At 44.9% G+C, this 71,334-nt stretch overlaps 3 protein-coding genes across 4 annotated transcripts in view; 1 reads left to right on the forward strand and 2 right to left on the reverse strand.

The window, feature by feature from the left end:
- Positions 1 to 12,914: 12,914 nt before the first annotated feature.
- On the reverse strand, positions 12,915 to 16,656 carry BBS10 (Bardet-Biedl syndrome 10). Its single transcript, XM_070748288.1, has 2 exons — positions 16,466 to 16,656; positions 12,915 to 15,131 (listed from the first exon to the last, which is right to left on the reverse strand). The coding sequence occupies exons 1-2, from the start codon at positions 16,654 to 16,656 to the stop codon at positions 13,193 to 13,195; spliced, it is 2,130 nt and encodes a 709-aa protein (XP_070604389.1). The 3' UTR covers positions 12,915 to 13,192.
- Positions 16,657 to 17,520: 864 nt separating this feature from the next.
- Positions 17,521 to 51,090, forward strand: SQLE (squalene epoxidase). Its single transcript, XM_070748289.1, has 12 exons — positions 17,521 to 17,855; positions 18,453 to 19,627; positions 27,048 to 27,300; positions 29,295 to 29,475; positions 34,387 to 34,483; positions 36,368 to 36,481; positions 38,578 to 38,749; positions 40,518 to 40,613; positions 43,512 to 43,654; positions 43,823 to 43,919; positions 46,750 to 46,837; positions 48,562 to 51,090. The coding sequence occupies exons 2-12, from the start codon at positions 19,343 to 19,345 to the stop codon at positions 48,752 to 48,754; spliced, it is 1,719 nt and encodes a 572-aa protein (XP_070604390.1). The 5' UTR covers positions 17,521 to 17,855; positions 18,453 to 19,342; the 3' UTR covers positions 48,755 to 51,090.
- Positions 51,091 to 57,142: 6,052 nt separating this feature from the next.
- WASHC5 (WASH complex subunit 5) overlaps positions 57,143 to 71,334 on the reverse strand; it is a 69,857-nt gene continuing 55,665 nt past the window's right edge. For both annotated transcript variants that reach the window (XM_070748291.1, XM_070748292.1), the window contains 5 exons: positions 70,220 to 70,349; positions 67,630 to 67,726; positions 65,733 to 65,886; positions 61,985 to 62,072; positions 57,143 to 57,948 (listed from right to left, as the gene is read on the reverse strand). In XM_070748291.1, the coding sequence (XP_070604392.1) occupies positions 57,892 to 57,948; positions 61,985 to 62,072; positions 65,733 to 65,886; positions 67,630 to 67,726; positions 70,220 to 70,349 (526 nt within the window). In that variant the 3' untranslated portion in view covers positions 57,143 to 57,891. The remainder of the gene's footprint in view (positions 57,949 to 61,984; positions 62,073 to 65,732; positions 65,887 to 67,629; positions 67,727 to 70,219; positions 70,350 to 71,334) is intronic.

Consider the following 71,334-nt stretch of genomic DNA (forward strand, 5'->3'; position numbering starts at 1 on the left):
GCGCTAGACCCCGTAGAGCCCCATGGTTCAACGAGGAGCTCCAGGAGTTGAAACGCCAAAAGAGACGTCTAGAGAAGCGATGGAGGAAGAGTAGGTCTGAATCTGATCGAACACTTGTAAGAGCTTTTATTAAGACCTACAAAGTGGCGCTCAAGGCGGCAAGATGCGCGTACCATGCCGCCTTGATTGCATCAGCGGAATCCCGCCCGGCCGCTCTGTTTAGGGTGACCCGCTCCCTTCTTAACCAGGGGGGAGTTGGGGAGCCCTTGCAGAGTAGTGCCGAGGACTTTAACACGTTTTTCGCTGATAAAGTCGCTCAGATCCGGGCCGACCTCGACTCCAATTGTAAAACAGAGTCGACTGACAACGAGTCAGTCGAGGTGACTGGGGCACGTACTTGTCCACCTGTCTGGGAAGAGTTTGATCTGGTGACACCTGATGAAGTGGACAAGGCCATTGGAGCTGTGAGTTCCGCCACCTGCCTACTGGATCCGTGTCCCTCCTGGTTGGTCTCGGCCAGCAGGGAGGTGACACGGAGCTGGGCCCAGGAGATTACCAACGCTTCCTTGGGGAGGGGAGTTTTTCCAACACTCTATAAAGAAGCGCTTGTGCGCCCCCTCCTCAAGAAGCCTTCCCTGGACCCAGCCGTACTTAACAACTATCGTCAAGTCTCCAACCTTCCCTTTATGGGGAAGGTTGTCGAGAAGGTGGTGGCACTCCAGCTCCAGCGGTCCTTGGAAGAAGCCGATTATCTAGGTCCCCAGCAGTCGGGTTTCAGGCCCGGTTACAGCATGGAAACCGCTTTGGTCGCGCTGATGGATGACCTCTGGCGGGCCCGGGACAGGGGTTTATCCTCTGTCCTGGTGCTCCTCGATCTCTCAGTGGCTTTCTATACCATCGACCATGTAATCCTTCTGCACTGGTTGGAGGGGTTGGGGGTGGGAGGCACTGTGCTTCAGTGGTTCTCCTCCTACCTCTCTGGCCGGTCGCAGTCGGTGTTAGTGGGGGGTCAGAGGTCGGCTCCGAGGTCTCTCCCTTGTGGAGTGCCTCAGGGGTCGGTCCTCTCCCCCTTGCTATTTAACATCTACATGAAACCGCTGGGTGAGATCATCCAAGGACATGGGGTGAGGTATCATCAATATGCCGATGATACCCAGCTTTACATCTCCACCCCATGACCAGTCAACGAAGCGGTGGAAGTGATGTGCCGGTGCCTGGAGGCTGTTGGGGCCTGGATGGGTGTCAACAGACTCAAGCTCAACCCGGATAAGACGGAGTGGCTGTGGGTTTTGCCTCCCAAGGACAATTCCATCTGTCCGTCCATTACCCTGGGGGGGGAATTACTGACCCCCTCAGAGAGGTTCCGCAACTTGGGCATCCTCCTCGATCCACAGCTCACATTAGAAAACCATCTCTCAGCTGTGGCGAGGGGGGCGTTTGCCCAGGTTCGCCTGGTGCACCAGTTGCGGCCCTATCTGGACCGGGACTCATTGCTCACAGTCACTCATGCCCTCATCACCTCAAGGTTCGACTACTGTAATGCTCTCTACATGGGGCTACCTTTGAAAAGTGTTCGGAAACTTCAGATCATGCAGAATGCAGCTGCGAGAGCAGTCATGGGCTTACCCAGGAATGCCCATGTTTCACCATCACTCCGCAGTCTGCATTGGCTGCCGATCAGTTTCCGGTCACAATTCAAAGTGTTGGTTATGACCTTTAAAGCCCTTCATGGCATCGGACCAGAATATCTCCGAGACCGCCTTCTGCCGCACGAATCCCAGTGACCGATTAGGTCCCACAGAGTGGGCCTCCTCCGGGTCCCGTCAACTAAACAATGTCGGTTGGCGGACACCAGGGGGAGAGCCTTCCCTGTGGCGGCACCGACTCTCTGGAACCAACTCCCCCCGGAGATCAGAACTGCCCCTACTCTTCCTGCCTTCCGTAAACTCCTCAAAACCCACCTTTGCCGTCAGGCATGGGGAAACTAAACATCTCCTCCTGGGCACGTTTAATTTATACATGGTATGCTTGTGTGTGTGTCTGTTAGTATATGGGGTTTTTTAAATGTTTAAATATTTTAATTAATTGGATTATTTATGATTTGTTTTACACTTGTTGTGAGCCGCCCCGAGTCTTCGGAGAGGGGCGGCATACAAATCCAAATAATAAATAAAATAATAATAAATAAATTGATATATCAACTTGTGTCCAACAGGGGGCATCAGTGTCCATCCAATAAGTAGAACCAAAACATTTGCAAAGAATGCAGATTTCTCTTTTAAAAATGTTATGCACAACTGTTATGAAAACCAACTGAATGATGTCACAATTAGAAAAGCAATAATTATTTAATCTGTAAAAGATAACTGTGCTCCATAGATTAAATATGTTTGGTGGTCAGGATTTCAATATAAATAGGTAAAACATTCACACATCAGTTTGGACAACTGATGAAATGATAATCCAGTATTAATGATAATTAATCCAGTATTAATGATAATTAATGAAATGATAATCCAGTATTAAATGTTGATATTCATGGAAAAAGACATTTACTGGCACCTGAAACCTAGATAAGAATAAAAGTATTCCATCCAGTAGTGGGTTGCTACCGGTGCGAACCAGTGTTGCCCCTGAGTGCTCCCATTCCTGAAACAATAGCAAAGGTAAGTGAAACCCACTATTGATTCCATCAGAAAATGATAAAAAATGAGCAGTCTCTTATTATTTATTTATTTATTGGATTTATATGCCGCCCCTCTCCGAAAACTCGGGGCGGCTAACAGCAATCATAAACAGTATACAATAATAATCCAATACTAAAAGCGAATTAAAAACCCCTTAATATAAAAAACCAAACATGCATACAAACATACCATACATACAATTGTAAAGGCCTAGGGGGAGAAGGAATCTTAATTCCCCCATGCCTGGCGGCAGAGGTGGGTTTTAAGTAGCTTGCGAAAGGCAAGGAGGGTGGGGGCAATTCTAATCTCTGGGGGAAGTTGGTTCCAGAGGGCAGGGCCACCACAGAGAAGGCTCTTCCCCTGGGTCCCGCCAAGCGGCATTGTTTAGTTGACGGGACCCAGAGAAGACCCACTCTGTGGGACCTAACTGGTTGCTGGGATTCGTGCGGCAGAAGACGGTCCCTGAGATAATCTGGTCTGGTGCCATATTCCAAATGTATTTAAATTCAGGGTAGTATTTCATAGCTATATTCAAACGTCCAGGTGACAAATTCATCTATCTTTAGATGGTGAGTCAGTTTATAACTCAGTATGTATCTAAACCCATGTAACCAGGTGAATCATGGTTGTTACTCATGTTTTAACATGATCTATAAACATGTTTATGCAAACCAGATTACTCACAATGATTAATCTATGTCTCCAACCCTTTCTCCATAATCCTGGTATTAAATGCAGTCTAGTTTTCATAATTATTTGCTGCCATTTCATAGTTCAATTTTAATTTTGCATGATCTCATCTTTGCAGGGAAACACAAAACCAACCCAAGCAGATGAGAGTCAGTGGTAGGTAAAAGATGTCCCTACCTTTACATACTGAGAGAATACATTGCGGGGTGGAGGAAAGGGAAGGTAGTAATTCTTATATTTTCCCCGAAGGACAAATATTTCTAGAAGTGGTTCCTTATAAAGAAGTAACATTTCACAATTCTACATTTTCAGAAATTGTGAAAAAGAAAATGTAGCCTTCCTTGTTTTAAGCTTCCTCGAGGCCAGAGAACCAGAGAAATCTTGCTTAGGGTTATCGCATTCAGACTAATCAATGTTTTCCCAGCAACGTCGGTCCTACACTACCCACACTGAGTGTTTTTTCCGGTCAAAAGAGATTTGGAATAACTTTGGACCTTTGATTTCTCCACAGCCAAGAAACAATCAAATATTATTTGAGCATATTATTAGAAGAGCTTATAATCAAATAAACTATTAGCTGTGGCCAATCCTTGAGTCAAACCTACCTCACATAATTTCTCGTTTGAAAAAAGTAGATATGAGCTCTACCTCCAGCACCTAGAAGGGGTGTTAGTTCTTACCCGATTTGCCCTTTTTCTGAGGATTGAAGGAAGAGTCCAAGATGGGTTACTCTATCCCCATAGCTCTATGGACTGGGTTGAATTTTCTGAGGATCTGCCTTCCTGACGACGTTTCCTCAGTCAACAGCAAATCTGAAGTGAATGGCGCAAGCTCCCACCAGAATCCACGAACCGTGGGTCAGATAAATCCCGAGAAGCCTGCAGAAACACGAAACACCAAATTCCCCTGGTGGCAGACCAAAACCAGACTTAAGGGTGGGTATGGACTCTTCCTTCGATCCTTGGAAAAAGGACATATCAGGTAAAAACCAATGCCCCTTTTCTCTTACATCAGAGGAAGAGTCCAGGATGGGATATACCAAAGGTAAGGAGTCCAGTAGGGCAGGACAGGCAATTACTATTCACGGTTACTCAGCTCCTCATGCACCCACTGCAGCATCCACCGGCCGAACGCCACGTCAGCCGAGGTAAACAAGTTGATGTGGTAGTGGCGGATGGAGAAACAGACGTCCACGTCACCGCCCAAAAAGTCTCTTCAACTGTAACCTTTGTAGACCAGGCCGTTGTACTGGCCACATTCCTGGTCAAGTGCGCTGTCATACCTTGAGGCACAGGAAGAGACTGCGACTGATATGCTTTAGCAGTGCAGGACCCAAGCCACCTACTGACCATAGAAGGTGAAATCTTATGGCCAAGTGACAAAGGTTGAAAAGTCACAAAGCCTCAGTCTTCCTGAGGGGGGCAGTTCTGCAGATGTAGATGCAAAGAACCCTCCACACATCCTAGAGTATTTATTTATTATTTATTTATTTATTACTTGGATTTGTATGCCGCCCCTCTCCGAAGACTCGGGGCGGCTCACAGCATGTAAAACAAATCATAGTAATCAGACAGATTTAAGATACAGTGATCCCCCGCTCGTTGCGAGGGTTCCGTTCCAGGACCCCCCGCAATGAGCGGGTTTTCGCGAAGTAGCGCTGCGGAAGTAAAAACACCATCTGCGCATGTGCAGATGGTGTTTTTACTCCCACAGCGCTAGCGAGGAGCCGAAGATTGGGGGCGGCGCGGCTGTTTGCCGCCGGCATGGAGGGCTTCCTAGCAGCCCCCCAAACCCGGGTTGGAGGTCCGGGGGGCGCTGGCTCTCGGCGCTTTCGAGCTGAGTCCGGGAGCGAATTCGCTCCCGGACTCAGCTCAAAAGCGCCGATAGCAAGCGACAAGGAACGGCTTGTCCACGCCGTTCATTCTCGCCGCTTTCGAGCTGAGTCCGGGAGCGAATTCGCTCCCGGACTCAGCTCGAAAGCGCCGAGAACGAACGGCAAGGAACGGCTTTTCCACGCCGTTCATTCTCGCCGCTTTCGAGCTGAGTCCGGGAGCAAATTCGCTCCCGGACTCAGCTCGAAAGCGCCGAGAACGAACGGCAAGGAACGGCTTTTCCACGCCGTTCATTCTCGCCGCTTTCGAGCTGAGTCCGGGAGCAAATTCGCTCCCGGACTCAGCTCGAAAGCGCCGAGAACGAACGGCAAGGAACGGCTTTTCCACGCCGTTCATTCTCGCCGCTTTCGAGCTGAGTCCGGGAGCAAATTCGCTCCCGGACTCAGCTCGAAAGCGCCGAGAACGAACGGCAAGGAACGGCTTTTCCACGCCGTTCATTCTCGCCGCTTTCGAGCTGAGTCCGGGAGCAAATTCGCTCCCGGACTCAGCTCGAAAGCGCCGAGAACGAACGGCAAGGAACGGCTTTTCCACGCCGTTCATTCTCGCCGCTTTCGAGCTGAGTCCGGGAGCAAATTCGCTCCCGGACTCAGCTCGAAAGCGCCGAGAACGAACGGCAAGGAACGGCTTTTCCACGCCGTTCATTCTCGCCGCTTTCGAGCTGAGTCCGGGAGCAAATTCGCTCCCGGACTCAGCTCGAAAGCGGCAAGAATGAACGGCGTGGGCGGGCGAAGGGCGGGCGGCAGCGAGGAGTTTGCGTGGGCGGTGGGGAAACTCCTCGCTGACGCCAGCAAGAGGGGGAAGACTCAGGGAAGCCGCCCAGCAGCTGATCTCCCGGTTGCCATCTACGCATGCGTGCCCACGGGCACGCATGCGTAGATGGTATTTTGACTTCCGGGTTGAAAAATAGCGAAGTACCCTGTTCGCAATGGTTGGGGACGCAATAAACGGGGGATCACTGTATTTAAATATTTTTTAAAAAACCCAGATACTAACAGACACACACACAGACACACCATGCATAAGTTAAACGTGCCCGGGGGAGATGTTTCAGTTCCCCCATGCCTGACGGCAGAGGTGGGTTTTAAGGAGTTTACGGAAGGCAGGAAGAGTAGGGGCAGTTCTAATCTCCGGGGGGAGTTGGTTCCAGAGGGCCGGTGCCGCCACAGAGAAGGCTCTTCCCCTGGGGCCCGCCAACCGACATTGTTTAGTTGACGGGACCCGGAGTAGGCCCACTCTGTGGGACCTAATCGGTCGCTGGGATTCGTGCGGCAGGAGGCGGTCTCGGAGATATTCTGGTCCAGTGCCATGAAGGGCTTTAAAGGTCGTAACCAACACTTTGAATTGTGACCGGAAACTGATCGGCAGCCAATGCAGACTGCGGAGTGATGGTGAAACATGGGCATACCTAGGTAAGCCCATGACTGCTCTCGCAGCTGCATTTTGCACGATCTGAAGTTTCCGAACACTTTTCAAAGGTAGCCCCATGTAGAGAGCATTACAGTAGTCGAACCTCGAGGTGATGAGGGCATGAGTGACTGTGAGTAGTGAGTCCCGGTCCAAATAGGGCCGCAACTGGTGCACCAGGCGAACCTGGGCAAACGCCCCCCTCGCCACAGCTGAGAGATGTTGTTCTAATGTGAGCTGTGGATCGAGGAGGACGCCCAAGTTGCGGACCCTCTCTGAGGGGGTCAATAACTCCCCCCCCAGGGTAATGGACGGACAGATGGGATTGTCCTTGGGAGGCAAAACCCACAGCCACTCCGTCTTATCCGGGTTGAGCTTGAGTCTGTTGACACCCATCCAGGCCCCAACAGCGTCCAGGCACCGGCACATCACTTCCACCGCTTCATTGACTGGGCATGGGGTGGAGATGTAAAGCTGGGTATCATCCGCATATTGATGATACCTCACCCCATGTCCTTGGATGATCTCGCCCAGCGGTTTCATGTAGATATTAAATAGCAGGGGGGAGAGGACCGACCCCTGAGGCACCCCACAAGGGAGAAACCTAGGAGTCGACCTCTGACCCCCCACCAACACCGACTGCGACCGGCCAGAGAGGTAGGAGGAGAACCACTGAAGGACAGTGCCTCCCACCCCCAACCCCTCCAGCCGGCGCAGAAGGATACCATGGTCGATGGTATCGAAAGCCGCTGAGAGGTCAAGGAGCACCAGGACAGAGGATAAACCCCTGTCCCGGGCCCGCCAGAGATCATCCATCAACACGACCAAAGCGGTTTCCGTGCTGTAACCGGGCCTGAAACCCGACTGCTGGGGACCTAGATAATCGGCTTCTTCCAAGGACCGCTGGAGCTGGAGTGCCACCACCTTCTCAACAACCTTCCCCATAAAGGGAAGGTTGGAGACTGGACGATAGTTGTTAAGCACAGCTGGGTCCAGGGAGGGCTTCTTGAGGAGGGGGCGCACAAGCGCTTCTTTATAGAGTGATGGAAAAACTCCCCTCCCCAAGGAAGCGTTGGTAATCTCCTGGGCCCAGCTCCGTGTCACCTCCCTGCTGGCCGAAACCAACCAGGAGGGACACGGATCCAGTAAACAGGTGGCGGAACTCACAGCTCCAATGGCCTTGTCCACTTCATCAGGTGTCACCAGATCAAACTCTCCCCAGACAGGTGGACAAGTACGTGCCCCAGTCACCTCGACTGACTCGTTGTCAGTCGACTCTGTTTTACAATTGGAGTCGAGGTCGGCTCGAATCCGAGCGACTTTATCAGCGAAAAACGTGTTAAAGTCCTCGGCACTACTCTGCAAGGGCTCCCCAACTCCCCCCTGATTAAGAAGGGAGCGGGTCACCCTAAACAGAGCGGCCGGGCGGGATTCCGCTGATGCAATCAAGGCGGCATGGTACGCGCATCTTGCCGCCTTGAGCGCCACTTTGTAAGTCTTAATAAAAGCTCTTACAAGTGTTCGGTCGGATTCAGACCTACTCTTCCTCCATCGCTTCTCTAGACGTCTCTTTTGGCGCTTCAACTCCCGGAGCTCCTCGTTGAACCATGGGGCTCTACGGGGTCTAACGCCTCGGAGAGGTCGCAAAGGCGCAATCCGGTCTAGAGCCTCCGCAGCAGCCGTATTCCAGGCCTTCGCGAGAGACTCTGCCGAACTGTGGACGAGTGCCTCTGGAATAACCCCAAGCGCCGTCTGAAAGCCCTCTGGGTCCATCAGGCATCTGGGGCGGAACATCTTCATTGGTTCCGCCTCCCTGCGGGGGAGGATTGGAGCCAGGAAGTCAAGCCGTAGTAGAAAATGGTCTGACCATGACAAAGGCAATGCTTCTAAGCCCCTTAGTCTCAGACCATTACTCAATTGCTCGGAAAGGAATACCATGTCAGGTGCGTGCCCTCTCTCATGAGTCGGACCCTGTACTACTTGAGTCAGGTCCACGGCTGTCATGGTGGCCATGAACTCCTGTGCCAACCCAGAGGTTTCGCCGAGCGACGGCAGGTTGAAGTCCCCCAGGACTATAAGTCCGGGGAACTCCACCGCCAGCCCGGCTACCTCCTCGAGTAGCACAGGCAGGGCTTTAGACACGCAGCTGGGAGGCAGGTACGTGAGAAATAAGCCCACCTGAACCCCTAAGTCCAATTTCATCAAGAGAGACTCGCAACACGCAATTTCCGGAGCAATGAGTCTACGCAGGCAAAGGCTCTCCCTGGCTACAATAGCCACTCCTCCCCCCCTTCCCTGGGGTCGAGGTTGCTGCCATATCTGAAACCCGGCTGGGCAAATTTCGGAGAGAGGGACACCTCCCTCCGGGCCCAGCCAGGTTTCAGTAATACATGCCAGGTCGGCCTCCTCATCCAGGATCAAATCCCGGATGAGGAGAGCTTTATTTACCACCGACCTGGCATTAAGCAGTAGCAACCTGAGTCCAGGGCCAGAGTTACACCCATCATCAGTACCCAAGATTGGGCTCACAGAGCCGGAACAGGGGACTGTTAATAAGCAACGGTCCCTCGTTCCCCTGGAACGGCTAGCTCTGTGGCCCCCGCCATATCTGCCTCTCCCCAGCAACACAGGGATATTCCGACCCTCTGCCACCCCAGAGATCGGTGCCCCCTCCTCTCCTGTCTCCCGAGCGTCAGGTGGGCCAAATCTATCATTCACACCACTATCAGCCAACTCATCCATACCATAACCCCCTCCCCCAACCCAGTTATACCAATCATTCCATTCATACCCACAAGCATATTTATCCCAGTCATCCATTACTTAGCCCACCCAATATTTTAAAAAACAATTAAATCAATAACAGTATAAAATAGCAGTAATAAAGATTAAAACACTAAAACATTAAAATTATCCTTATAAATAAGTTAATAAGATAAAAAATTAGAAAGTTAATAAAATAGTATAAAAATATAGAATACGAAATAAGATCTTAATTAATAGCAATCATCAGCCAATCAACCAGTCCAGGTCCGAGTCCTCTATAGATCTTCCATATAGTTAGTCTTAAAGTTTGCTGTTTCTACTATAGTCTATGGTCTTGCCACTAGGGGCGCAGTTCTTCTATGATCTTAATAGTACAGTACTGTAGTTGAGGAAATGGGGAAAAAAGTGAGAAGAAATGGTGGGGGGGGGTGTGACAGTTTATGACAATTGATGACAAAAGCAGGGATTAAAACGATACACAATAACCCCGGTCTCATTGGCCATGATGTTTCTGCCAGTAATTCATAGTTCTCGCCCCCTCTCAAGTTCTTCAGGTCTCTGTAAGCACCCATACTGGGCGTCTGTCTCCTTCGTTTCTCTCGTCGTCCCCCCCTCTTGGCACCAGCAGCTCTCACCCACCGGTGCCATACAGGGGGGGGGGGTGTTGTTTCTGGATATTCCTCGCCCATTAGATCTTCTCAGGTGCTCTCCACCACCGACTGCAGGTCGCTCCCACCGGCCCGAATCGTCAGCGGCTTCAGTCTCACGAGCAGGCAGGGTCGCCCCAGTTCCAGTGCTGGTCTCTGCTCCATTCAGCTCCGTTCTCTCCGCTCCCCTCCTTTCCGTCGACCCTCGAACCTCGCCTCCACCGCCTCGGCACTGGTCACTCTCACTCACCAGTGCCACGCCAGGAAGCTTGGCTCGGTCCAGCTCTCCACCTTCACAGCTTCTCTCCTCTCTCCCCTCCTTCGGCATTTTCGCTCAGCGTTCAGGCGCGGCCGCCATCTTCCGCGCCTCAGCTGATCGGCACTACAGCCTGCAGCCTCCAACGCTCCCCAGCATCCCCAGCAGCAGCGAGAACGCTCAGTCTCTGGCTGCTTCAATAAGGGGCAAGACAACAGACCAACCTCGGGACATTTCGAAGCTGGACTGGCCCATCTCCAACGATTTTTGCCGTAGTCTCAGGAGAGCGATAGACCCACCATCTCCATACCGCTCAACCCGGAACCGGATCTCAGTTGTGGCGCAGTTCTGGACAGAAGTTGGTTAAAATCAACTCCTGGGTGTGATGGAAGATGGAGTTGGCCTTGGGCAGAAACACAGAATCTAGCCGCAGAACCACTCTGTCTGCATGGAAGACACAAAGGTCTTTGCATGTTGACAACACTGTCCGCTCCGAGATTTGTCTTGCAGACATGATGACCACCAAGAACGCCACCTTCCATGATAAAAGTCGTAGACAAGCCTCCTGCAAGGATTCAAACAGAGGCTTGGTTAGAGCCTGCAACACCAGGATCAAATCCCAGGTGGGATAGTGAAGGCCTAAGATTAGAGGCCCCCTGCAAAAAAGGCAAACCCCAGGATGGGCCAGAGAATCCCGGTCCTCAGAGTCCACATTGAGGCCAAGGTAGTGACCTACTGCCATAACATGCTGAGAGAAAGGCCTTTTTTGAGACCACCTTGAAGGAAGTCTAGGACATGCTCAACTGCCATCCCCTGAGGGTCCAACTGGTGCTCCCCGCACCAGGCACAAATAGTCCTCTAGGTCAACCTCATAAATACATGTGGTGGAAGGCCGCCTGCATTGTCCAGATGACATTGGTGGAAAAGCTCTCCCGGACTAGGAGGCTTTGCTCAGCCTCCAGATGGCTAGCTGAAACCCCTGGTAGTCCAGATTGTAAATGACCCTGGTTGAGGGAGACTCGATCTAGAGGGATTGTCCAGGACAGGGTGAATGACAGGTTGACTAAGTTGGCAAACCACAGATGCCTGGCCCAGTGGGGAGCTACCATCAGCAACTCTGCTTGTTCCTGCAGCACCTTCCTGATTACAGCTGGAATCAGGGGCAAGGGTGGGAAGGCATAAAGGAGGTCCCTGGGCCAGGGACTCCTGAGGGCCTCCATTCCCTCCGCCCACTAAGATGGGAACCTGGAAAAATAGTGGGGAAGGTACGTGTTGTCCAGGAAGGCAAACAGATCCACTAGGGGCAGGCCAAACTCTGGGACAAATCCTCAAAGAGACTGGGCACCAGCCGCCACTCTGACTGATCCACCTAGGCCCAACAGCCAGTCCGTTGTTATGTTGGAAGACCCAGCTACGTGTTCCGCTCTCAGCAACAACAGGTGATCAACAAGTGGGAAGAAGGACCCATCCTAGATGTGCACCTCCAACAGTGCTAACAACTCCATCAATGAAGCATACGGCCTTTGCTGAAAAAGGCACCAAAATGGAGGCCACCTTTGAGAAAAGGCAGCTAAGAAGCCATTAGCTCCAAAATGGCATTTGTGTGAAAAGACAGAAACAAAATGGCAGCCGCATCTAAAAACTGCAGTCTAAATGGCCATTAAAGCAAAATGGCATTCACAGTCAAACACAGCAGACAGCTAGAGCAGTAAGTGAAGTTACACCTGCAAAACGGGAGCACAGCCAGCAATAGCCAGACCGGATCATCCAAATGGGAACCGGGTGCAAGGACCGAGGGAACGCGAAGCGGCTAGCCCTGTCACAGCCGGAATGATCCCAGCACCCCCTAAGGGAATGGCTTTAAAGGCAAGTGGCAGCACCAACAGGCAGAGCCGACCTTGCCAGACAAATGGCCCAATGGCTGAGCAGGGCGACAATGCTAGAAGCCCTGCTCCTCAGCACATTCCCTGCAGTCTGCCAAACCAAAGCAAGAAAATAGCCTGCTTGAGCACCCGAAGGCAGCACGAGACAGGCACTCACAGATAATACGAATCAGCCCAGGAAGGCAAAAACAAAATGTCGTTCCAGTTGGTAGGAAGGAAAAACAAAACAAAATAAAATGTCTGGGAAAGTCCAGGATGGATTAATTGCAAGAAAACAATTGAATAACCCAAACCTCACAGGAGCTGATAGGAAAACGTCCATGAGCTGAGGACTGAATTGAATGACTGAGGAAATGTCATCAGGGCGGTGGATCTGCAGAAAATTCAACCCAGTCCATAGAGCTATTGGAGCTAGACTAACCCGTCCTGGACTCTGCCTTTGATGTGAGGGAAAAGAAAGCCATGACACAGGTTTAACATGTAATAAGCTGAACAAATGCAGAGCTGATATGTTTAACACCCACACCCTAAGTAATGAAGGTTGCCTTTATAAGGAACCACTTCTGGTAATGGGTCCTTCAGATAAAATACAATAATTATGGCCTTTCTCTTTTGTCAATGCATTCTCTCAATGTGTAAAAAACCTTTGTCTGTCACTGATAAACTCCTGTTGCTTATCTAATGTCCCTCAGTTCAGATTTGTTCTTGATCTATACACATGCAAAGTTGCATACACAATGCATGGAATTTGTGGCAATGTATATCAGCTTGAGTACATTTCTTGCAAAAGCTGATTATTTTGAAGTCCTTGCTAGCAAAGAGAAAGCTGAAGAAGGAAGAATAATACGGTTATGTCATTTCTCTTTCTTCTCCTTTGGGATCCTTTCATTAAGAATTAGGGAAGGAAAGACAAAACGTAACCAGACAAGATGAATGAGGTTCCCACCAGTGCATGAGCAGTCAGCTTTCACCCATCAACCTCTGAGTCACTCTCTTCAGCTTTCTGTGGTAGCCTTTTAATGCTAATGATTAAGTCAACACTAAGCAACTGAGCTGCACACTGAAGCACTGAAGCTACTAAGTGGTATTTACAAGAAACTGATTCTAGAAGTTTTTGATTTGGCAGAAGCTGCTGACTGCTTTTGAGGGCACTTGTAACTTGGAGACAGAGCTGAGGAAAAGCTTTCCTTTTTTGTGTCATGCAGAGAGTTTTTGGAATACTTAGCAATACATCAGCAAGTATAGAACAAATGATGGATGTATTTGATGACTGGCATTGTTTTGCATAATTAGAGAGATAGTAATGTAACAGGATTTCAAAGAGCCCTCCTACAGGCAGAACTGATCCCAGTTCTATGCAAGAATAATTCTGATTACCCCTTTGAGCATTCTTCTCATATTTAAGCAGCCTGGCACAACTGGCAGTACTAACTTGCAGCTGTACATTTTTATCGACTATATTAAAATCAGGCTTTTTATCTTCAAGAAATTTGTTCTCAGCCATTTGAAATCTTTCTTTTTGAAACTTGGGTTTTAAAGGAGCTGTTTGACAGCCAACTAAGTCATCATCCTTTTTCTGGAATAATGAGCTCTTAATACCATGCGTCAAATCAACAGAAGGCATGACTACGGTTGAAGAATTATAATTGGATGAACGCAGTACATTTTCATCTACTACAGAAAAAGATGCAGAGTGTTTCTCCATTTTAAATGCACAAGGTGTAAGATGCTTGGTGTTGGTTTGACGTTTTCTCCAATCGTTGGGTTCCTGAAATAATGGCTGATGGGGAGATGAATGTTGCTGAGTTTTATTCAGACTATTCAGAAGACTGTGATTTTCCAATTCTGAGTCACAATTCTGAGGAAGATGAATCGGTGTAAACATTTGTTGTAGCATTTTCAAAGCTTCACGAAAGGCAGAAGTGTGTTGCTCTGTAACTCCATGTACTGGTCCACAGAGAATCACGCAATAAAGCTGGATGGTAGAGGTTTCTGCAAAGCCAATGTGAACAAACCTTTTTGTTCCAAGGTGGAAGGGCTGGCAAAATTTGGCTACAGCTGTTTGAGTGATTTCATGGTTAACATTATCCAAAGATGGTTTGAAAGGTGAAATTCCAGTAATCTTGCAAATAAGAGAGATTTCCTCTGTTAACAAGCAATCTACAATAGATATGCCATTATTTTTGCCATAGCGATGAACAATATCATGCTGTTTTACACCTGATAGTATCACTTTGATGTTATTATCTCGCATGTGCTGTAGAAGACTTTCGGTTCTTTTTGTAATCCAGGTTTCTGATGCATTGAATTGACCCTCAGCAATCATAACGACTTCTATACCCAACTCAGATAGAGAGGAGTGAATAGGTTCTGTTATTATAATAATTCTTTTATCACCATCCGTGGGACAATATATGGCAAAATCTCTGTGAAGTAGTAAGCCATCTAAGATCCTGGAATCTGAAAAAGGAAGGCCTGTCACAGTGGTATGCAGTTCTGCAAAACATTCATTCACCAGGTATAATGCCTCATTTGGGTTTTTACCCACTGTAACTTTGAAGTAGAAATCACATGTCAAATGAGTTAGGAATGTTTGTCTGTTACTTCCTACTTTTCCACAAAAATAAGGTTCTAATACTAATTCCATATTCTGTCTTGTATCTGAATTAGAAGCAGAAAAGATTGACACAAAATGTTTTTTAAGGTCCTGTGTCATTATATGGTCCAGGATGTTTGTTTGGATCTTCACAAGAAACTGGGAAAAGTGTTTCAAACTACAATATTTCTCTTGATCTCTTTTAGTAAGTTTTTCAAACTGTTGTAATAAATCAGAGAGTAGAATGATAAAGGTTTTAGCGCCATCTCCAAACAAATTGCAGTGTGTAGAAATGCATGCTATCATAATTCTGTAAAAACCAAAGAAAAAACCAATGGTTAACTTTAAAAACTGTTTATTTCAAACATCTAAAGTATCTAAAACTCTCCAATTTCTGTCCAAAAGACAGTTCTTGACAAGACCCACATATATCTATAAAAGACTGCTAAACACAGTTACCTTGTTTACGTATGAATCTTCATGCTGTTATTTCATGCACAAGCTGAAATGAATTATTTTAAGCATATACAGTATATCACAGAAGTGAGTACACCCCCTCACATTTTGTAAACATTTAAGTATATCTTTTCATGTGACAATACCGAAGAAATGACAGTTGGCTATAATGCAAAGAAGTGAGTATACAGCACGTATAACAGTATAAATGTGCTGTCCCCCGAAAAATAACACAATACACAGGCATTAATGTCTAAACTGCTGGCAACAAAAAGTGAATACACCCCTAAGTGATAATGTCCAAATGAGACCCAAAGTGTCAATATTTTGTGTGGTCACCATGATTCTCTTCTTCCTTTCCTTTCTTCTTCTTTCCTTTTTCCTCTCCTCTCTCCTTTTTTGCCTTTCTTTTCCTTTCTTGCACCCGGGTGGAGAAGTTGCTCCAGGATGACCAAAGGGCCAGTCCTGTGACACCTATAGCTCTGGAATATGGGACTAGCCCGTGGCGAGGCTGGAAAATATCTGCCATAGAGGGTGGCATGTGCAATGTGCAACTTTACAGGTGGTGAAATGTGCAAAAAGGTGCGCCACCCTTGCTGGCTGGAATGAAATAATGGCGCTTTTGCGGGGAAGGGGGCGCAAGCGGGCCAAAGTGGGAGTTACAATGGCTGTAAGTTGCGGGAGCAAAGTAGGGGAACCTACCCTAGGGGACCCAGAAGAGCTTTCTCTGTGGTGGCCCCCGGCCCTCTGAAATCAACTCCCTCCGGAGATTCGAATTGCCCCCACCCTCCTTGAGTTCCGCAAAATGTTGAACACTCACCTCTGCCGCTAGGCGTGGTGAGATTAATCTTCCCCCTTCTTTTTTCTTGACCTCTATTATGTTTATGTTCAGTTGGATGGAGTGTGTATGATTGTGTAGCACATGAGTTTTTAACAATGTATCTTAAATTAGTTTTTTTAATTTTTAATATTAGATTTGTATTTATATTGTATTGCTGTTATGTTGTAAGCCGCCCTGAGTCTTCGGAGAGGGGCGGCATACAAATCTAATAAATTATTATTATTAAATAAGCCTTGCCGTCTCCCCTTCTCGAATTTTATGCTCAGTCAAGCCCCAGGCCAGGCTCTCAGGTCCCCCGCGGACCGCAAAGAGAACCTAGGCCACAAGTTCGACCCCAAAGCGGCTACCTGGCCGTTGGCGAGTCCACATTTAGGGCCTCCAGCACACGCCGTCCGTCTCGGGAAATCAGGACCTCCCCCGTGGGGCGGGTGAGCAGAACCTGCCCTCCGTGAGGACCGAGCGACCCACGGACAACCCCCGCCAAGGCCGCGGCCTCCTGGGCCAAGCGCCCCAAGTCCAAGCGTGCCGCGGTCGCCATGACGACAGCGGTCCGACCTGAGCGAGGAGAAGCAAAGAGACCTGACGACAGTTACGCTATTGCACTACGGGCTCGTGATTGGTGGGATTTGGAAGCGTTCGGCGGAGTTGATTGGTGGAGCTTAAACCTTTTTTCTGGTTTTAATTCGCGGCAGCATGGCTTCTCGCGGGTGAAGGTAAAGGCTCCGTGAGGCAATGAGAGCCATCGTCTCTGGAATAACGTGTGTGTGGAGATTTTCCTCTCCTATTGAGGAGCCGTTTTCGAGAACGGTTTCAGTAAAATATCTCTTGCCCCGCCCCTCCACGTTCCTCTAAGAATATTGGGTAGAGAGCATCTTTTAAGGAAATCCCGAAACACCCTGAGGCGATTCTCAAAGGAGCGCATCCCCCCTTCCTCGTGAAGTTTATTATTTATTTATTTGTTTTGTCAAATACGTATTGGTGGTATACAAAGATATGTTTATATACATGATACTAGTAAAAGAAACGACAAGGGACGGAAGGCACTCTGGTGCACTTAAACACGCGCCTTTTCAAGCCCTTTTTGAGGGGTTTCGCCGTTTGGCTGCACGAGGGGATGCCGCCAAGCGCGAGCCTCCGTCCCCATGACAACCAACGGCCCCCTCGCGCGCTCCCAAACGTCACATCACACTAGGCTCCTGAGGAACGCTTAACCCCGCCTTCTCCCCCTCCCGATTGGCCGGAGCTTCATAAGACCATCTCTGCATAGCGCCGCCGATTGGCTAGGCGGGGGATGAGCCGGGAAGAGCGCGGGCGCGCCAGAGGGAGGCATGGAAAGGCGCGGCTTGATTAGCATAAGCTCCGCCCCGTCTTCTCATATGGCCTCGGCGCGCCGCCCCTCCTTTCCCTCCGCTGGCTGCGGCGCGATCCTTTTGCCGGCTTCTTTCTGGAGCATCCTCGGCCGCCCAGCGCACCTTCATCGCGGGGAGGCGGTTGGAAATCGGTGCGATCCCTGCGGAGGAAAACCGAGCCTTGACGTGGGGGGACCCAGATCTTCTCCTTCTCCCGTTTTGGGGTGGGGTGGGGGTGGGAGAAAAAAGGGGCGCAACTTCATCCTAAAGCAACGGACGCAAATCGCCTTTCCAGCTTATCCTGCTTGGGCTTTTTGGGGGCGCATCGGAGACGGGGAGGGGGTGTCTCGAGAAAGCCCCCACCTCTGTCTTCTCTTTCAGTCTAGATGTAGGTATTTTAAAGCCTCTTAACCTGGCTGGGTCATTGGCGGGCTTGCTTCCTATCCTATTCCTATAAATATAAAACCATACTGTGCGTGTATGGGTTTAAAAAAAAAAAGATATTATTGATTGCTATTACTGATTTTATTATGTATTATTATTATTAGTTGGACTTTTATGCTGCCCCTCTCCGAGGGTCTTGCAACATATGGTAAACAATATACAGTATCTTAGATCCAGTTAAATAAATTTAAAGTCTAAAAACCCATAAAAAACAGTCATTCCATTCACAGTCATTTGTGATTGTATTTTAATATTTTTGTATTTATTGCATTTGTTAGCCTCTCTGGAAACCGTTTTGGAAGGAGCGGTGTATAAATACAATAAATAAATACATAAATCCGTTTTCTCCTCCTTCCCCAGCTTTGGGACTACCTTTCCATCATCCCCAGCCCTTCACAGGACTAGCCTGGGGGGGGGGGGACGGATGGAATCATAACCTGATGCTTCCCATCATGGCCCCACCTGGTTTGAATGACAGCCTTTTCTCTAGCCAGAATTTTTTTAAAAAAGCAATTCTCTTTTTTTTCTCTCTTTCTTTCAGGATGTTTTAAAAAGTATTTAGAAAGAAGAAGGGGAAAACCCCCAATCAGGATGGACTGCAGTGCTTTTCTCATACTGGCTTGACTGGATGTTTTACTTTCTTAAACAAGCAGGGCGGCAGGGCAGGTTGTTTTAGCTGCCGCTCTTGATGGATTGAGGGGTCAGGCACCCTAAAATTTATAGAGAGAGAAGTATATATCCTGGCCCGGATCTAAAGACTGTTCAGCTGTAAGAAATAAGTGGTACCGTTTCTCTGAGGTACAGATATTTTGAGAATATCTACGTTCAGATATTGGTGGGTTGTTGTTTTTTTGTGACCAGAAAGGAATTTTAAATCAAATGTCTGGTACATAAATGCAATTATAAGGTGAATGAGCCTTATATATTATTGCAGTTTATGGACGTATGCAAAGATTTGAGAGAACGTGGTGGAAGAAGTTTCTAGTTTTCTATTTATTCTGTGTAATAAACACCTACGTGTTCTTATTAGACCAAACTAGGGCTCCTTGAAAGCTATGTTTCCTCAAACTATTTTGGTTTAGGAAATGTAACAAGAATCTTCTTTATTTTATGAAAGACTGTGTTTGACATATTCATAGCTTCTGCTAAAACAAGTGTTGGAAACCTGTGCCCTAAATGGCATACTGTAGTTTTGTAGGGTATATAGTTACACATTTTGTTACATACATAGTTTAGACTGTGGTTAGCATCCCGAGTGGAGTAAGACAGCTTTTTTGTGTCACAAAATGGTTCTTCATGAAAGACAGCGCTCCTGCAAACGCCTTGAAGTTTCCTGACTGCTTTGACTTTTCTTATAGGTGCCTTTTTTTTTGTCTTTATAAAATCTTTTAAGCAATTTTTGTACATCTTTGGACATACAAAAGACTCACAATGTGGACTTTTTTGGGCATTGCTTCCTTTATCTATGTCTACAAAAAATGTGGAGATTTGCTAAGTTATGCCAACAAGGAGGTGCTTATTTCCACAATGGTGTTTTTTTCTCTTGGCTTGATGCTCTCTTATTGGTACCGATCATGGGGACCTCAAACGCAGAATAAGCAGCAGTCTCATTGTGGAATGTTTTCCAACTTCCTTGCTGCCTTGCCATTCGTTGGCTTTTTCTGGACTAAATCCCACAGTGATTCCACGGAGAAACTGCAGCCAAAGACCAGAAAGGTATGCTCTGTTTTAATTGAATAGCTTTAAAAGAGAATAGTCATGCTTTTTTTTAAATTTGGAGATGGACAAAATACATAGGATGGCTGTGAAAACACTATTACAAATTTGTTTTCCAGAAGGCTCCTCATGAATTTTACCCCAACATTAAAATTGAAGGAACCTCATCAGATTTTAGATGATTTTACTGCTACAGAAGTGTTCACCTAGATAAAAAAACCTCAGCTTTGAAATTTTATCTGGAATTTGCAGTATGTGTCTCAGTTATATAATACTAGGATTTCAGATCCTAGCCATTTCTTTCAGCTTGCTAGGAGGAGGGCTACCACTATGGAGTTACAGGCTTATTCTTTTGAAATTTCAGTTACGAACGTAAAGCAGTTACAATACTAGACTGCCTATTTAAATTCACTTGCAAGTAAGTCCCCTTGGTTGAATTTGCCACAAAGTAATCAAATTTACTTTAGCGTGTGTTCAATTACATTCATGGATTGTATCAATTCAATAAATTGTGGTTACATAAAGTGTGTATGTTTGTGTCTGAACACTGCCAGTGTTTGGATCTAAATCAGGGGTGTCAAACTCTTGGCCCACGGGCCAGATGTGTCATGTGCTGGCCCTGCCCCCGCTGATTTAATGAAGGAAAATGTTCCAATACATCACGTCAAGCTTGACAACCCTGATCTAAATTTAGCCAAATTTTCCCCAATGTGATTTTCTTCAGATCACCTAAGTCCTAGGACAGTGATGGCGAACCTATGACAGAGGTGGCATGCGGAGCTATATCTGCTGGCATGCGAGCCGTTGTCTTAGCTCAGCTCCAACGTGCAGGTGTGTGCCAGCCAGCTGATTTTTGGCTTACACAAAGGCTCTGGGAGGGAGTTTTTGGCTTCCAGAGAGCCTCCAGGGGGATGGGGGAGGGTGTTTTTACCATCCCGACTCCAGGGAAGCCTTTGGAACATGGGGAGGGTGAAACATGTGCCCACCAGAAGTTGGGAAACAGTCTGTTTTCAGTCTCCAGAGAGCCTCCGGGGGAATAAGGAAGATGTTTTTGCCCTCCCCAGGCATTGAATTGGAGCGTGGGTACTCGTGCATGCACGATAGCACACGGACATACTTTTTTGGTACCCAAGGAAAAAAAGGTTCGCCATCACTGTCCTAGGATGACAATTCTTGGGGAAAAAAATATTGTTGCTGGGAACTCTAGAAGTTGTCCCAACATATTTGAAGGCAGAAGGATGGAAGAGACAATGTGATTCCCACCTTATTTAAGTTAACGTAATCCTTCCTTCAATCTCTTGGTTTCTAATTTTCAGTGTACACTGTGTTTGTTAGTTATGGATAATGGGAATTGCAAGCTGGCCCAATTAATTAGTGCTAGAGAAACAGAAAGTCCCATGTACAGTAGCCCTTGCACTATAACCACTCGTTTAACGACTGTTCATAATGACAACACTGGTCCTCACTTTTATAAGTGGTGCAGCAGACCTATGGTCACATGAACAAAGTTTGGGCACTTAGCAACTGGCATGCATTTGCGACGGTTTCAATATCCTGGGGTCATATGATCGCCATTTGTGATCTTCTCAGCTGGCTGCTGTTCTGACAAAGTTAATGGGGGAAACTGGATTTGCTTAGCAACTGCTCAATTCATTTAACAACTGCAGTGATTTGCTTAAGAGAGTCTATGGAGAGGAGTGGCATACAAGTCAAATGAATGAATGAATAAACAAACAAACAAACAAACAAACACCTGTGCAAAAGTTGTAAAATTCGGTACGACTTACTTAATAACCATCTTGCTTAGGAAGTGAAATTCTGGTCCCAATTATCACTGTAAGTTGGGAACTATCAGTGGTAGTTCTCAACTGTCAGTGCCGGGACCCCTTAATACAGTTCCTCATGTTGTGGTGACCCCCAACCATAAGTCTAGCGCCAATTCTCCCAACCGAGCTGATTGGCAGAAGGGACACCCCCACTGTAAATGCCTGATTGGTAGGATTGTAAAAATATGTTCCAAGGCGCCAGAATAGAAGCTTTAGTTCCTATGGGAAATTTGTCTTTTCCCATTTGATCAGCCTTAGTAACAGTGGGGAACTTGAAAAAGAGTTTATGAATTCTTAGGGCCCATAGGCTCTAAAATATGTTTTGCATGCGCAGAAGCAAAAAACAAGATGGCGCCACCAATGGCACTACCGAGAGCCAGCCATTACTGCTAGTTTGGCAAGTGGGGGAAATTCCCACTAATGGTTCTATAGAGCTGGTCCGAACTGGAAGGAACCCACCTCTGCTGTCGGATGAGAATCAAAGAAATAGGGTATTTGACAATCACTACCAATGTTTTGCTTATCTGCTACTTCTAAGGAGGCAAAAATGAAAGATACGTTCCTCATGATTCATAACTTTGTAAGTCCATTTGTAACAAGCACATTTTAAAGTAAATTAAGTTCTGGTCACAGCACCTCAAGAAGGATAAAATGGAACTGGAAAAGGTTCAAAAAAGGGCAACAAGAATGATCAATGAAATGGAGCACCTCCCTTATGAAACCAGGTTGCAATGCCCTGGTCTCTTCAACCTTGAAAGACAGTGTTTAAGGGGTGACTTGATCGAAGTGTATAAATTCATGCCTGGGATAGAAAAGGTGGCTAGAGAAAAATTCTCTTCTCTATCGCATAATACCAAGGCACTCCCTAAAGCTCATAAGTAAGAAAGTGAGGACAAATAAAGGGAAACATTTCTTCACCCAGAGGCTCGTTGGTTTATGGAATTCACTTCCAGAAGAGGTTGTGACAGCTGTCAGCCTGGATAGATTCAAGGCAGGATTAGACAGATTCATGGATGCCAAGTGTATCGGTGGTTATTGAAACAGATGTCCATGTGCCGCTTCTGTTGGTTGAGGCAGGCAGGATTCCCTTGGGTATCATTTGTTGGGGGTCAAGGGAAAGGGAGGGTGTGCCCCCTCTTTCTGCTCAAGATGCCCATGGACAATTGGTGGGCCACTGTGTGATACAGAATGCTGGACTCGATGGGTTTTGGCCCAATTCAACATGGCTCTTCTTATGTTCTTAAATTCAGTCAGTAAAATTATAATGCCTGAAGTCTACTTTTCAGTACGATACACCAAACGCATCCCCACCCATCTGCAAAACATTTTAGTAGCAAAGTAACTTTTATCTGAGATGCTGAAAATTCACCATGGCAGGAAGCCATTTTTCATTGCTTTTGAACTTATGGAAAGGTTGTATTTTTACAGTACATGCCATGCATCTATTCTACCACTGGTTGTCCTTGTTGCAGCCACTTGTATTTTGAGTCTGCCAGGAAAACTGTTTGTGCTTTCTAATCGGTGAGAGGGCAGAAAAAATAAAGTTCAATTTCAAAGTTGAGTTTGGCTGGAGGTTCTGGCTTACTTACAGGAAACCGCCTCTTTTAATGACTGGGATTTAGTTAATGTGGCAGCTAGAACTGTAGGGATTGCCATTGCCAAGGGATGAATGACGGAATTACCATCGTAAGTCAAGGAGAACCTGTTTGAGATCCTTTGACTAAGCCATGGTGATCGATGGAGATTAATATCCATGGGCACAATTACGGATGACCATGTGAAAGAAAGATTGTAACTTGAAATATACATAATAAAGTTTATGATATTGAGCATGATTTAATGAAGGCGAGGAAAGAAAGAAAAAACATATGCTCTTGAATTACCTCCCCTGCCTCTCTCTCTCCCAATCTCTGTCCTTTTGATGGCCTGCATATCTGCTGCCATCAGGTTTTTTCACAAAAAATATTTCTTTAAAATATGCGTTTAATATTGTTATTTTTGCAAGATTCAATAAAGAAAAAATACTCAATGAATGCTTCAGTTTTCATTTTTGATACAGCAAATATTGATAAATGTAACCCTTAAAAACCAAAGCTCTTTTAAGAGTCCTCCATAATTGTTACAAGAGAGCAAAATATTTTAAGAAATATTGATTTTAAAAACGTAGGATAAAACAAAGAAGCTTGAATTTGGTGGGTGTGATAAATGTTTATATGACTGAAGCGAAGGGTGCTTGAAAGTGAAGAAACACTTAGCAAATGGTCTGATCCCGAGTAGGCAAGAAAAGGAGGACGTTTAATGTTCCCATGGGCGTTTAATATATTTGTCGATTGGAGTTTAAGGAATCCTTATGGTGTTTTGAACTGTGTTGATTGGAAATGAAGCCACATTGTTGACTGAGCACCTGAATGATTCACAGCCTGTCTGAGACAGGTTGAGTGTTGCATGAGAAGTGCCGATTTCAAAATTAATGGAAGATAGTTGCCCTTGACAATAAAAATGGAGTGAGAGTTTGCAAACTGTACGCAGATGATGAACAACAAAGCAAGACAAACATCCATGAGAGAGCTGGAGTTTATAAAAAAGAACAAGAGGCAGTGTAAGATGTTGCTTATGGCTTTATTTATTTATTTATTTTATTTATTGTTAGAGTTGAAAGGGACCATGCGGGTCATCAAGTCCAACCCCCTGCCTAAGCAGGAAACCTATAGCATCCTAGCCAAATGGCAGTCCAATTTCCTCTTAAAAATGTCCAGAGTATTGGAGTTCACAACGTCCGCTGGTAGGTTGTTCCACTGGTTGATCGTTCTGACCGTCAGGAAGTTCTTCCTTATTTCCAGGTTGAATCTCTCCTTGGTCAGCTTCCAGCCGTTGTTCCTCGTCCGGCCCTCCGGTGCCCTGGAGAATAAAGTGATCCCCTCCTCTCTGTGGCAACCCCTCGTATACCTGTAGACTACTATCATGTCCACTCTGACCCTCCTTTTCTCTAGGCTATCCATGCCCAGTTCCCGCAGTCTCTCTTCGTAAGTCTTGGTTTCTAGAACCCTGATCATTTTGGTTGCTCTTTTCTGCACCTTCTCCAGAGTTTCAATGATGGAAGCAAAAGTGGTTTGCAAGATAAAAAGCAGAGATTTTAGTAGATGGTGATATTAAACCACTTTCAGTTGTTGCTCCTTTTATTATCTTAAGCCTTTACTTTCTTTGACGTACGGTTGCTTAATCCTTTCCTTCACTCTGCCTGACATTGCTTATTTGCATGGAAATAACCCAAGGACTATTTATGTTAACTATGCAATTATTTGAGGAAATAGGAGTCTTGTAGGAAGATAACAGTAATATGTTAGAACTCTGATGTAACCACTTTACCTAGACTTTGAAACACAAATATCTAACAAAATATTATTTGGAATTATCTGAAACAATCTACTGACCCGAGGGCAGAAATTCTAAACCCGCACCAGAAAACGGGAAATTAACAAGAATTTTACTGTGCTGTTGCACCGGTGCTCTGAAAAATCTAATTCCTGACCCTTGAATTGTGAGTCTTCAAAATCAGATACTTCTTGTTTTCTCATATTTCATTCCATTTCTTGGCACCCAAATGTCAAAAATGGCCTTTACATGTGCAGTGATGTGGTCCCACATATGCTGCATTTATACTTGCCTCTTTTTACCCAATGCAGGCGCATAAGCCCTTAAGTTGTGGTTGTCCAAATTTGTTACATCGCAAATACCCTCTCAAATACAGCTGTTAAGTGTGACACAGAATTTAGACTGCTTTAAACTGAGTCTGGCTACTGGTGATCCTCAACTTACAACTACAATTGAGATTCAGATTTCTGTTGCTAAGTGAGAACATTTGTTAAATGAACTTTGTCCCAATTTATGACCTTTCTTGCCATCGTTGGCATTGGACCAGAGTACCTCCGGAACTGCCTGCTACGGCACGAATCCCAGCGACCGATAAGGTCCCACAGAGTTGGCCTTCTCCGGGTCCCGTCGACTAAACAATGTCATCTGGCGGGCCCCAGGGGAAGAGCCTTCTCTGTGGTGGCCCCGGCCCTCTGGAACCAACTCCCCCTGGAGAGTGGAACTGCCCCCAGCCTCCTTGTCTTTCGTAAACTATTCAAGACTCACTTATACCGCCAGGCATGGGGGAGTTGAGACACCTTTCCCCCAGGCTTTTTTATACTTTGTTTTATGTTTGGTATGAATGTGCTGTTTGGTTTTTTAAATAATGATAGGGTTTTATATGTTTTTTAATATTAGATTTGTTCCACTACTATATTGTTTTTATTACTGTTGTGAGCCGCCCCGAGTCTTCGAAGAGGGGCGGCATACAAATCTAATAAATAATAATAATCGTTGTTAAGTGAATCACTGTGGTCGTTAAATTAACAACATGGTTGTTAAGTAAATTTTGTTTCCTCATTGACTTTGCTTGTCAGACAGTCACAAAAGGTGATCACATGACCCCAGGACACGGCAACTATCATAGATATGAGTCAGTTGCCAGGTGTATGAATTTTGATGGTGGGGTTGTTACAATGGTCGTTAAGTGTGAAAAACTCATAGGCAGTAATGGGCTGCTGCCCCCATGGGGAGGGACGCAGTGGGGGTAGTAGGTTTATGCACTATTTATTGAATACCTAATATTTTTTTATTGTCCTTCCTTCTCTAGTACCTTAATATGATCCTTAATTATTTTTAAAATAGGAAATAATTAAATGGTATGTTTCTATCCATAAATGCTTTAATCGTTTTAATCATTATCTAGAACTGAACTTTGATAGCAATTAAAGAAAATTGAGTTACTTGCCTAATCTGTTATCATACTGAACCTTGTGGGTTCAGTACAAAATCTTAAAATGTTACTGTGCTCCTCAACAAATAATGCTGTCTATCATTTGTCCTTTTTGTGGCTATTCAAATAATGGGACTGAATCAACTGAAAAAGAGTCCAAGCACCTATCTGAAAACTTATCTTGGTCGGTAAGCCACTCTCACCCAGTCATGTGACCTTTAAACCATCCCTGGTCACATGATTGTTAAGCCACCCCCACCTGGTCACATGACTGGCAAGTCACTCCTACCCGATCACATGACCATCAAGCCACACACACAAAATAAGCCATGCCAACAGTGTGGCAGTAAAAATATTGGCAGCCCATCACGGGTCATAGGTCACTTTTTTCAGTGCCGTGGTAACTTTGAATGGTCACTAAACTAACTGTTGTAAATTGAGGACTACCTCTACTACTACGGAAGAGTTTCTGGATTGTGAAAGGATTGAACGGCTGCCTGGAGGATGCCCAGTTGAGAGCTCCTTTCATGTCCTCATTAAGTTGTCCAGCAAAGTGGTACCCATCAATCTACTCACAGTCACCCACTTTCAAACCACTGGGTTGGCAGGAGCTGGACCTTGTGGGATATCACCTTGTCCCATGGCGGCAAACAGGTCTCAAACATGAGCCTGCCAATTGCCAGCCTAGCAACCAAATTGTGTGAATCACTGAGTATCACTAAATCTGCTGCATATTGTGTGGTTATTGTTCTAGCTTAAATGCCTTTGATTTGTCTTCTTTCTGATTTAGGATACAAGAGGAGTCATCCCTTCACCTGATAGCAGAACAGAAACTGATTCATCTTCGACAGGTGGTGCTCAACCTGACCCGGAAGTGATCATTGTGGGTGCTGGTATTCTTGGCTCTGCTCTGGCCACGGTGCTGGCCCGGGATGGGAGGAAAGTGACGGTTATTGAGCGGGATTTGAAGGAACCTGATAGGATTGTTGGAGAACTCTTACAGCCTGGAGGTTACAACACTCTAAAAGATCTGGGCCTTCAAGGTACATTAACTGGTAGTATAAAAACACTCCTGTCTTTCACTTGCGGATCTGGGAATTAATGTTTTCACTGCAAGTTTTTGAAATGCACTCTGATGCAGCCTGTTTGTCAGCTGTTCTATCTCTACTTTGCATACTTTGAATTGGATAAAATATATTTTTAAATGAAATTGGAATAAAATACAGTTTAAAATGAAATTGGAATAAAATACAGTTTAAAATGAATGGAATAAAATACAGTTTAAAATGAAATTGGAATAAAATTCAATAATTTAATATACAGTGGTAACTCTACTTAAGAACGCCTCTACTTAAGAACTTTTCTAGATAAGAACCGGGTGTTCAGAATTTTTTTTGCCTCTACTTAAGAACCATTTTCTACTTAAGAATCCGAGCCCGGAAAAATTTCCCAGGAAATTTGAGAGCGGCATGAAGGCCCAGCCAGTTTCCAGCCATTCCCCCTGGGTTTCTCTCTCTGGCGCAGTGTATGGGAGGCAGCCTTGCGCCGGGTTTATGGGAGGCGTGTGCTCCTCCTCGCCGCCTGAGAGCCCCTCTTTTTTTTTTTAAAGCCTTAAAGTTTTGTATATTTTTTTATTCCCCTCTCCTCACCTTCTTCCTTTGGCAGTGACTGTCCTCCTCCTCTTCTTCCTCCTTCTCCTCCCACCCAAATTCCAAGCTTTTATTTCTTTCTTAATGGGTTTGCACGCATTATTTGCTTTTACATTGATTCTTATGGGAAAAATTGCTTCTACTTAAGAACGTTTCTACTTAAGAACCTGGTCATGGAACAAATTAAGTTCTTAAGTAGAGGTACCACTGTATAGATAAATAAAATACAATAAAATTATATTTCGGTATCATTTCTACAATCTACCCCAATCCCAGTCCCACATATGCCGATCTCAACCAAACCATTTTGCTTAAGTACTGTGCTGTATTAAACGTTATTTTCAGATTCTGGCTGCACATAACGTAAGTGGTTTTGATATGGGATCCCAATGGAACATTCGTATAGAATATAGACCAAGGTACCTCTCTGTCACCCTCTTATACAGGCAACAATCAAATGGGATGCGAGCCAGGTCTTCTACCTCTGCTGCTGCGTAAATGCAGAGATGTCCATTGCAGGGTATAGAATGGAATCTCCCATATCTGACCATTATTGTGTGAAGCTGTTCCAATCTCGCTCGCGTAAATATCTCCCTAGGACAGTGATGGCGAACCTTTTTTGGTTCACGTTCCCAAAGGGGTGTATGTGGGTGTGCTAGCATGTGTGCACATGTCCACACCCCTTCTCTGCCTCCCCACGCAGGCGCACCCCCCTGCGCTGCCCCCATGCTTGCGCACAGGCCTTACAGAAGCCTGGTACGTGAAAAAAATGCCCAAACGGGCAAACCGGAAATTCGGGAAAATGCACTTCCATTTTGCTGTTGTGCTGTATATTGCACTCCAGAGGGTTCAGGGAAGCTTCCTGAAGCTCTGGAATGAAAAAACCCCCAGCACAATAGGCAAACCGGAAATTCACAAAATGCACTTCCGGTTTGCCCATTGTGCTGTTTTTTTGCACTCCGGGCTTCAGGAAGCTTCCCGGAACCCTCCAGAGTGCAAAAAACCAGCATAACGATAAACCGGAAGTGCGTTTTTCCTAACTTCCGGTTTGTCCGTTCAGTGATTTATTTATTTTTTTGCCTCTGGGGCTTCAAAGAAGCTTCCCTGAAGCATCCGGAGGGCAAAATGGCCTTTCCCAAGGCCAAAACATCAGCTGGCCAGTGCATGCATGCGTGCTGGAGTTGACACAGTCTCGCGTGTCCTCCGATATGGCTCTGCATGCCACCTGTGGCACATGTGCCACTGGTTCACCATCATGGCCCTAGGACATTTTGGCAGTTGTAGCTTTAAATAGCTGTCTATTTGAAAAGTACATTGCAGAAATGTGTTTTTTAAGATAGCTGGCTCCTGCTAAGTCTTCCTCCATTCTCTATCCATTTATGTTGCAGATGCTGTGGAAGGTATAGATGCTCATACAATAAATGGCTACATCGTTCATAACCTTGAAAACAAGGCAGAGGTTGAGATCCCTTACCCCCGCACAGCAATCGGGCAAGTGCAGAACGGGAAAGCATTTCATCATGGACGTTTCATCATGGGTCTACGAAGGGCAGCCATGTCAGAACCCAAGTAAGTACAGTGTTCCCTTGGTTTTCACGGTTTTGAACTTCGCGAATAGCCTATACCACGTTTTTTAAAAAAATATTAATTAAAAAATACTTCGCAGGGGTTTTTTTATACCACGGTTTTTCCCGCCCGATGACATCATACGTCATCGCCAAACTAATGATTTTTGCAAATAAATAACAAAAAAAATAATTATTGTTAATAAATAATTATGTTTATAAATATCAGGATCACTAAGTGTCTTATTCAATGGTGAGTACCAGTAATAATGGTGAGTAAATGGTTGTTAAGGGAATGGGAAATGGTAATTTAGGGGTTTAAAGTGTTAAGGGATGGATGGCTTGTGATACTGTCCATAGCCAAAAATGGTGTATTTACTTTTGCATCTCTACTTTGCGGAAATTCGACTTTCGCGGGTGGTCTCGGAACGCATCCCCGCGAAAATTGAGGGAACACTGTATAGTAACCTAAAATCACAGCCCTAGTTTGTTCATTTAAATATGCAGCAGTGTGCAGCAGGTGCCCAAAAACCCAACGCAGTTCTAGGCTGCATTAACAGAGAGATAGAATCAAGATCACGTGAAATGTTAATTTATTTATTATTATTTATTTATTTATTATTTGGATTTGTATGCCGCCCCTCTCCGAAGACTCGGGGCGGCTCACAACAAGTGAAAAGACAATCCAATACAATCCAATTAATTAAAATATTATGAGTTTAAGAAAATCCCCTATACTAACATACACACATACAGGCATACCATATATAACTTCAACGTGCCCAGGGGAGATGTTTAGTTTCCCCATGCCTGACGGCAAAGGTGGGTTTTGAGGAGTTTACGGAAGGCAGGAAGAGTAGGGGCAGTTCTGATCTCCGGGGGGAGTTGGTTCCAGAGGGCCGGTGCCGCCACAGAGAAGGCTCTCCCCCTGGGGCCCGCCAACCGGCATTGTTTAGTTGACGGGACCCGGAGGAGGCCCACTCTGTGGGACCGAATCGGTCGCTGGGATTCGTGCGGCAGAAGGCGGTCTCGGAGATATTCTGGTCCAGTGCCATGAAGGGCTTTAAAGGTCATAACCAACACTTTGAATTGTGACCGGAAACTGATCGGCAGCCAATGCAGACTGCGGAGTGATGGTGAAACATGGGCATACCTGGGTAAGCCCATGACTGCTCTCGCAGCAGTCATGGCCTTGGTAAGGCCACACTTGGAATACTGCATACAGTTTTGGTCCCCACGATGCAGAAAGGATATTGAGACTCTAGAAAAAGTGCAGAGAAGAGTGACAAAGGTGATTAAGGGACCGGAGGCTAAAACATATGGATAATGGTTGGAGGAACTGTGCATGGCTAGTTTAATGAAAAGAAGGACCAAGGACATGATAGCAGTGTTCCAATATCTCAGGGATTGGCACAAAGAAGAAGGAGTCAACCTATTCTCCAAAGCACCTGGAAGCTGAACAAGGAGAGAAGTAACTTAGAACTAAGGAGAAATTTCCTGACAGTTAGAACAATTAATCAGTGGAACAGCTTGCCTCCAGAAGTTGAATGCTCCAACACTGGAAGTTTTTAAGAAGATGTTGGATAGCTATTTGTCTGAAATAGTGTAGGATTTCCTACCTAAGCAGGGAGTTGGACTAGAAGACCCCCAAGGTCCCTTCCAACTCTGCTATTATTATTATTATTATTTAAGTACAGTGGTACCTTGACATATGAGTTTAATTCGTTCCAGACCCGAGCTTGTAAGTCGATCAACTCGCATCTCGAACGAATGCCTTTAGACTTTGTTTTTCGCGCCGAGATAACCAGAAGCAAGGAGATTTGTGCGCCACCTAGTGGAAGCTCGGCTCGTATCCCGAATTTGAGCTCGGGTGTCGAACAGAAATTTCGCTCGCGTCGTGGCTCGTAACTTGGAATACTCGCATGTGGAGCAGCTCGTATCTAGAGGTACTACTGTAGGTTAGGCTTAATGGTCTTCTTAAAATGCATCCATCTATTTTTCATTTTAAATGTGCTTTTCTTTTATTCATTGCATTTGAGAATAGTTTGGAGTTAACCAGAAGAAGCATTTTCAGTATTAGTTGGATTGGTTTTTATATGTTCTGTCAATGAAACTCTTAGAACAGTGATGGCGAATCGATGGCATGGGTGCCACAGATGGCATGTGGAGCCATATCTGCTGGCACGCGAGCCATTGCCCTAGCTCAGCTGCAACATGCATATGTGTGCTGGCCAGCTGATTTTTGGCTCGCGCAGAGGCTCTGGGAAGACATTTTTGGCTTCTAGAGAGCCTCTGAGGGGATGGGGAAGGGCATTTTTACCTTCCCTTGGCTCCAGGGAAGCCTTTGGAGCCTGGGGAGGGTGAAGCACGAGCCTACTGGGCCCACCAGAAGTTGGGAAACAGGTCATTTCCAGCCTCCAATGGGCCTCCAGAAGGCGAAGAAAGCTGTTTTCACCCTCCCCAGGCATTGAATTATGGGTGTGGGCAGTTGCGCATGTGTGATAGTGCATGCCCACACTCTTTTTGGCACTCAAGGAAAAAAAGGTTCGCCATCACTATCTTAGAAGTTTACGTATAAACCTGTTTATTTTTCCTGTTCGTGTCACAAAGCAGGTTACACCTGTAGAAGCATAATTTGTTATTCTTGGCATGCTGACAACCTGAAAATAAAGAACAAATTGTCTTAATTGAGAACAAGATAAACCCTTATATCTTTGACATACGTAAGCTATCAGTCCAGAAAATGAATTGGATTTGAAGAGAGGGATAGGATTCCCTCTGGGATTGCCCTCGTAACAATAATGCATTCCTGGAAAAGATTTAACATATTTTTATAAGTGTTATAAGGCACTCTGAATCCAAGTTCTTCCTGTAAGGAGCAACTATAATATCTAGAAAGAACCTTGATAAATATGGTGGGAGGGAAAAGTAATTTATAGAAACATCTTAAGAGGAGAGAGGTTGGCCTGGGGCTAGGCTGTCAAATTACTGCAGTATTTCTCAAGGTTGGGCATTTTAAGGTGTGTGGATTTCAATTCCAAAATTCCCCAGCCAGCTTGATAGGGAATTCTGGGAACCAAAGTCCATACAATTTAAAATTGCCAAGATTTAGGAATACTGTCTTGAGCAGGGGTCCCCAACCTTTCGGACCTCAGGCATCACTACATTCATAATTTTAAATCCCACGGGCCACTAATATGATCTGCCTAATGACCGGCTAGGTGGGTGTGGCTAGGTGGTTATGTGACTGGGTAGGCGTGGCCAACTTGATGTCACTCATGTCGAGGGGCGCATTGGCAGCCTCTATGTGCCCCTCCCCTCCCAGCCACTCTTCCCCGCCCGTCCAGGCTCCTCAGGGCCCCAACAGGAAGCAGTTGTTGGAGCTGAGCAGCCACCATAAGAAAGAATTGGCAAAAGAGCTGGTTCAGTTCAAATTGGATCTGGCTGAGAAGGAGGCTCAGCAGAAGCATCTCACTGAGGACTAGGAGCATAGGTTTTCCAAGCAAAGGGATGACCCACACAAAAAGACTCTGAAGGGGAAGAAGGGGGAGACTCTCTGCAGCATCACAAGCATCAAACTCAACCCTGGCAAGACGGAGTGGCTGTGGGTTTTGCCTCCCAAGGACAATTCCATCTGTCCGTCCATTACCCTGGGAGGGGGGAATTATTGACCCCCTCAGAGAGGGTCTGCAACTTGGGTGTCCTCCTCAATCCACAGCTGACTTTAGAACATCACCTTTCGACTGTGGTGAGGGGGGCGTTTGCCCAGGTTCGCCTGGTGCACCAGTTGCGGCCCTATTTGGACAGGGAGTCCCTGCTCACAGTCACTCATGCCCTCATCACCTCGAGGTTCGACTACTGAAATGCTCTCTACATGGGGCTACCTTTGAAGAGCGTTCGGAAACTTCAGATCGTGCAGAATGCAGCCGCGCGAGCAGTCATGGGTCTTCCCAGATATACCTATCTTTTGTCAACACTCCGCGGCCTACATTGGTTCCCGATTGGTAACCGGACATAATTCAAAGTGTTGGTGATGACCTATAAAGCCCTACATGGCATCGGACCAGATTACTTACGGAACCGCCTTCTGCCGCATAAATCCCAGCGGCCAATCAGATCCTACAGAGTGGGCCTTCTCCAGGTCCCGTCGACCAGACAATGTTGTCTGGCGGGGCCTAAGGGAAGAGCCTTCTCTGTGGCGGCCCTGGCCCTCTGTAATCAGCTCCCTCTAGAGATTCGAACTGCCCCCTCCCTCCTCGCCTTCCGCAAGAGCCTTAAGACCTATCTATGTCGCCAGGCATGGGGCAACTAGTACATGCCCCCCCCCCTTTGACCATTAAAAGTTATGTGTGCTTATGATTGTGTAATATTGATTGTTTTTAACATAATGGGTTTTAGTCATAGTTTTAATTATTAGATTTGTACCTATATTGTTTTTATTGTTGTGAACCGCCCCGAATCTCCGGAGAGGGGCGGCATACAAGACTAATAAATTATTATTATTATTATTATTATTATTATTATTATTATTATTATTATTATTAATTGTATGCATCTGTCCCAGGGGCCGTAGTTTGAGGACCTCTGATGTAAAAAAAAAAAGCAAATAATTTTTCTGCCAACCTCTAAAATTTTCTTGTGGATCACTGGTGGTCCATGGACCACCAGTCGGTGATTGCTTGTCTAGAAGAATGGTACGCTTTGTGCACTATTGGAAGCTACGCTGGCTGGTGAATTCTGGGAGTTGAAGTCCAAATGTCTTAAAGTTGCCAGGTTTGGCGACCCCTGGTCTAGACTAAAAAGAAAAGCGAGAAGAAATACTTTCCAACTTGCACAGGCACAGGCGCCCATTTCAGTTCCAACAGAATAAAATGTATACTGTGTGTTCATTATTTTAAAATCTGCTTTTTTCCAGTGCAAAATTTATTGAGGGGACAGTGGTACAATTGCTTGAAGAAGAGGAGTGTGTAGCTGGAATCGTATACAAAGATAAAGAAACTGGTGAGACAAAGGTGAGATTTTCCAGCAATTCTGGTTATTCCACTGTTCTAGGACACTAGATCAGTTTTAAACGAGTTGCAATTCTTAATCAGATAGCTTATTACAGTGCTGGTGAACCTATGACACACATGTCAAAGGTGACAGGCCACAACTTTTTGGGTGACCCCAAAAGTGACAGTTTTGAAGGCAGATCCCATTTGAGCATGATTTTTATTTTATTTATTGCAATTTTTTTATTTTTCTCCACAATTCCATTTATGTATCAACATACACATACTTTAAGATACAGTATATCATACATACATACATTTTGATTCAGTCAGTCATAAACCAATATTTTATTTTGCACCAATTTTCAGCTCCCATTCATCAGTCTATCTCTTGCACTTCCTCCCTTCTACCTTAATCACCTCTTCCTACTTTCTTATTCCTCCTCTCCCTACTTCCCTCCACCCATTCATCTATCTTCTATCTTTCTTCATTTACCCTTTAATTCCATCTGTACTTTCTCTCCCCCTTTTACTTCCTTCTGCTGCTTCTCCTCTCCCTTCACTTTCTATTTCCTCTTCCTCCCTCTGAGAGCAATTTTATTTATTCATTTACTTATTTACTTACTTACTTGGATTTCTAAGCCGCCCTTCTCCAAGGGACTTGGGGCGGCTTGTATAGTAAAACCAATACAAAGTACAAAGTTGGAAAAAACCCAAGTATAAGCCAAGACTAAAACCCAACAATTTAAAAAACCATTCAACCTGATTCATTCCAAACACAATCATACCATCAGCTGAAGCAGAGTATCAATGCTCAACGTTGATAAAAAGTATAAAGATTTGTGAAAAAATCACAGGTGAGAAGAATTCCAGCGGACTCAGGGCGGCTTACAAGTAGAAACATACAAAATACAAGCTTTCAGAAACTTAAACAAATAACCAAGTTAAAACTCCAGACAGTTTAAAACCATTCAACTAAATTCATTCACCCACAGTCATACTAACAGCTGGAGCCGAATGTCAGTGCTCAAGGGCCTTAGGACTGCCAGCAAAGGTGTGTTTTTAAACCCTTTCGAAAGGCCAGGAGGGTAGGGACAGTATGAATCTCTAGGGGGAGTTGATTCCAAAGGACCGGAGCTGCCACAGAGAAGGCCCTTCCCCCAGACCCCCCCAAATAACATTGCTTGGCTAATGGAACCTGAAGAAGGCCGACTCTGTGGGATCTAACCAGCTGCTGGGATACCTGGGGCAGGAGACGGTTCTGTACGTAATCTAGTCCTAAGCCATGTAAGGCTTTATAGGTAATAACCAACACTTTAAATTGTGTTCAGAGACCAATCGATAGCCAATGCAGCTCACAGAGTGATGGTGATATATGGGTATACCACGGTAGACCCATAACGGCTTGTGTGGCTGCATTTTGGACTAAGTACAGTCTCTGAACATTCTTTAAAGGTAGCCCCATGTAGAGAGCATTACAGTAATCGAGCTGCAAAGTGATGAGGGCATGAGTGACTGAGAAGAGACTCCCTGTCCAAATAGGGCCACAAACTGGTGCACCGGGCAAACCTGTGCAAAAGTCCCCCTTGCCACCGCTCAGAGAAGAAAGCCGAGGTTAGAACATGATGATCATTATCATTTAAGAACATAAGAAGAGCCATGCTGAATCAGGCCAGAGCACTTTCGAGTCCAGCATTCTGTGTCATACAGCGGCCCCCCAATTGTCCATGGGGATCTTGAGCAGAAAGAGAAGGCAAAACCCTCCCTTTCCCCTGACCCCCAACAAATGGTACTCAATTTTTATATTGAAAAGGAGCGTGGCTTGCATCCTGTCTATTTTGCTTTTGTTTGTCAAACTTAAAATCAGTGCTGATAATCTAGTCCCTATTTTGTTTTGTATTGCAGGAACTCCATGCACCCCTAACAGTGGTTGCTGACGGTCTTTTTTCCAAGTTTAGAAAAAATCTTATCTCCAACAAAGTGAAAGTCCCCTCTCATTTTGTAGGATGCATTTTGAAGGTAAGTGGTTCCATTAAACATGAATTTGGATGCTTGTGGTTATAATTACAGTCCTCGATTTACAGACATAGCTGCATCCAACATTTCTGTTGTTGAGTGAGAGATTGGTGAAGTGAGTTTTGCCCCATTTTATGACCTTTCTTGACACAGTTGTTGAGTGAACCACTGCAGTTGCTAAGTTAGTAATCTAGTTGTTTAGTGAATCTGGCTTCCCCATTGCTTGTCAGAGGGTTTTAAAAGGGGATCATGTAACCTTGGGACAAGACAACTGTCATAAAATATGAACCACTTGCCAAGCAATTTTGATCATGCGATCAGGGGGAAGGTCACAACTATGAAAAACAGTCCCAATTCACATTTTTCAATGCTGTTGTAACTTTGAAGGGTAACTAAATAACTGGTTGTAAACCGAGGATTACCTATACCAGTGATGGCGAACCTTTCTTTCCTCAGGTGCCAAAATAGTGTGTGCGCATGATATCACATATGCGCATGTGCCCAACCCATGGGAAGGGCGAAAACAGCTTCCCCCACCCCCGGCGGCCCTCTGGAGCCTGGAAACAGCCTGTTTCCCAACTTCTGGTGGGCCCAGTAGACTTGTGTTTCAGCCTCCCCAGGCTCCAAAGGCTTCCCTGGAGCTGGGGGAGGGTTCAAATGCCCTCCTCCATCCCCCCAGAGGCCTTCTGGAAGCCAAAAATGCCCTCCCAGAGCCTCTGTGTGAGCCAAAAAATAGCTGGCCGGCACACAAGTGCATGTTGGAGCTGAGCTAGGGCAATGGCTCGCGTGCCAGCAGATATGGCTCCACGTGCCACCTGTGGCACCCATGCCATAGATTTGTCATCACTGTTCTACGAGTTTCATTGACAAAACCAATCCAACTGATACTGAAAATGCTTCTTCTGGTTAACTCCAAACTATTCTCAAATGAATACAAGAAAAGCACATTTAAAATGAAAAATAGATGGATGCATCTTAAGAAGACCATTAAGCCTAACCTACTTAAATAATAATAATAGGTGCCATAAGTTTGCCATCACTGACCTATACCATAGAATAGCATTTTACATGTTTTTCTCTCCATCCAAATAATTTCCAATAGCAACATTAATTACTGTTGTTGCCCTTTTGCATATGCATCTTCTTTAAAGCAGGGGTGTCAAACTCAAGGCCCGAGGGCCAGGTCGGGCCTGCAGGGTGCTTAGATCTGGCCCGTAGGGCCTCCCTGGAAACAGCAAAGAAACGGACTGCGGTGCCTTTGTCAGCACAAAGAAGAGCTCCGTTTTCGGCTGCAATGGCCTCCTGCAGCCCTCTGTCAGCGAAAACGGAGCTGGGAAGGACTTCATGTGGCCCTCCCTAGCTCCGTTTTCACTGACAGAGTGCTCGGGCCATCAGAGGCGCCCTCAACGAGAATGATGTCAAGTTAGCCACGTCCCCCTCTCCCCAAGGTCAAACACAACCCTGATGCGACCCTCAATAAAATCAAGTTTGACACCCCTGCTTTAAAGCAGTTCAAGCCTCAAATTCTCTGAACCTGGCTTGCAAAGAATCATCTTCAGGCATGAGTTGGAGAGGAAAAAAATTACAGTGAGGAGAAAACACTCAGCTTAATTAAATGTTTTCAACCTGATAATGGGTTTGTTTGTTCATTCATTCATTCATTCATTCATTCATTCATTCATTCATTCATTCATTCATTCATTCATTCAATTTTTATGCCGCCCTTCTCCTTAGACTCAGGGCGGCTTACAACATGTTAGCTATAGCACTTTTTTTAACAAAGCCAGTGTATTGCCCCCACAATCTGGGTCCTCATTTTACACACCTTGGAAGGATGGAAGGCTGAGTCAACCTTGAGCCGGTGATGAGATTTGAACCGCTGACCTTCAGATCTACAGTCAGCTTCAGTGGCCTGCAGTACAGCAGGGTTGTGGTAGAGCCTGATGGCTACCCGATATGCGCCACACTGTGTACCGGTAGCAAAAATAAAGGTGTGCATGCAGTTCCTGGTGACTGGCAATCAAGGCAGAGCAGGAAAGTTCTTGGGAATTTTTTAAAAAAAATAATGTTTTTTTTCTCCCCTTTCTTTGTCTTTAAAGAATTCTCCTCAGTTTAAAGCCAATTACGCCGAGCTGGTTTTAGGAAATCCAAGCCCAGTGCTTATCTACCAGATTTCTTCCAATGAAACTCGAGTTCTTGTGGACATTCGAGGTGAAATACCAAAGAATCTTAAGGAGTACATGGTGGAAAAAATTTATCCACAGCTACCAGGTAAGAACCTCTGCACGGAGACGTAACATCTTCACAGGTAGTCCTCGACTTATGGCTGCAGTGCAGACAGGAACGTTCGTTGTCACTCAGCACAATTGAGCGACAACCTTTTTTGCTCTGGTTGTTAAGAAAATCGCTGTGGACATTAAGAGAAGTTGTCTTGCCCCATTTCCGGCCACAATGCTACCGTGTTTCCCCGAAAATAAGACACTGTCTTATATTAACTTTTGCTCCAAAAATTGTGTTCTGTCTTATTTTTGGGGGGTGCCTTATATTTCTCAAATAAGACAAATTCACAGGCAGAAAAGCTGACACCCCCAAAGAAAGTGTACCATACGGTACACTGATTATGGTACGGTACCTGTCAGTATGGCACCCACACACACAAACGACGGCACTTATATGGTACAACAGTATACTCCCGCTATTGCAGCTTCCGGCCACCAGAGGAACTACAGTCTACGCACTGTATTGGAGACTGTAATGGCGGTGAGACAGAAGCAGACTGTGTCTGCTGTACTGGACGGTACAAAACGATGGAAGGGACCAGCAGGGGATGCCACATTATTACGGTACCGCTATGAACAGCTTTGAATGGTACTGTGTTTTTCCAGCGTACTGTATGTAAACTTGACTACATCTTATTTTCGGGGGGTGCCTTATATTAGCAAATTCTGCAAAACCTCTGACATGCCTTACTTTCGGGGTACGTCTTATTTTCGGGGAAACAGGGTAGGCACTAAGCCTAGGGATCAAATGGATCCAGTTTTTCCATTGAGTTGCATGTTCTAGCCCCCCTGGGAAAGTTGCAAATGGTGATCATGTGTCCCTAGAGACATTACTACAGTCAGGAGGACCAGTTGTAAGTCACTTCATTCATTGCCATTGTAAGCAGTAGTGGGTTGCAGCCGGTACGGCTCAATATGACATCTCGGTAGGGAAAATGGAGCTGCACATATAGCTCCACGTGCCCAACATACGCACATCCCTGCAAGATTTGATTTCTGCGCATGCGCAGGAAGCCAAATCAAATGCGAGGGCACTCTTGCACACGAGATTTCACCGATTTTGGGTGGGTTTTAACTTCCGTGAAGCTGAAAATCATCGAAATCTCTCTCTCGCGTGCATCCTCATGTGAGATTTGGCTTCCTCCACATGTGCAGAAGCTGAATCTCTTGCCCATGTGCGTGCACCTGCGCCGGTCACCAGGAGCACACTGATAGCATCGGTGAAGGGGAACCGTTGCCCTGGTTGTAATGTAGAATCACTGCTGCATGTTTGTTAAATGAATGGTCACAGGGTGAGAACTATTTGCATGCCAGTGACTTGAATAGTAATTTAGTCAGCTGCCTTAATGTAGTGTTTCCCCATCTTGGCTACCGTAAACCATCAGTTCCCAACTTTTGTGGCTTGGAGGTCCTGCTGTGGGGGAAAGAGAGGAACTAGGTCATACGAATGGCAGGCTGGTCGACCGCTCACACAACTTGAGCTACGTGTGCACACTCCGGCCAGCCACCGACGCAGCCCAATTTCGAATAGGCCACGGGCCAGTAGTGGGCAGCAGCCCAGGGGTTGGGGACCCTGCCTGTAAAACTACAAAGTTTAAGACGTGTGCATGTCTTAAAACTTTCTAAGTGGAGAAACACTGTCTTAAAGTTGAAGAACTGAAGTTGACCTTGGGTTATCAGGTTATCAAAGCTCTTGGCCCAAGGACAAATGTTTCAAAACTCACAAACCATGTTTGCTTATTTCTTTTTTTCCTTAACAGAACACATTCAAGAGCCTTTCCTAATAGCAGTGCAGAATGAACGTTTGAGAGTCATGCCGGCGAGCTTCCTACCGCCTTGTCCTGTCAATAAATCAGGTTTGTGAGCAAAGCAAAGAATGCAGAAAACATCACAGTCTAACACAGAGCTGTCCAGTCTTGGCGGGGCCCAGGGGAAGAGCCTTCTCTGTGGCGGCCCCGGCCCTCTGGAACCAACTCCTCCCAGAGATTAGAACAGCCCCCACCCTCCTTGCCTTTCGTAAGCTCCTCAAAACCCACCTCTGCCATCAGGCATGGGGGAACTAAGACATTTTTTCCCCCTAGGCTTCTACAATTTATGCATGGTATGTTTGTATGTATGATTGGTTTTATAACAAGGGTTTTTAGCTGTTTTAGTATTGGATTTTTACATTCTGTTTTTATCACTGTTGTTAGCCGCCCCAAGTCTGCGGAGAGGGGCGGCATACAAATCCAATAAATAAATAAATAAACTTTGAAGACTTGGGGACTTCAACTCCCAGAATTCCCCAGCCAACCATGCTGGGTGTTCTGGAAATTAATTGATTGATTGTTTGGATTTATATGCCACCCCTCTCCAAAGACTCGGGGCAGCTTAAAACATAAAAACAATATAACATCACAATCCAATTAATATTAAAACAGCTAATCTAAAACCCCAACAATATTAAAATTAGTCATTACCATTCACACAACAACCGTATACTACATTTGGTGGCCAGGGGGCTGGATCTAATGTCTTCAAGCCTGGTGGCATAAATGAATCTTGAGACTTGCAGAAGGAGAGGAGGGTGGTCAGTGCAGATCTCTGATGGGAGTTGATTTCAGAGAGCCAGAACCCTCACAGAGAAGGCCCCGCCAAGCGACATTGTCTATTTTACGGGACCTGGAGAAGGCCAACTCTGTGGGACCTCATTGGTCGCTGGGATTCATGCGGCAGGAGATGGTTTCGCAAGTAATCTGGTCCGATGCCATGAAGGGCTTTACAGGTTATACCCAACACTTTGAATTATGTCCAGAAACCAATCTACAAGTCCTTAAAGTTGCCAAGGGTGGATACCTCAGATCTAGCAAATGACTTGGGAGTGTGGATGAGATATTTTTTATTTCTTTAAGCAGAACAAAATGTTCTTTTCTGGTGCCCTTTTAGCCATTGGGGGTCATAACGACCATCTAAAATAAATTGACCATATATTTTTGAATCACAAAGTCTGAAACTGGAGCATACAGAATTATTTCCATATTTTATTTTGCACTTCAGACAATCTTTTTGACCATTGCTAAATCACCCTTAGCCTTTCTCCTTAGAATTAAGTTGGCATCCCCTCTGTTATATATCACAGTAAACATCAGAATACACTTATTAATAAAATACAAGTTGACTCTGGTTGACTAAAGATGTTTGTAATATGGATTCCTGGAGTGGGAATATTATTTAACTCATAATTGACTTTGCATCAGAGAGAAAGTCAACTCTGCAGGAGGGTAATTATGCTTAGTTCAACTATAATTTAATAGCACATCATTTGTACCAATTCATCTCATTCGCATAATGACATCTTTAGATATGGTAAAGGTAAAGGAGTCTCTGCGTATTTTACTCCGCTAGCCATTCCCTACTCAGGCTTCATGCTCTGGGGAATTCTGAGCATGATACCATGGCCTTTTGAGACTAAAGGATGCCAAGGCAATGCATTACCGACTAGTGGGCGATGTTCATTTCTGTTTTAAGGCCATTGAGGAAGACATTTCCATGGTCATGTGGCCAGCATGACATCATGGAGTGCTGTTACCTTCCCACCGAAGTGGTACCTATTTACTGTTCTGTCGGGCTCTCTGGTAGAATCCTCCCGAAAATTCACAGGTACAAATTTCAGACACACACACGTTTGAAAATTCAAAACAATGTTCTTTATAATGAAAATTCACTTAAACTAAGCCCTCTTTTGGTATAGCCAAGAGCACTCGTCTCCAAACAAACTGGTAATTTGTACAAGTCCCTTATCAGTTCTGTGATACTTAGCTTGCAGCTGTGAGGCAATTCACAGTCCTTCTTTCATAAATTGAAACACACTTTGCTCTGGTTTAGTTTCAAAGCGGGGAAAAATCAGAACACAAAGGTCAAAGTCAGCAAAGTAGGCACAAAACACAAGGATCAGATAATCCTCCACAATGGCCAAACCCACAGGCTGCTCTTTATAGCAGCCTCACTGAGGCTTGCTTGTGGTTTTACCAGCCAGTCACTTTGACAGTTTGCACGGAAGGCTTTTAAGAAGCCTTTCAAAATTTTGAATTGCTAGAGTTGCATTGTTCAGAAGCTGCCCAACCTAAATAGGCCAGCCACCGACCAAGATACCAGGAACTAAAGTCTTTGCAGATTATTGAAGACAAACATAGCAGAAAGATCTTTAAGAAAATATTTACTTCTTTTTAGCAAACCTATTCTATATATTTGCGCTATCTCACTAGATGAATCTAGACACTATAATCACAAGCCACACAATAACTACTTTAAGCCAAACTAACCTTCAAGCCATAATATCTTCAAGCCATGCAAAGGTGTATCATGTTATATACATTAGTCAACCAATCAGGTTATAGCTCATTATGTAGACTCGCGGTGACTAAACATACTTTCAGTGTTACATTCACTATGGTAATTACAATATTTCTTTCTTTCTGCAATTGAAATATTACATCAGGCTAGTCCTAGTCCTGACACCTCTTCTAATATTCCAATGCAGTCACATATAAGTAATCCATCATTTTCTGATGTTGCTCATAGCCATGTTATCTTATCACTTAAACAAACATTGCATTGCTTTCATTAATCCATAATCCATACATTGTAATTGCAATTCATCATTTGGATTAGACAACACATACATTATAGTTTATATTTCTGGTAGTCCTAACATGAATTACATCTCAAAAAGTGCATCTGTGCTAGTTTTAATGTTAGGACTCTTTCCCTTTTAGGAGTTCTCCTCCTAGGAGATGCTTACAATATGAGGCATCCTCTGACAGGCGGAGGAATGAGTGTTGCTCTGAATGACATCAAGATCTGGAGATGTTTGCTACAGACCATTCCAGACTTGTATGAAGACTCTGCTCTACTACAAGTAAGATAACCCATATTTTTTTTCTTTCATAAAGAAATTGATGGTCTCTACGTTTCTTTTATATAACTTCAAGTATGCACTCTATTTTATATTTGAAATATCCCCCCCACCCCTTTCATCTGTCTGAAGACCAAGCAGACCAATCTGCTGGAAATTTATCTTTTGCAGGCCAAAAAGACCTTCTATTGGACAAGGAAGAAGTCTCATTCTTTTGTTGTGAACGTTCTTGCTCAGGCGCTTTATGAATTATTCGCTGCAACAGATGGTACGTCTTTGTTCAGAAATGCATTTTATCTCAAGCCTCGTTCTTCTCCTTCCCTTTAGCACGGGGTAGGGAACGTTGGCTCTTCTATGACTTGTGGACTTCAACTCCCAGAATTCCTGAGCCAATCATGCTCAGGAATTCTGGGAGTTGAAGTCCACATGTCATAGAAGACCAATGTTCCCTACCCCTGATTTAGCATAATTTGTGGCTGCATCCTTGCCAGTGATGAAATCCAATTTTTTTTTACTACCGGTTCTGGTGGACGTGGCTTGGTGGGCGTGGCAGAGGAAGGATACTGCAAAATCTCCATTCCCACCAGCCAGAGGCAGTGTTCCCTCTAATTTTTTTGGGGGGTGGGCAGAAAAGTATAGTGTCTGAGAGGCAGTCCCTTCAGGACTGGGCGGCACAGAAATAGTAAATAAACAAACAAACAAACAAATTAAAAACCCACCCTGTTTTGCCTCAGAGAATTTCAAAATAAAATACTGTACTGTGTGTCTATAACAGTGAGCTCATAATAGGGCAACTCTATCAATATCAAAATGCCACTTAAATAGTTGAGCTAGTTTCAAACTAGATTTTGATTTTCTTTCTCTCTTCCTTCCTCTCTTTTTTCTATCTGTTTCTCTCTCTTCCTCTCTTCCTCTCTCTCTCCTTCCCTCTCACTCTTTCCCTCTCGGCTTCTGGGCAGGTTTGGAAAACTCTGATGATGATGATTTTTAAGTGAGCGATTGCTCACTGCTCAGCTTAGAGGGAACTATGGCCAGAGGTGATATTTGCTAGTTGTATGAACTACCGTACTCAAAATTTCCACTCCTGGTTATCCAGAACCTGTCAGATCTTGCTGGATTTCACCCCTGATCCTTGCTTCTCTCCCTGCTGTCTCCTTCATTCTTGACTGTTTTCAAGTTGTCAAGGTTAAAAAATGCTGCTCTTAATAGTTTAAGTTAACTGCCTTCCTGCACATCAGGCTGTTCCTGTCTAATTATCATCTGATGAATGACATCTTTTGAAATATTGGCATTTTTTCTCTCAGGTTCCTTCCTCCATACCCAGTCCTCTTTACAGTTAATCAAATAATTATTCACTTCCAGTACACTTACTCATTTTTATGTTGTAAGAAATCTCTCCCTCTCTGTGTGTGTATATATGTGTGTGTGCCGAACCAAACATTTATGTTGAGACAATTGTTAATTGAGTTTTGCCCCATTTTATGACATTTCTTGCCTCTCGTTAAGTGAATCACTGTAGCTGACAAGTTACTCAGTTGTTAAGTGAATCGGGTTTCCCCGATTGATTTTGCTTGTCAGAAGGACGCAAAAAGTTAACATAACGGTCATAAAGATGAATTAGCTGCCAAGCGTCTGAATTCTGGTCACATGACCCTGGGGAAGGCTGCAAGGGTTGTAATTGTGAAAAAAGATCATAAGTTACTTTTTTTTCAGTGCTGTTGTAACTTTGAACAGTCACTAAATGAACTGCTGTAAATCAAGGGCTACCTATATATATATATAAATTTGGTGACTCTTATTTTCTGGTTGATTACTTGTCTTGCCCCATTTCCGGCCACAATACTACCGTGTTTCCCCAAAAATAAGACACTGTCTTATATTAACTTTTGCTCCAAAAATTGTGCTATGTCTTATTTTCGGGGGTGCCTTATATTTCTCAAGTAAGACAAATTCACAGGCAGAAAAGCTGACACCCCCAAAGAAAGTGTACCATACGGTACACTGATTATGGTACAGTACCTGTCAGTATGGCACCCACACACACAAACGACGGCACTTATGTGGTACAACAGTATACTCCCACTATTGTAGCTTCTGGCCACCAGAGGAACTACAGTCTACGCACTCTAGTGGAGAGTGTAATGGCGTTGAGACAGCAGCAGACTGTGTCTGCTGTACTGGACGGTACAAAGCGATGGAAGGGGCCAGCAGGGGACACCACATTATTACGGTACCGCTATGAACAGCTTTGAATGGTACCGTATGTTTTTCCACCGTACCGTATGTAAACTTGACAACGCCTTATTTTCGGGGGGTGCCTTATATTAGCAAATTCTGCAAAACCTCTGACATGCCTTACTTTCGGGGTACGTCTTATTTTCGGGGAAACAGGGTAGGCACTAAGCCTAGGGATCAAAACATGGATGCCTCTCTTTGAACCCAACGCAACTCTTACCAGAAGTCTGGAGGCTCCGGTGAGGCCTATGCGCATGCGCGCGGGGGGGAGCATGTGGAAGGTTGTGCATAGATGTATGAGGGGAGGGCATTACATTATGGGTGCACACCCTTTTGGCACTTGAACAAAAAAAGTTTCGCCATCGCTGCTATATATGGTACCTCACTATGACATAGCAATCTATGTTAACAACTGCACTCTTGGGGAAAAACACCTGGTAAAGGTTTTTCGTTAACTATGTGGGGTAAGATTTCAAAGGGAATGTTTATTTAGCCCAGTGGTTCTCAATCTTGGGGGTCGGGACCCCTTTGGGGGTCGAATGACCATTTCACAGGGGTTGCCTAAGGCCATGGGGAAAAGACAAATTTCCCATGGTGTTAGGAACTAAAACTTCTATTCTGGCGCCTTGGAACATATTTTTACAATCCGACCAATCAGGCGTTTTCAGTGGGGGTGTCCCTATAATCTTCCTGCCATTCAGCTTAAAACTCTGTTGGGAGAGTTGGCGCTAGACTTATGGTTGGGGGTCACCGCAACACGAGGAACTGTATTAAAGGGTTGCGGCTTTATTGTGCTAGCATGCTGTAAATTTTCGTTTTCTAATTTTGCCTGACATTTCTGTCATGTTTTATCCATTTAACAGATTCTTTGCAGAAGTTAAGAAGAGCCTGCTTTCTCTATTTCAAGCTTGGGGGCAAATGTGTATCTGGTCCAGTTGGATTACTTTCCATGTAAGTTGGGTTAATGTCCCCCCCATCCTGCCCGGAGTCTTTTTCAAGTTGTTATTGACAGCAGTTGTAGGTAGCCTAACCATGACTTACCTTAAAAGAGTCTTTAGAAAGAGACACACGGGAGGTAATAACAATCAGAAGTTTTTCTGGCTAGACAATTAAATCAAGCCATATATTGTATTTTATTTAATAATTACTTAAGCTGTAAATAGCTGAATTGGCTCTGTGAGAATAGAAATACGGTAGTTCTCAACCTATACCTCCAACTGGAACTGGAACTTCTGTCGCTAAGTTAAGTTGTTAAGTGAATCATGCCTCATTTTATATAAATTCCATCCTTCCGAGGTGGGTAAAATGAGGACTTCCCCCACTGGTTTTGTTTGTGAAAAGCCCCTTGGGAAAGTTTAAGTTTTATTGAATTTGTATGCCGCCAATTTATAGTACAATGATAAAAAAATATAGAGCAATTAAAATCCCAATTAAAAAAATCAATAACAACAATAATCAATTCTGGGCTGGAGCAGAGTGCTTTAGCTTAATGGCCACAGGCCTGCTGGCAAAACCATGTTTTTAAGGCTTTCTAGAAGGCCAGGAGGGTGGGGGTGATGCGGATCCCCAGGGGTAGTTGGTTCCAGAGTGATGGGGCTGCCACAGAGAAGGCCCTCCCCGAGTTGGCATAGAAAGTCCGCAAATGGGGGTCACATGGCTATGTGGGACACTGCCACTGTCATAAATACATGCCAGTTGCCAAGTACCCAAATTTGTGGTCACATGATTGCAGGGGCCATTGCTTAACCTCGCCAAAACGCACCTGCACGTGCGTCACTATGCAAGATTTTCCTACCTGCACGGGTAGGGAAAGCAAAATAGCGCTCGATCCCGCACTGTTGCTCCAGAGCCTCAGAGCTGCGCACAATTAACCCATCTCTGGAACTGACATATTGTAAAAAGGGATTTGGGTTGTCAGCGTTCTAAGGAAAAGTTTCAAGGGGAAGAAAAAGCAATACAGTGGTACCTCGTCTTACGAACGCCTCTTCTAATGAACTTTTCAAGATACGAACCCGGTGTTTAAGATTTTTTTGCCTCTTCCTCCGAACTATTTTCACCTTACGAACCCAAGCACCTGCTGCTGGGATGAAGGGGTTTCTTCCCCCCCCCTTCTTTGAAGAAAGAAAAGGGAGGGGCAGCTTGGAGGAAAGATTTTGCAGAGAACAACGTGCTTGCAAAGGCACTGAAAGGGTGTCTTTTTAAGGAAGAAAAGGGAGGGGCAGCTTGGAGGAGTAAAGATTTTGCATGCTTGCAAAGGCCCTGAAACGGTGTCTTTTGAAGAAAGAAAAGGGAGGGGCGGCCCCCTTGCCTTTCTTCCTTCCCACTCACCCTTTAGCCTAGCCTTGCTTCTTCCACCCGCCCCCTTTAGCTGCTCCTCCCTGCCCTCTGTTCGCCTCCCTTCTAAAGTTTGGGATTTTCCTGAAGGATTTGCACGCATTATTTGCTTTTACATTGATTCCTATGGGAAACATTGTTTCATCTTACGAACTTTTCACCTTACGAACCTCCTCCTGGAACCAATTAAGTTCGTGTGATGAGGTACCACTGTATTCTTTCTTCTATTATCCTGGTATATTAATGGATGGCCTTTCTTTTCATAATTTCTAATATTGTACTCACAAAAAATAGTGCACATTCCTCATAATTTATTCCTGCTACCAAATCTTTCTTTACAGCTTGTCTCCGAAGCCCATCGTCCTGATCGGCCACTTCTTCGCCGTTGCCCTCTACGCCGTTTACTTTTGTTTCAAATCCGAATCTTGGATCACGAAACCCCGGGCTATTTTCAGCAGCCTGGCGGTGATGTACCGCGCTTGCTCTGTCATATTCCCCCTTATCTATTCCGAAATGAAATACCTCGTCTACTGAATACAGAAAGGGCAAAGAGACAGGAAGAGGAACCGCTTGGATTTCTCCGAGCTTTCTGGACATGTTCCATCTCTTTAAGTCGAAAAGACAGCAGCAGCAACAAAACTGTCAGCCTGAGATCCCGCAGTGGCACTTTCAGGTTTATAAGCACATGGGTAATCTTGCCAAACAAGGGCATGTATAAAAAACACCCACCCACCCACCATTCTAATACAAAGGAGCAAAAGGCGGTCACAACAGTTATTTCTGAGAGTGTCTAGCATATTAGGGGAAGGGGTGTTGGCAGATGGCCAGGTTCTTCTCTTTCCTTGCTCCCAATATTTGAAGCCAGGACTATTTAAAAATAAATAAATGACATTTCTAGAGCTATTGGTCTGAACTATGACTGTATGACCAGAGATCACAATTTAGAAAACCCCCAGATTCTATTCACTCTTTTTTCTAGTCTTACAGAATTGCCTTTATTTTTTCTCCCTGACTAGATGCTTTTCTAATTCTTTCTTTTTGTGTGTGTGTGTATGTGTGTGTGAAATGGGAGTTTGTTCAGCCCCTTAATAGGGACTTGCCAACAATGGCAATTATAGTTATCCTGCCAGGAGGGGACAAATCAAAACTAGATGATTAGGCTTCTGTTATGTAAACCAAGTATGGGCTACATCGTACTGTTGTTAGGCCACTGGTAAAAAGTGGCTTATTTAAATGACCTTCCAAATTAACTTTGCAGAGAGAAATCAGAAACAGAGTTCTCCTTAATCTGTTTATTGTTTTATTTTTTTACAAAAAATAGAGGATTTTATTTATTGATGGAGGAATTGGAGGAATGAGGACCCGGATTGTGGGGGCAATATGCTGGCTCTGTTAAAAAAGTGCTATTGCTAACATGTTGTAAGCCGCCCTGAGTCTAAGGAGAAGGGCGGCATAAAAATCAAATAAATAAATAAATTCTTGCTGAGCTTTCACTGAAGCCTGAAATGACACAGCCCAGGGTTTACTACTTCCAGGGAGAAGTAAGCCAATACTGAGATTTATGTAACGACTGCAAATAATTCTAGCTGCCTTCGTATTGCCGGCTTCATTAGAACGGTCTTGTTTTGAGAGATTAGATTAGAACTAGGGAACCTATGGTCCCCAAGGTGTTGTACTAGAGGTTCCATAAGTACGTGATGGCTGGGGCGGAGGGAACTTGGAATCGCAACATCTCAAGCCGAGGTAGATGGCAGAGGAATTAGTGCAGGAATTAGTGCATACACAGAGCAGTGATATCTGTGTATGGCACGGTCTCCATTCTGTTAGGTTTCTGGAAAGAGAATCAAGCATCATGATGGACAGAAAGATTTAGCTATTGGGTATATACTGAGATAAATAGGGTTGTGCGATTGTGTTCACCTACATAAAACACTGTGTTACCTTGTACAAATAAAATTTCTAAAAGATACAACAACCAGAGACGGATTCCCATGACCGCAGCTATTGGTACGCTGGGCGTGCAGCTTCAGGTCTCTTGTGTACACATGCGTGTCCCAGTGTGTTTTGCTTCTGCGCATGCTCAGGAAGCAAAATCTCGTGCGTGTGAGATTTTGGTTATTTTTTTCCTTCCACGCCTGTGCAGAAGCAAAAACCCACCGAAATCTCACGCATGTGCGTATCCCCTTGCAAGATTTTGCTTTCCGCGCACGCGCAGAAGCAAAAACCAGCTGGGATGCGTGTGCACGCAAGAGACTTGAAGCTGCGCACCCAGCCATTGCTACCAATGCGCCGTCCTTTACCATACCTACAATAACCCTTTTCAGCTACTCTAATAGAGATAGCGGAAAATGGCAGTATAAACAGCTCTGCCTTGTTAGGTTGATAAAATAAACGAAACTAAGCAGGCCAGCTCAATCAATTTTTAAAAAATCATCTGTCGCTCTTACATGTATATTTCTTCATGGATATTTTCTGGCATTGAGCTTTTCTGTCAAGTAACATGTAAACATATATTCCATGAATATGCTGTGTTTTTGTTTCAGGCTCTGGTACATATTCTAGGGATCTTCTCCATTTTCTTTTCCACTCAAATATAGGAGGAAGGAGAAGAGTCTCCTAACAGGTCCAAAAACTTTTTTTTTGGTGTGTGCGGGGGGACATTTTGAATGGGTAGACAAAAATTGATTCAATTAGAATAAAAATAAACCAGTAGCACTACAGGTTGTCATCCCAAGGTTTTAATGTATATTTTTGCTGTTGCATTAAAGTGTGCAACTTTTAACAGGACCTTTGGGGAGAGGGGCGAACATCTATATTCTTGTTGTTATTGTTATAGCCCAGAACTTACAATAAATTCTTGCTTTTCTGATCATTTTTGTGCAACTCTTGATTTACCTTCTCGCATTCTGTTAAGATTGATATCTGCTGGTGTCAAGACGAAGCCATTCTCTTTGTGGTCTCTGGCCTGCCACACTAGGCTATTCTACTATGCATTTTGTACTGTGGGAAAATGGGAGGGGGTATGGTATGAGGCTGTTAGTATGGAGCCATAGAATTCTTTCTAGAAAGCCAAGGTCATCCTTTGTCTCTGCACCTCTCCACCTGGACGGAAGGAGCTGGGTGGACCCTGCTAGCATAGCCGCTGAAGATCGGATAATGTGATGGATTTGTGCTTGTGGGGGCAAGGACTTGAACTTTCAACTGGGTATTGAAACCCGGAGGACTTCAGGTTCAGGATTTACACAGACATACCAACATGGCTCTCTTAATAAGTTTGGACTTTGAGGCATACAGTGGTTCCTCTACCTACAAACACCTCTACTTACAAACTTTTCTACATAAGAACCGGGTGTTCAAGATTTTTTTGCCTCTTGTCAAGAACCATTTTCCATTTACAAACCCCACTCTCCAAAATTGTAACTGCAAAAGGCAGAGAGAAGCCTCCCTGGGGCTTCTCTAGGAATCTCCTGGGAGGAAACAAGGCCGGAAAAGGTGGGGAGAAGCCTCCGTGGGGCCTCTCTAGGAATCTCCTGGGAGGAAACAGGGCCAGAAAAGGCAGGGAGGAGCCTTCGTGGGGCCTCTCTAGGAATCTCCTGGGAGGAAACAGGGCCTCCACCCTCCCTGTGGTTTCCCCAATTACATGCATTATTTGCTTTTACATTGATTTCTATGGGAAAAATTGCTTCTTACAAACTTTTCTACTTAAGAACCTGGTCATGGAACAAATTAAGTTTATAAGTAGAGGTACCACTGAACTTGGCCTTGGACTCTGATTTAATTTTGGATGTTATTTGCAATCCTGACAGCTGGTTGCAACTTAGATGTCTGGAAATCTTGTATAATATAAGATGGGAAAGAGAGGAAGTTGGAGAGATTTTCAAAAATTTGTTATTGTATCTTAATAGTTAAATAATATAAGCATTATCTAAATTTATTTATTTATTTATTTTGTTTATTTATTCAATTTTTATGCCGCCCTTCTCCTTAGACTCAGGGCGGCTTACAACATGTTAGCAATAGCACTTTTTAACAGAGCTAGGCTATTGCCCCCACAATCCGGGTCCTCATTTTACCCACCTCGGAAGGATGGAAGGTTGAGTCAACCTTGAGCCCGTGATGAGATTTGAACCGCTGACCTTCAGATCTACAAGTCAGCTTCAGTGGCCTGCAGTACAGCACTCTACCTGCTGCGCCACCCCGGCTCATTAATTTCTCATGCCAAACAAAATTGAGGAAGAATTATTTCGACCTCCTATGTTGTTCATGTATTGAAGCAGTGTAAGGGTATGGAAAAGGCTACCTCAAATTGTGGATGAGACCTAACAACCAGGAATATGGTATACAGTGATCCCTCGAGTTTCGCGATCTCGAGCTTCGCGAAACGCTATATCGCGAGTTTTCTACCCGGAAGTAACACCACCATCTGCACGCATGCGTAGATGGTGGAGTTTGCATTACCGCCGGGCAGATCAGCTGCTAGGCGGCCAAAGGAACCTTCCCTGGGTCTTCCCGCCGGCATGGGGGGCTTCCTAGCACCCCCCCGAACCCCCAACCCGGGTTTGGGGGGGTGCTAGGAAGCCCCCCATGCCGGGGGAGACCTTTTAAAACACCCGTGCCGCTTCCCAGCTGAGTCCTGAAGCCAAGCGCAGAAGTTCGCCTTTGGCGCTTGGCTTCAAGACTCAGCTGGGAAGGGCGCGGCTGTTTGAAAAGGTGGCAGTCGGCCTGGGGGGCTTCCCAGTACCCCCCCCCAACCCTGTCTCCTGCCGCCGGTTTAGCCAGGAGAGGAGCGGCAAAGTGACTTGGAGGAATGGGAAACTCAAACCGCCCAGTTTCAGCTTTCCATTCCTCCACGTCACTTCGCCGCTCCTTCTGGCTGGTGGGGGGGGGGGGGAGTTAGGAAGGTTCTACTTCTCCCCCCCAGCCAAAAACTCAAAGCCTGTCTCCTGCCACACAGTTTAGCCAGGAGAGCAGCGGCGAAGTGACTTGGAGGAATGGGAAACTCAAACCGCCCAGTTTCAGCTTTCCATTCCTCCACGTCACTTTGCCGCTCCTTCTGGCTGGTGGGGGGGGGGGGGAGTTAGGAAGGTTCTACTTCTCCCCCCCAGCCAAAAACTCAAAGCCTGTCTCCTGCCACACAGTTTAGCCAGGAGAGCAGCGGCGAAGTGACTTGGAGGAATGGGAAACTCAAACCGCCCAGTTTCAGCTTTCCATTCCTCCACGTCACTTTGCCGCTCCTTCTGGCTGGTGGGGGGGGGGGGGGAGTTAGGAAGGTTCTACTTCTCCCCCCCAGCCAAAAACTCAAAGCCTGTCTCCTGCCACACAGTTTAGCCAGGAGAGCAGCGGCGAAGTGACTTGGAGGAATGGGAAACTCAAACCGCCCAGTTTCAGCTTTCCATTCCTCCACGTCACTTCGCCGCTCCTTCTGGCTGGTGGGGGGGGGGGGAGTTAGGAAGGTTCTACTTCTCCCCCCCAGCCAAAGACTCAAAGCCTGTCTCCTGCCACACAGTTTAGCCAGGAGAGCAGCGGCGAAGTGACTTGAAGGAATGGGAAACTCAAACCGCCCGGTTTCAGCTTTCCATTCCTCCACGTCACTTTGCCGGGGGAGTCTGGGAGGGAAGATGACGCGCCGGCAGCACAGGGGCGAGGGGTGGGAGGCAAAGCTCTGCGGCTCCAGCCACTTTCAGCCGAGCCTCCCCGGCCACGCAGCCAGGGAAGCCGAGCCGGGCGTGACGGCGGCGGCGCTGCTGCTCCGGTCGCCCGATCGTGTCCTGCCCCCTGCGCCGATGTTCCACGCCCGGCTCGGCTTCCCTGGCTCCGTGGCCGGGGAGGCTTGGCTGAAAGTGGCTGGAGCCGCAGAGCTTTGCCTCCCCCCCCCCCCTGTGCCGCCCGCGCGTCATCTTCCCTCCCAGACAAAAAGGCCACCCTTCGGCTCTGCAGTTCCAGCCCCTTTCGGCCGAGCCCACCCGGCCAAGGAGCCAGGGAAGCCGAGCCGGGCGTGGCGGCGGCGGCTTCCTTCGGGGGCAACGCCAGCAAGAGGGTCTTCGCCCTCTTGCTGGCGTGCGTGGGCGGTGGGGAAGACCCTCAGCTGCTAGGCGGCCCAAGGAATCTCCCATGGGTCTTCCCCACCGCCCACGCACGCCAGCAAGAGGGGGAAGACCCTCTTGCTGGCGTTGCCCCCGAAGGAAGCCGCCGCCACCACCGCTTCTTCTTCCTTGCGCCCCCGCTGCCTCTCCGCTCTCTTGGGTGGCGGAGCGAAGGAAAACAAGAAGACCCTCTTCTCCAACACGCCCGGAGGAAAGCGGGGGGAAGGGAGGAGAGAGAAGGAAGCCAGGCACGAAGAGTGTCCATGAGGGGGAAGAGACCCCCGCGCCGGGCAGGCCCACCGAAGCGGGAAGAGGGGGCGTGCGCCCGGGCCTGGCTAGAGCGCTTGATCTGCGGGCGCCTTAAAAGGGGGTGTGGACTCCTGGGAGGCCTTGGCGGTGGAAGGGGACACACTCGAAGCCTCAGCCGCCTGTCATAAGCGTCCTCTGAGGGAAAAAGAAAGAGTCCGAGCTTGCCGTCCGGAAACGTTGAAGCGCCCTCACAAGCAAGAGGGGGAAGACCCATGGAAGGTTGGAACTGCAGAGCCGAAGGGCGGCCTTTTTGTCTGGGAGGGAAGATGACGCGCGGGCGGCACAGGGGCGAGGGGGGGGGGAGGCAAAGCTCTGCGGCTCCAGCCACTTTCAGCCGAGCCTCCCCGGCCACGCAGCCAGGGAAGCCGAGCCGGGCGTGACGGCGGCGGCGCTGCTGCTCCGGTCGCCCGATCGTGTCCTGCCTCCTGCGCCGATGTTCCACGCCCGGCTCGGCTTCCCTGGCTCCGTGGCCGGGGAGGCTTGGCTGAAAGTGGCTGGAGCCGCAGAGCTTTGCCTCCCCCCCCCCCCTGTGCCGCCCGCGCGTCATCTTCCCTCCCAGACAAAAAGGCCACCCTTCGGCTCTGCAGTTCCAGCCCCTTTCGGCCGAGCCCACCCGGCCAAGGAGCCAGGGAAGCCGAGCCGGGCGTGGCGGCGGCGGCTTCCTTCGGGGGCAACGCCAGCAAGAGGGTCTTCGCCCTCTTGCTGGCGTGCGTGGGCGGTGGGGAAGACCCTCAGCTGCTAGGCGGCCCAAGGAATCTCCCATGGGTCTTCCCCACCGCCCACGCACACCAGCAAGAGGGGGAAGACCCTCTTGCTGGCGTTGCCCCCGAAGGAAGCCGCCGCCACCACCGCTTCTTCTTCCTTGCGCCCCCCGCTGCCTCTCCGCTCTCTTGGGTGGCGGAGCGAAGGAAAACAAAAAGTTTCCCTTTCTGCAGCTCCTGCCTCCCGCCCACCCAAGACAATAAGAGCGGAAGAAGACCCTCTTCTCCAACACGCCCGGAGGAAAGCGGGGGGAAGGGAGGAGAGAGAAGGAAGCCAGGCACGAAGAGTGTCCATGAGGGGGAAGAGACCCCCGCGCCGGGCAGGCCCACCGAAGCGGGAAGAGGGGGCGTGCGCCCGGGCCTGGCTAGAGCGCTTGATCTGCGGGCGCCTTAAAAGGGGGTGTGGACTCCTGGGAGGCCTTGGCGGTGGAAGGGGACACACTCGAAGCCTCAGCCGCCTGTCATAAGCGTCCTCTGAGGGAAAAAGAAAGAGTCCGAGCTTGCCGTCCGGAAACGTTGAAGCGCCCTCACAAGCAAGAGGGGGAAGACCCATGGAAGGTTCCTTGGGCCGCCTAGCAGCTGATCTGCTCGGCAGCGCAGGCTGCTGCTGCGCTGCCGAGCAGATCAGCTGCTAGGCGGCCCAAGGAACCTTTCATGGGTCTTCCCCTCTTGCTGGCGAGGTGAGCGGGCGGGCAGCGGACAAGTGGCGGGCAGCGGGCGGGCGGTGCGGAAGTAAAAACACCATGGAAAAGTGGCACGCATGCGCAGATGGTGTTTTTACTTCCGCACCGCTATATCGCGAAATTTCGATTATCGCAAGGGGTCCTGGAACGGAACCCTCGCGATAATCGAGGGACTACTGTATTAACTAAGTTAGAAATTTAAGTAACTTAAGATCAAATAAGAGAATTATCAAGTAAAAATTTATTTACCATTGCCCTATGTCAATTCCAGCATGCATAAGTGCACTGGCCAGCTGATTTTCGATTTTCCGGAGGGTGGGGGAGACCATTTTCACCCTTCCCAGACTTCAGGAAAGTCTTGAGAACCTCAGGAGGGTGAAAAACAGCCCAATGGGCCTACTGAAAATCCGGAGACTTCAGTGAGGCCTTCGCGCAGTGCAGGGAGTTGTGTGCACATATGTGAGGGGAGGGCATTGCATTATGGGTGTGAGCACATGCGTGTGCCCTTTTGGCATCTGTTCAAAACAAGATTTGCCATAATTGGAATAGAGCCTCCTGTTTGAACAGAAGCTTGGACTAGAACAGCGATGGCGAACCTATGGCACGGGTGCCAGAGGTGGCACACAGAGTCATATTTGCTGGCACGTGAGCCGTTGCCCTAGCTCAGTTCCAACAAGCATGAATGTGCCATGCGCGATAACATATGCACATGCTCTTTCGGCACTCTTTCACCATCACTGGACTGGAAGACCTCCAAGGTCCTTCCAATGTTATTCTGATTCTGATTAACATACATAGTGGTACTATGTAAATAATGCACTGGTGAAATCCATTCATTTCACTGTTAGGTTTTTCTAGCTGCATTACAGAAAATATAATTCCATATTTACATGCTGTTCTCTAAGAACAGAAATTATGTTTGTAATGTATGAGAAGTGACCTTCTTGTAAGAGATGAATCTGTAAGATCTGTCGCAATATCATTTTATGACAATAATCAAAAATGTATTTGAGCGTGATAATCTTCAGTTAGTCTTTATAAACAGGATATGTCTGTGTCTACAGAGTGATGTTTATATAGTTAGTATTTATTTATTTATTCATTTTATTTTAATTTAATTGGATTTATATGCTGCCCCTCTCCAAAGACTCGGGGCAGCTTACAACACATAAAAGGAAGAATAGTACAATATAATCATTTAAGTGCAATTAATTTAAAAACTAAACGTACTAGTCCATAAAATCCAGTATTATTAAAAAAAACAATCATACCCACTCAAACAACAATCATATGTAACAGAATGTGGGAATATATGCCATGGTGACCTAATAAAGATATGAAATGGAGGAATGGAAGAATAAGTTGCAATTAATGTTTTAGGGAAAGTCCCGGGAACAACTGCCAAATACTGTAAAAATATGCCAAAAACATTATATAAAAGCATTGTGTAAAGGAGGAATGGTTAAGGAAGAGTGAGGTGAATGAAATGGATTTGCACAAATACGTGGCAGTTCTATTCATGTGGGGTCCATTCTTGCAAGAATGTTAAAAACAAAGTATTTAATAAATACCTATTTTATTATACTTCTGGACTCCTGTCGATTTATACTGATGGGCTTATCTCACATAAAGGAATTGTGCACGTCAAAGGTTAAGTACAAAATACACACTGCTTGAATTTAATAATCCATTGGCTATGATGCCATAATTGCAGGAATTTTATGAAGAATATTAATATTCAGTGATTAGCAAACTCGTACATTTGGAGATGCATTTTTCCTCATCACCTTTTCAGGTTTGTTTCTTGTTTCCATTCAGAATCAGCAGTTGATATTTCATAGAACTGTCCGAAATTCATCAAAAATGAAATTAGGCACGTGGGCCTCGACCACCTAAGGAAAGGAAGGGCTCATTATTCTTGTTAAATATTTATTTCTTTACTTTTAAAATGTTCTGATTAAAGTTAATTGTAGGGTAAAGTATAAATAAAACAAAAAAATGAGGAAGAAAGGAAGGAAGGAAGGAAGGAAGGAAGGAAGGAAGGAAGGAAGGAAGGAAAAAAATACTGATTTTCAAGGGTTTTTTTAGTAAAATAAAAAAAAATGTTCAGCCTCAATCTTTTGCTTTATATTTCCAAATGTTTCAAACTACACTGCTGAAAAAAATAAAGGGAACACTCAAAGAACACATCCAAGATCTGAATGAATGAAATATTCTCATTGAATACTTTGTTCTGTACAAAGTTGAATGTGCTGACAACACGTGAAACTGATTGTCAATCAGTGTTGCTTCCTAAGTGGACAGTTTGATGTCATAGAAGTTTGATTTACTTGGAGTTATATTGTGTTGTTGAAGTGTTCCCTTTATTTTATTTTTTTGAGCAGTATATTTCCATATTTGAGACATTGACTTTCTGAAGGGAAGCACTTAGGCATGCAGTGGAAAACTGCAACTGTACTAGAATAATTAAGACATAGCCATTGCTATTTTTGTTAAATCTACACTTAATTGATTTAGTTTCAGTTAAGCTCGCCATTTGCAGATCAAATTTTATTTTCAGAAAAGATGAGCCTTGTTCCAAATTTTGCACTGGCATCCTTCAGTCTTGAAAGACTGTGGTATCATGCTCTGGACTCTCCAGAGCACGAGGCCTGGGTAGGTTAGTATGGAGGATAGACCCAAACAGTAGATCCCCCCTCTCTATGTCTCTGAAATATTTATTTATTTATTTATTTATTTATTTATTTATTTATTTAGCTAGCTAGCTAGCTAGCTAGCTAGCTAGCTAGCTAGCTAGCTAGCTAGTTAGTTAGTTAGTTAGTTAGTTAGTTAAATACACAATGAGAGTTTTAGTGGGTATATATATATGTTTTCGTAGATTTTCACGGGTATATGTATGTAGATTGTTCTGAGTTCGGGTTTTGCCCCGTGTAATATTTTGAGTGTCTATGCGACGTTTCGGTGAAATCACATTCACCATCATCAGGCTGAAGTTGTAAGCTTCGTGCTGCTGTAGATATAGTTTACAACTTACAACTTCAGCCTGATGATGGTGAATGTGATAGCATAGACACTCAAAATATTACACGGGGCAAAACCCGAACTCAGAACAATCTACATACATATACCCGTGAAAATCTACGAAAACACGCACACACACACACATATATATACACACACACATAGTAAAATACATGATGAGGTTATAGAGGAGATACTCACAGTAAAATATATCTATCAAAGAATAGAAAAGAAGATATAGTAATAGAACATATCAATGAAAGAATAGAAGAGATATAGGAATAGAAGAAAGGAATAGGAGATATAGGAGAGCAATAGGACAGGGGACGGAAGGCACTCTAGTGCACTTGTACTCGCCCCTTACCGACCTCTTAGGAATCTGGATAGGTCAACCATAGATAATCTAAGGGTAAAGTGTTGGGGGTTTGGGGATGACACTATGGAGTCGGGTAATGAGTTCCACGCTTCGAGAACTCGGTTACTGAAGTCGTATTTTTTACAGTCAAGTTTGGAGCGGTTAATATTAAGTTTAAATCTGTTGTGTGCTCTTGTGTTCCAATGTAATGGCCAAGGCCAATACAATTGGTTCCAGCTATGTCGCAGGAGTTATCAGAACGTGTCTGTACACAGTTACAAACTGCTTCTGGGACTCCGGCTTCAGATTTTGCCTCGAGGTTTACTCCTGAAGCCTTTTCCAATGACGGATAAAGCCACAAGGCAGTGGAGGTTTGCAGTCAGACTTTCCCTTCTCCTAGTAGTTGACCAGAGCATCATTTGTGTCTTAGCGTACCGCATCGCTTGCAGAGATCACTTTCATGACCATTGTCCTATTCTAGTAGGTTTCATCCGCTCAGTTCACTGGACTCTGTCTTCACGTATTCGGGATAGACAAGTCCCTATCTCACCGAAGGTCAGTGATCCCATCAGCTACTTTCAGCCTGGTTTGGCCAGCCTGTCGAAGCTGTTGGCCGGGATGTGGCCGCTGCGCATACTGTAGCGGCTAGGAGCCACAGGTGAGAGCTGAGTAACAGGTGGGGACCAAAGGTGAATTTAGCTGCCCTAAAAGGACACAACATGTCCCTACACCAGAGGTGCTACCCCTCCCTGAGCACCCCATACATTCCAAATTAATGGTGAATTAAGTTATTCATAGTGTGACCTCCAAAATCCAAGCAAGCCAGCCTTGCAAAACAAATTACTGTACAGTGATACCTCATCTTACAAACGCCTATACAAACTTTTCAAGATACAAACCCAGGGTTTAAGATTTTTTTGCCTTTTCTCACAAACTATTTTCACCTTACAAACCCACCGCCGCCGCTGGGATGCTCCACCCCCAGACTTCCGTTGCCAGCAAAGCACCCGTTTTTGTGCTGCTGGGATTCCTCTGAGGCTCCCCTCCATGGGAAACCCCACCTCTGGAGTTCCGTATTTTTGTGATGCTGCAGGGGAATCCCAGCAGGGGAATCCCAGCAGTGCAAAAACGGGCGCTTCGCTGGCAATGGAAGTCTGGAGGTGGGGTTTCCCAGCAAGGGGAGCCTCAGTGAAATCGCAGCATCGCAAAAACACAGAGGTCCGGAGGTGGGGTTTCGAGGACTTCGGTGTTTTTGCGATGCTACAATTTCACTGATGCTCCCTTCGCTGGGAAACCCCACCTCCGGACTTCCGTTGCCAGCAAAGCGCTCATTTTTGTGATGCTGGGATTCCACTGCTGGGATTCCCCTGCAGCATCGCAAAAACACAGTCCGGAGGTGGGGTTTCCCATGGAGGAGAGCCTCAGGGGAATCCCAGCAGCACAAAAACGGGCGTTTCGGCTGGCAAAACGGGTGAATTTTGGGCTTGCACGCATTAATCGCTTTTCCATTGATTCCTATGGGAAACATTGTTTCATCTTACAAACTTTTCACCTTAAGAACCTTGTCCCGGAACCAATTAAGTTTGTAAGACAAGGTATCACTGTATTCCTTTATAGGAGTCTCAGTGGTGGTTGCCTTTTAAAACCAGAATGATCAGAAATGATCTTCCTAGAGGAAATGATCGTAGTGGCTGGAGAATTCTGGGGGGTTGAGGTCCACATATCTTAAAAGTTGTTAAATGTACCTAATTATACATTTGATTACCGCCGCAAAAATTTGTGATGCTCAAAATTGGAAAAAGGATTCTATACCTATTAACACACACATTATAAACCAAATAATGGAATTGGCGGAAAAGAATAGGTTGACTACAACTATACGTATTAAAGACAGAGAAGACACAGTCGTCTACAAAGTTTGGGACAAATGGTATAGGTGGCTATGTAAAAGGGAAAAAAAACTGGAATTAACCAGTTTTGTTTACATTGCAAAGGGGAAATATCTCAAGATAAAAATCAAAACCTTTTTTCCTTAACCTAGACATGCTATAATATACATAAACTAAAATTATCTATGACTGGATCTTTAAGACCCATCAAATGACCGTAGTATTTCGATCCTTGGGTTGTTTTATTATAGCTCTGGAATTGAAAAGTATAGGTTGCATACATTGTTACGATTTTTTTTTTTAGCGTTTAAGAAATATAGAGTTAATGTTAGAAGAGCATGAAAAACACCGATATGGAAAACTGCAAATTGAATATTATATTGTTTATTTATAACACATAATACGGAAAGAGAGAGCAAGGTATCTCTCTAACCATTTCTTTTTTCGTTCTTTCTATTTTATGTTTATGTATTTGTATTTCTTTTCTGTACTGTGCATTCTTTAATAAAAAATATTTTTTTTAAAAAAAAAAGTTGCCAAGTTTGGGAAACCCTGCCAATAGCAGATCTAAGGATGATCTGAGAAATACCGGCAAAATTCTGGATGCTTTTGTCACCCATTCAATATATTGGACTCCTTCCCATAAAACCTTGTCATACTCACCCTTCTTGGTAATTTTGTGTAACGAACATAATCTTCTAAAAAGAGCAGGGCACCCACAACATCTGCTGGCATTTCTGGGACCTTCTGGCTGTGAACAGGAACAAAACCACAACACAAAATGCTTTTAATTTTGGTACATCTCTGATGGGACAGCTCAGGGGGGTTCTATTTACCTTCCCTACCAGTTTGCGTTGTGTTGGAAATGCGCATTTTGCCTGCACGAGAGCGCAAAAATGACACTCTGTGCATGCACAGACACCCCTGTGCATGCACAGAGGTTTCTTTGCCAGCCGCTTTCAAGGAGCAGCGACCGGAGGACTGGTTCAGGGGCCATCCAGGGAAGGATTACATAGAAACATAGAAGATTGACGGCAGAAAAAGACCTCATGGTCCATCTAGTCTGCCCTTATACTATTTCCTGTATTTTATCTTAGGATGGATATATGTTTATCTCAGGCATATGTTTAAATTCAATTACTGTGGATTTACCAACCACGTCTGCTGGAAGTTTGTTCCAAGGATCTACTACTCTTTCAGTAAAATAATATTTTCTCATGTTGCTTTTGATTTTCCCCCCAACTAACTTCAGATTGTCCCCTTATTCTTGTGTTCACTTTCCTATTAAAAACACTTCCCTCCTGAACCTTATTTAACCCTTTAACATATTTAAATGTTTCAATCATGTCCCCCCTTTTCCTTCTGTCCTCCAGACAATACAGATTGAGTTCATTAAGTCTTTCCTGATACGTTTTATGCTTAAGACCGTCCACCATTCTTGTAGCCCGACTTTGGACCTGTTCAATTTTGTCAATATCTTTTTGTAGGTGAGGTCTCCAGAACTGAACACAGTATTCCAAATGTGGTCTCACCAGCACTCTATATAGCGGGATCATAATCTCCCTCTTCCTGGTTCCTTGGCTCCGGCACTCCCGGAGACTAGCGCAGATACGCTCACATCCGGTGGGCATGCATGTGCCCATCCTTGTGAGATTCGGCTTCTGCACATGCATCGGAAGCGAAATCTCGTGCGAGGATGCTCATACGGGTGAGATTTGCCATTTTTCGGCAATTTCTTTGCTTCTGCACATGTGCACATCCTTCAGAAAACAGTGAAATCTAACATGCGCAAGTGTCCTTGTGCAAGATTTTGCTTCTAGCGCATGCGCAGAAGCTGAATCACAAGGTGTACGCGTGCATACATCGGGGCATGGAGATTCACGTGCATCTACATTTCCACTACCAGAACGGTGATCCCAGGCGTTCCGGCTGCAACCCACTACTGTGGCCATCGCTACCAGTTTTGCAAACGGTGGCCAATTTCCGCCACCAGTAGGGGAGAACTGGTCAGAACTGGCAGCAACCCACCACTGGGCCAGCTACAAACACATCAATGTTGTAAGAAAACTCCTCTCACCCCCATATGCATTCAATTTAATTTAAGGATGATTTAGAATGAAGCCATTTTTGTGTCACAACACATTAGATGCAGAACCTTGATCTCCTCCTACCACCTCTTATTTTAAGAGGGATTATATCTGGTAAATTATCTAAGATATATATGTCAAATGAATGTTGGAAGTGTAAAAGTAAAGAAGGGACTTTTATCATCTATGGTAGACATGTGATAAAACAAAATAAAAATGATTCATATTTTGAAACAGAAAATTTTGAAAATGAAGATAAAGATGAAATCAGAATTTTTCCTTTTGGGCCTACTGTAAAAAGAGCTGGAGAAAAAAAATGGAACTTTATTACTATATATGTTGAGTATTGAGCAAGAGTATTGTATGCACAAAAATGAATGGACAATTCGATTCCCATAATGGGCGAATGGTTGCAGAAGCTGAAGGAGTTGGCAGAAATGGCAAAATTTGATTATTTGATTAAATAAAAGAATACAGTAGTACCTCTAGATACGAGCTGCTCCACATGCAAGTATTCCAAGTTACGAGCCACGACGGAAGCGAAATTTCTTTTCGACACCCGAGCTCAAATTCGGAATACGAGCCGACCTTCCACTAGGTGGCGCAAGAATCCTTGTTTCTGGTTATCTCGGAGGGGAAAAACAAAGTCTAAAGCCATTTGTTCCAGATACGAGTTGTTCGACATACGAGCTCCGTTCTGGAACGAATTAAACTCGTATCTAGAGGTACTACTGTATAAGTACTTTTGCTTCCACATAAACTACTTCTGAACTTAGTGCTTCAAATGGAAAATAATGAAATGTTAATTTTGGGCTTTTTCCGATTTGATTGATAAATCCTTACAGAAATGGCTAGTTTATATATTATTATGAAAAAACGAAAAATTGTGATATGTTAATGCCTTATTTTACTGCAACAAGATTCAGAAGTAAATGCTCCTTTTCCTTTTGCCTAATCCTTCCTCCCTACTCTTGCCCCTCTTCCTCTTCACTGCTTTCATATTTATTTTATCTTATCTTATAACTCAATAAAAATATTAAATGAAATCTGATAAGTATCTGACCTGAAGACAAATCCCAGGCTTCTAAGCAAGACAGGATTTTTAAAAAGAGCTGGTGCTACAAGTTCTGTCAAGGACAGGATTTACAAACGGTCAATATGTAATTTGACTGACCAGTTTAGCACATCATGTGAACTCATACTGTGATTTGTTAGCTATGTTTTGAGATTATGTGAATTTAGCCATCGATAAAAATTCAACCTTATGGGGTGAATTACTGAGGTGCAATTCTGTGCCTCTTTGGGCCACCACAATTCAAACAGCTTTAAAGAGAATTGGAAACAAGTTTAGAAAAAGGACAAGGGATCCAACTTTTAATTTTATTGAGCTACAACTTTCAGAATCCCTAATTATTAGCCAACTTGCATTGTTGCAAGCTGTAACTTAACATCCAAAGGCCAGATGTTCTCCACCCTCTAGAGCAGTGATGGCGAACCTTTTTTTCCATCCGGTGGCAAAAGTGTGTGTGTGTGTGCTATCGCACACGTGCCAGTTCCCACATACAAATCTAATAAAATAAATAAAATAAATAAAATAAATAAAATAAATAAAATAAATAAAATAAATAAAATAAATAAAATAAATAAATAAAATAAATAAATAAAATGAAATGAAATGAAATAAAATAAATAAATAAATAGGGATGGCAAAAATGGCCTCTCCTGCCCCTCCCGGAAACCCTCTGGAGGCCTAAATCAGCCCATTTCCAAACCTCTGGTGGGCCCGGTAGGCCCATTTTTCACCCTCCCCAGGCTCCAGAAGCTTCTCTGGAACCTGGGAATGGCAAAAATATCCTCTCCCCGCCCCCCAGAAACTCTCTGAAAGCCGAAAATGCCCTCTCAGAGCCTCCGGGTGAGCTGGGGTGGCTCGAGGTTGACTCAGCCTTCCATCCTTCCGAGGTGGGTAAAATGAGGACCCGGATTGTGGGGGCAATAGGCTAGCTCTGTTAAAAAGTGCTATTGCTAACATGTTCTAAGCTGCCCTGAGTCTGAGGAGAAGGGCGGCATAAAAATCAAATAAATAAATAAGGCTCCATATGCCACCTGTGGCATCCATGCCATAGGTTCACCATCATTGATCTAGAGAGCAATTCATGTCTTCTGAACCATGGAGTATAACTTCAACTCAGCAATTCAAATTAAAACTCCTGGGATAATGGCTCTCCGGCTGCCATTTGAAGGGGAATGTCCTTCTACTGTGATTGATTCAGCTGCTGTGTTTCTAAGAGAAGGAAGCGAGGACTTTGCGAAGGAGAAGTTGGTACCTGGTGCACTGCTCCATTGTAGAGCGAACAAACTGCCCGATCAGACCCAGAAACTGTTCAGTGTAGCGTGTATGAAACTGCTTCAGCAAGGTCAGGAGTCCCAGCACCAACGGTGGCCAGTCGATGGGATCGGCTGGCTTTCGACACACCATCCCTGAAGGAAAACAAAACCCAACCCAATTCACTTTCTCATAATTTGTGGGGTTGCTTGCGTAAGAAGTCACAGCTGGCGGCATCAATTCAGAACACTGTGGAAAATTCGAGTTACATGGTGGAGAAAAGGATTCTCTCTGTAGTATTATTCACCCTGGATTATAGTCCATTTTAATATTTACAAGGTATCCAAGTAACAGTTCATTGCTCAAGGATAATATCCCCAAAAAGGAACTTAAAGAGAATTTGTATATGAAAGGTTTCCCCTGTCCAGTTGTATCCAACTCTAGAGGTGTGCATTCATCTCCATTCCTTAGCAAAGAAAGCTAAGCACACACACACACACACACACACACACAGAGAGAGAGACAGAGAGAGAGAGAGGAGAGAGAGAGAGAGAGAGAGAGAGAGAGAGAGAGAGAGAGAGAGAGAGAGAGAGAGAGAGAGAGAGAGAACACATATATTTATAGATATAGAGATAGGGGCAAAAGACTCATGCATATAACTATAAAACAAAATACAGTGTTCCCTCGATTTTCGCGGGTTCGAACTTCGCGGAACGTCTATACCACGGTTTTTCAAAAATATTAATTAAAAAATACTTCACGTTTTCCCCCCCTATACCACAGTTTTTCCTGCCCAATGACGTTATATGTCATTGCCAAACTTTGGTCTGCCTTTAAAAAACATTTTTTAAAATAAACTTTAATAAATAAACATGGTGAGTAATAATCTAAATGGTTGCTAAGAGAATGGGAAATTGTAATTTAGGGATTTAAAGTGTTAAAGGAAGGCTTGGGATACTGTTCATAGCCAAAAATAGTGTATTTACTTCCGCATCTCTACTTTGCGGAAATTCGACTTTCGCGGGCGGTCTCGGAACGCATCCCCCGCGAAAATCGAGGGAACACTGTAGATATAAATTGATTCACACACACACCTATATATCTTTATCTATATCTCTATATTCAATATGTGGTCAGTATATTGAAATGTAATGCATATCCCAAGGAAAGGTAAATCTTCATAGTCATTCAAATTATACAGTCAAATCTAGCCATTCTACTTAAGGTTCCTCTATTCTGCTCTAAAATTCCAACTATCTTTGATCACTGGTCATCTCACCAGAACTCAAAAGAATTATAGGACAAATTTAGAGATAACAACAACAACAACAGAGTTGGAAGGGACCTTGGAGGTCTTCTAGTCCAACGCCCTGCTTAGGTAGGAAACCCTACACTACTTCAGACAGATGGTTATCCAACATTTTCTTAAAAACTTCCAGTGTTGGAGCATTCACAACTTCTGGAGGCAAGCTAGCCGCCCCGAGTCTCTGGAGAGGGGCAGCATACAAATCCAATAAATAATAATAATAATAAATAATAAGCTGTTCCACTGATTAATTTCTCCTTAATTCTAAGTTACTTCTCTCCTTGTTAAGTTTCTACCTATTGCTTCTTGTTCTACCCTCAGGTCCTTTGGAGAATAGGTTGACTCCTTCTTCTTTGTGGCAACCCCTGAGATATTGGAACACTGCTATCATGTCTCCCCTGGTTCTTCTTTTCATTCAACTAGCCATGTTCAGTTCCTGCAACTGTTCTTCATATGTTTTAGCCTCCAGTCCCCAAATCATCTTTGTTTATTAAAGTCTCTGCAATTCTGTCTGCAAGGAAATGGTTAAATACTTTCCTATTCACCTATGTTTAAAGTTAAATGATGATAGTATAGAAGAATTATACTATACCTGTGTTTTTACTGTACTGAAGTTTTGGCAACTGAGAAATCAGAAACAGAAAATTCACAATTGGGAAATACGGCAATCGTTTTGTTGTAATGTAGATCTGGGAAAGAACGTTTTGAAGGAAAGAATGTATTAATTTTTTTTTTAAAAATCCAGATTGTTTTACAATCCTCGTTTTAGACAGCAAAGCAATGAAATTCATATAGCTTTAAAAAACACATAAAAGAATTAAAGAAAAAGACTACGCTAATTCTAAATCGATAAAAAGAGGGAGGAAAAATAAATCTATTTTTTAAAAAAGAAAATAGGGATAGTTCTACAACTGAGAAAATAGAAAGATCAAGTTAAAGATAAGGGTTTTTTTCTGAAGACGTTTTAGTGAAGGTACCTTCACTAAAGAAGCCCTTTCTATCCACAACTTCTGAATGTTTGATGGAGCTTTTGCAATAAAGCTTGAAGTGGTGACAAAAACACGATCTATTTCTGTTTGCATTGCTGCTCCACTGTTTCTATGCTGTCCAGAGTTGTTGCACGGATGGGTGATAAACAAATTTATTTAAACAAATAAAGGAATACATTTATTCCCCCATATCTCTCCCCCTCCCCACTCTAATCTAAGCCCCTTTTCCAATAAATAAATTCTTTTCCTGCCACCTTCATGTAGTTTTTTCACAGTTAAGGAAACCTTTTAGCAGGGTGAATAATATTCAATGAAACAAAAAAATGGATTTTTAAATTTTAAATTGGATCCCCCCCCCCCCCCCCCCAATTTTTATCTAATTTATTTTAATAAAATGCTTTTGGGGTAAAAATCTACCTAAAGATAGTTTTCTATTTAAGATACATTAATAATTTAGTTTATTCAGCATGAAATGGAGCTTAGTTCTATAGCAGGTGGATGCATATTCTGCAATATTGGGGCTGTCGGTGAGTCAATAGCAGATCAGAGGAGGAGCTGCTGAGGGACAGAGATGACAATCACTGTTTAAAATTTATGCTTTAAATTGAGTTAATTTAAATCAAATCCACCCTGCCTTTTTGTAAAGATGGTGTCTCATAGGTTAGAAGGCCCTGCTGATTAAACAGGCCAATGATTGGTGCATTGGTTGCCGATCAATTTCCGGTCACAATTCAAAGTGTTGGCTATGACCTATAAAGCCCTTCCTGGCATCGGACCAGAATATGGGAAAGTGAACACAAGAACAAGGGGACACAATCTGAAGTTAGTTGGGGGAAAGATCAAAAGCAACCTGAGAAAATATTATTTTTCTGAAAGAGTAGTAGATCCTTGGAACAAACTTCCAGCAGACGTGGTAGATAAATCCACAGTAACTGAATTTAAACATGTCTGGGATAAACATATATCCATCCTAAGGTAAAATATAGGTCTTTTTCTGCCGTCAGACTTCTATGTTTCTATGAATATCTCCGGGACCGCCTTCTGCCGCACGAATTCCAGCGACCGATTAGGTCCCACAGAGTTGGCCTTCTCTGGGTTCCGTCGACTAAACAATGCCGTCTGGCGGGTCCCAGGGGAAGAGCCTTCTCTGTGGCAGCCCCGGCCCTCTGGAACCAGCTCCCCCCGGAGATTAGAACTGCCCCCACCCTCCTTGCCTTCCGTAAACTCCTTAAAACTCACCAAACAAACAAACAAACAAACAAACACACACACCCAGTTTGCACCGGTTCTATAGAAATGGTAGAAAGCCGCTGGTGCTGTCACGATGATGTCACAGAACCGCTACTGTCAGTGCTGGTCCGCGTGGACACCGCCATCTTTTTTTGGAATTTTTTTGGGGAGGAGGGTTTTCTTCTGCGCATGTGCAGAAGCTGAGTTTCCGGCACTGCACAAGCGTCACCATCTTGTTTTCAGCTTGGGTGGGTAGGAGAATTCTTTTGGATTTTTTTGGCACTGTGCCAGCGTGGCATGGGAGGAAGTGAACTGGCAGCGAGGTAAGTTACAACCAGGGAAGGGCTGCAAAATTTGTTACTACCACAAGTAAAAATACCACAAGAATCAGTCTTTCATCCTTCCGAGGAGAGTAAAATGAGGACCCAGATTGTTGGGGGGCAATATTGTGTGGGTGTGGCTTGATGGGCATGTGACCAGGTGGGAGTGGCTTAAAGGTCATGTGACTGGGCGGGAGTGGTTTGCCGACCAAGGTAAGTTTTCAAATAAGTGCTTGGACTCTTTTTCAGTTGATTAAGTCACATTATTTGAATAGCCACAAAAAGGACAAATGATAGACCGTATTATTTATTGAGGAGCACAGGAACATTTTAAGGTTTTGTACCGAACCCACAAGGTTCGGGATGATAACAGATTAGGCAAGTAGCTCAATTTTCTTTCATTGCTATCAAAGTTCAGTTCTAGATAGTGATTGAAATGATTAAAGCCTTTATGGGTAAAAACATAATGTTTAATTTATTTCCTATTTTAAAAGTAATTAAGGATCATATTAAGGTACTAGAGAAGGAAGGACAATTAAAAAATATTAAGTATTCAATAAATAGTGCATAAACTTACCACCCCCACTCCGTGGGAGCAGCAGCCCATTCTGGCTGAGATACTTAACAAAGAAAATAGCCTCACCTTATTCAGTGGATTATGGATGCCAGCAGCCTCCAGGTAAGCAGTAATTTCATACAGGAGGGTGTTATCTTCTTTGGGACAAGGCAAAGAAGGATCTTGGTAGTGGGCCTCTATATCAGCCAGGATTGCTCTACGAGAGGAAAACAACACCAGAGCGTCTTCAATGAATCATGCCAAAGGCCCACCTATTTCTGTATATGTCCCACAGTAATTAGAATGGATTTGGGAAGCCCAAATATTTCAGAGGACAGCAATTCCACCACCCAATTTGTTCCCACCCTCCTACACAAGAGTCTCATGTTGTGGGTACTCCATTGGTGGTCGATAGAAATCTGAGTTTTCTGCATAAAATTTTGCATAACTACTGTTGTGGTTAGCTCTGGCCCAGCTCCTGCCCCAAGGACTGTGGATGTGGGGGAGACATCCACATGCAGCAGGCCTGTTTTGCTCCCGGTGGAATCTGCTGATGACGGCTCCTCTGACCAAGAAGACACGAGTGACAGGGAGGAGGAGAGTGGGGCAGACAGCTCAGAAGGAGATCAATTATCTAGCTCCTCCTTGGATTCAGAACAAGAGTTAATGATACAGCCACGCAGGCAGAGGAAGCAACAACTGAGATATTATTTTCAAAGAAAATGAGGCCACCTGTGGTTGGGTGGGGCTGTGGTAATTAGTGAGGCTGCTATAAATAGCAGCGTGTGGGTTTGGCCATTGTGGAGGATTATCTGATCGTTGTGTTTCGTGCCTGCTTTGCTGACTTCGACCTTGGTGTGTTGATTTTCCCCCGCTTTGAAACTAAAACAGAGCAAAGTGTGTTTTACTTTGTGAAAGAAAAAGGACAGTGAATTGCCTCACAGCTGCAAGCTAAGTATCTCAGAACTGATAAGGGACTTGTACAAATTACCAGTTTGTTTGGAGATGAGTGCTCTTTGCTATAGAAAAAGAGTGCTAAGTTTATTTGAATTTTCGTTATAAAGAACATTGTTTTGAATTTTCAAACGTGTTTGTGTCTGAATTTTGTACCTGTGAATTTTCGGGAGGATTCTACCAGAGAGCCCGACAGAACAACTACTAATGTGTCTTGTTTGCAGATTTGATTGTGGTTGGGCTTTTTC

The sequence above is a fragment of the Erythrolamprus reginae genome, chromosome 3 (genome assembly GCF_031021105.1).
Source record: "Erythrolamprus reginae isolate rEryReg1 chromosome 3, rEryReg1.hap1, whole genome shotgun sequence".
NCBI classification, from domain to species: Eukaryota; Metazoa; Chordata; class Lepidosauria; order Squamata; family Dipsadidae; genus Erythrolamprus; species Erythrolamprus reginae.

Excerpts from the sequence above, each read along its gene's own strand:
- BBS10 (XM_070748288.1), bottom strand. The coding sequence starts at position 16,656 with ATGGCGACCGCGGCACGCTTGGACTTGGGGCGCTTGGCCCAGGAGGCC. Across the intron at positions 15,132-16,465 it reads GTGGACTCGCCAACGGCCAG|AATTATGATAGCATGCATTT; the intron begins GTAGCCGCTTTG and ends TGGTTTTTACAG.
- SQLE (XM_070748289.1), top strand. The coding sequence starts at position 19,343 with ATGTGGACTTTTTTGGGCATTGCTTCCTTTATCTATGTCTACAAAAAA. Across the intron at positions 19,628-27,047 it reads TGCAGCCAAAGACCAGAAAG|GATACAAGAGGAGTCATCCC; the intron begins GTATGCTCTGTT and ends TTTCTGATTTAG. Across the intron at positions 29,476-34,386 it reads GCAGCCATGTCAGAACCCAA|TGCAAAATTTATTGAGGGGA; the intron begins GTAAGTACAGTG and ends GCTTTTTTCCAG.